Raw genomic sequence first — 72089 nt, forward strand, 5'->3', positions numbered from 1 at the left:
GGCGTCACAACAACTGATGTTGAGACAGCAACAAGACCAAACTAAAGCACTGACAAGTTTGTTGAACAAACTTGTGAACAAATAGCTACCTAATTCACTTAAAATTCACCAGTATTGCTGGTATAGCTGTCGCTTGATTTTGAAAACCAGTTTGTATATTGTATCAACTATTGTCTTTGTTTTGATAAGAGTCAGTACGATCGTTTCCTGTTAGCGATCAATGTTTGTATTTCAACAGTGGCACCGCATTTTTCTTGTGCTGAGGATCCCGCCTTTTGTTGTGTTCTATTATCGCAGTTATCTCATTGGATGGTGGCATATTAGAAAATATTTTTTGCCTAGAATAGTTGAATAATTTTTTTGAAAATTTGCATTCTGTTTCGTAAACTGCAATAAAATTCTGTATTTACAGTCTGCTATAAAAGAAGCTAGTGATACTTTATGGTTCGAAAACAGGTTTTAAAAAACTCCCTAAGATAAAAAGGGCTGAGGAATCTAGGGGAGGGAGTATATTGAGGCCAAATATTAAGCTCACATTTGTAATTTTAAAATCTCTCTTGTAGGGTTAACAGTACTGTTCACTAAAATCCACTAAAATCCACTAAAATCAGTTTAATGATTGAGACACAATCTAGTTGTATTGAAAAAATTGTGAGTTGTATTTCAGTCCCAAGGCTGTGGTCATTAATAACTAAAAAGCAGGATAAGGGGTAGGGGCGGGTGGTCAGTAGGTTGCAGGCATTACAATGTTATGTTATATATTGCATTAGACTCGATATATTTTTCTATGACTTTTCCTCCTTCCCCGTTGTGTTATAATGACCACAGTGCAAATCTATGGCTGTATAACCTTTTGAAAATGAGTAATGAGAAAGCCATTGGGGCATTTCATTATGTCTGGAATATCAAGAACTTCTCCTAGTAAATAAATATCGTTCTTGAAAAAAACAAAACTCAGCCTTACACTCATCATCTGTCATAGAATCAAGATCGAAGCGACCATACTTCCAATAAGGAAATTCGAGATTTTCAGAAGAATTTAAATCGTACAACAGGGCAAACTCTGTATCATCAATGCTTCCATCTTGATAGGCAAACAATAAAGCTTCCCTTGCCTCTCTGAATGTTGCCATTTATGATGTATAACACCAGCTCTAAAACGAAAATGTGTTTAGCGGAGTTTAAAGGATTTGCACAGCTCTGCCTCTGCCGTCGCGTTCGCATCCGTAACTTTGTTTTTCCCGCGCTCGTGACGGCGTTCTCGCCCCGGGCCTTTTTCGGTTTCTGTGTTTTCAAACTGCGTCGCGTTCTTGTTCGTAAAGTCCCTATTACCCAGGAAGGGAGAATTGTTCCATACTTAATACTAAGGGAAAAGAAAACCGTCCGATCACTGACCTCCATGAACATAACTATTGTTATATCCCTAGACTTTCACTCAGCAAAATGGGGACTGCCATTGGTTGATTCTTGGTCACGTGGCCTTGACTAAAATCAAATGTATCCCGATCGTGATACATTCGGCAATGTAGCCCGCTCGGGCTACATTACAGCACGTGATCAAAGCATGGTGGAAAGTGGCGTGACAGAAGGCGGGAAAAATACTGCCAGGTCCTGCCAGTTTTCTTTTTCGTGAATGAACACAACAACCCAAACACGAAGCCTCAAGCTAAAAAGCAACGATTTTTCCATTTATCCCAGAAGTTTCCAGAAGAAAACAGCAGCTAGTGGAGGAAAAAGATGCAGATAATATACGGAAAGTACTTTCAATATGAAATTTGTAAATCATTTATTCAGTGGTTAAGAGAATTAAATTTGTGTTGTTATAAGTACCGTGTCGACTGTTTTGGTTCGCTTCGGTTATTCCTTGGTTGCTCTTGAAGTGAAAATCTAGAAATATAACAAAACACCAAGAGCCATAATAGGACAGGTCCTATTATGGCTCTTGAAAACACTTAATGTCAGGTCCCTCGGGAAACCAGTTAGTTTTGTTTTCCCCTCGACTTCGTCTCGGGAAACATCAGGACTCTCGGGAAAACAAAACTAACTGTTCCCTCGGGATCTTACATTAAGTGTATAATTATACGCCGCATTGTTACTCAGACTGATAACTTTGCAACGCTTCTGTAGAATCAAGATGAAACTTATATTGCGAGCAACAAAAGCACTTTAATTTTTCTTTACACGGAAAGTGTTTCTTTGACTGGGACCTGGCAGTCTTTACTTTAAACATACAAGTAATAACATATACTCATGGTTATAAGGTTGAGATCAAGAAGGCTATTGATTTTAAGTTCATACTGCAAAACAGCCCGCATTTTTGCGTAGTACAAGAAAGCGCGAGCAGTCAAACGAAAAGTCTGGCCGAGCGATCGAGGGTGAAAAAAAAGAGTGAGCCGCAGAAGAGACGCGTTAAGCGTACGCGAGACTCTTATGCTTGCGCTTTACGCCCCCAGGAGCCCCCCCCAAAAAAACAATTTTATGAGAAGACAGACTGTTTTGCAGTCTACGGTGCACTACATTTCTTTCATATTCTTCAGTATATTGAGGATAACCCGGAAAAACTGTTTGGTGATTAGCTATACTGGTACTCCCCTGGCCGACTACGTGATACGAAATATATCGTAAAAAATGAAACCATTACTGCAATACAGAAAAATGGTTATGAGGTGCCTACAGCCATTGTGTCGCCTGTGTTACCTTACACAACAATATTCTTCTTCAAAAGTGATGTTACGTTACTTTATTTTTAAACTTAGGCCCCGTCCACACTGTACTAATGTGTTTTCGTTTGAAAAAGCATACCGTCCCGCACTAATACGCGTTTTGATCGAAAACGTATCGATTTGAAAATACTTTTGAAAGTGGATCAGTCTGGAAATCTGAGTATGTCAAAACTTGTGGCTGAAAAATACAGACTGGCTTCGTCAGATTTGTAAACTAATAGTATCTGATAAAAGGCAAATTCTTCTAATGTGTAGTCGACCTCGTTAATTCGGCCTGTTGTCTTAGTCGTAAGTCACGGTGTCGTTTAAAACTCAGTATGTGCCTCATCGCGATTTTCGTCAGCATCCCGGACCAAGTGGAGTAATCTGCGAGAAAAAAAACGCATTTTAATTTATCATTGGAAATCCTGACCGGGCTTATATCCGGAATATTTGTCAGTTGGACCTGTCATTTCGCATGCTACGAATGCATGTGTGCATAAAAAACGTGCAGTATCCTTCTGGGAAACAATTTTTTATTGTTATCTCATGTAAAGGTTTTGAACAAGTCGTTTAGTTTGTATCGGTGATAATGGCTTTTTAAAAAATTAAATTGCAGGCACTCATAACTCAATGCTTTATCGCGTACACTGTTGGAGATCTGAGAACGATATTACACAGTCACAATTCATTATTTTCACACAGACCATAATGCACCTTGTTTGCTCCTCAAACTTTTTTGTCTTTAATTTCTCTTGTGACGATTGTAATACTCAGGAAAAATTTAAAACAATGATTTTGCATTTTTTTTGGAAAGGGGGGTGGGTGGTGGTGGTGGTGGTGAGGGGGGGGGGGGGGGTAAACAAGGTACATTATGCGAAAATGGTGAATCGTTGTTAATCCACCTACATAAATTACTATAAGCTACTGATATAACGGCATAGAGATGCTACTTGTAAATTTGTATTTGTTGGTATCACTTGAAGATAGCCTGAGCTCTTCCATTTACTGCATTTGTAATTCATCCCTTTCCAAAGATTATCTGGAGCTTACTGCTTGCCTGATAGAAATGATGTTTGCTGCTCTTCCGACATTTTTTATCCCCTAAACACTTTCAATCCCAAAAGACAAATTTTGACAAAATTCCAATTTTCATTTTGTTAAATGCAGATAGCACCACGAGAAAGTAGTACTAAAGAGGTTTCATTTGAATGGTCAGATTATAGGATTTTGCTCATAGCTTAAACGTTATAATGCCGCCTCACACCTAGACTTCTTCACTTTCGTGGGACTGAGACTCTTAGATAGTAGGGACATTAATTGAGACTTTTCACGATCTTTGCACATTACTATCTTGGAGCCTGGAGAAGGTGGAAAACGTGGTGGCCCTTCATCTGACTTGTTTGACCGATTTGACTTTGTGATCCACCGAATAAGGATGAGCGTGCGGGCCGGCCGACTGAGGAAGACCTTAGATAACAGTGAACTCAACCAGGCTGGTGTCCAGCGGTTTTAGTGAAAACAGGAGCCGATTACAAATCGGCTCCTGGTGAAAACAATGGTTTGGGTGGGGTGCTTAAGTCTCGCGGGCTCATAAACCTGGTCTCGGTCATTGTTATTTAAGGATTTTTGCGGAATGAGGAGTTGAACTCTAGACTAACTGGAACAAATCCAGTTAGCAGTTAGTACAGGGATTGAAATCAGGGCCTGCGGATTTAATTCGCATTTTCGCATTCGGATTTAATTCGCTCTAAATCGTTCGGCCACGCTATACCTTCCACTTACTTCCGCTTTGGCTTTCCTCATATCCATTCCTTAAGGTTTACTGCTGGTAGGTCGTCACAAGGGACTTTTATCTTAGACTGGAGGAAGACTTTACTATTAATAGCGGTAATGCCGTCGGAATTGTCGCAAAATATCTTGGCAAAGGATGTTTACCTGAGTTCTCGTAGCTGAGAAGATGTGAATCCTGTATTGTCAGTGTTTAACCTAGCGTTTGGTGCGTTTTCATGCCAAAAGCGGTCTCCGATTTTAAGGCGTAAGAACTGCGAAGCTAAAATGCATTGGAATGTTGGACCAAGGATTCCACCCTGCGGATCTCTTGGTTCCAGCAATCCTGAGAAGAGAGAAGTAAATAAATAAAAAGAAAGCAAACAAACAAAACACAAAAAACAAGCAAACATAAAAAAAAAAAAAAATCGCAGGGAAGAATCTAAATGAATGGACGTTAAGAATATTAATTATTTAGATTAATTAATTTTATTTGTCTACTTTCAGGGTTCAATAAAGCATAAGATAGGCTTAACTGAATACTGGGAAGTTCCGGGTGAAACCCGCTGAATGACAATTGAGAGCATTTAAAGCAATTAATTAAAAGCTAAAACCGATTACGACATGTATTACTACAGCTGAGAATCGAAACTCACCTCCAACAAACAGGTCGATATCTCGAACATCTTCGTAAACTTCTTTCAATTTTTCCACGTCCGTTGGGTCAAAGGAAGCAACTGTTACCAAGTCTTCGAACGTTCTCACTTTTCGCAGTCGGCATATTCGAAGATTGCGAAAGCGGGTGTAGCCAGGCAATCCACGGTCATGTGCTCTTCTGATGTTGATAGCCACTAAGTCAGAAAGATCACCTTCACCTCGACTCAGGTTTTCTTGTACAGAACTTGAGAACTTCCTGAACGAAAGAAGAAAACAAAACAAAACAAAACGAACAAACAAACTAAAAAAGACTATCAATATATGAAGTTAGTTAAGGAAAAGATTATATCCACTAATTCTCGCACACATTGACCATCTTCACCGAAACCTTAGGGTACCTTGTTTACCTCCACCCCAGAAATTTTACATAACCATTGTCGTCAATTTCTCTTGAGTATTACAGTTGTGCCAAGAGAAATCCAAGACAACAAGGTGCATTATGATCTCGGTGACAATGGAGAATGTTAAAATAACCGCTTCACTTGATCGCACTTAAAAAAAAAAAATTTACCGAGGGAACTAGCTAGCTTTCCTACAGGAGACGTTTTATGAACTCATTTCTTAGAGACAAGCAAAATAATTCGACCCATACCTAGTCTTTGCTATTCTTATTTTTACTAACGACGGCCTTCATGCATTCATTACTTTAAGACAATCTTGCCCTAACATATTTCAGTCGTTTCTTCGGTAAATCTTCGCCACTTTTCAAATCTCATCATGTTACCGACACCACATCAAACTAAAAGAATTTCCTTTAACTTCTATTGTATATAAGCTTTAATTATCCTAATGTCTGTAATATTTATAGCGGAACCTCAATTGCTAAAAGAAATTGGGAGCCCATCGTCGGCAGAAAATTGGGTTATGACGTCACCTTGCGTACTTACGTACGTCCGTAAGTTCTATTGGGGTTGGTCCAAGTAGACACGAATTCCACCCCTCTTTCCTAGAGAATTTTATCCCCTATTGTTTCAGAAGACTTAAGAAATGATTAACCAATCAGAGTCAACGGTTTTCCTTACACTGAAGAAGGGTTATATATCCGAACGACTATGTTTTTTAAAAACATTGACACTTTCTGATTATTTTTTCAAGGAATAACACTTCATAAGCTCTCTCTCTAGTGAGCAGATGTTTGGTGGTGTTTAGGTGGTAGGGGAAGAAACGGATTTGACACCTTAGCGAAGTACATACATTTTCAACAAAATGGTTGGATGAGTTTACCTTAAGCTGATTAACTTACGGCTTTTTCAATAAATATTGAATATTTGTCTATTGTTCATTCATAACATTGGCTCAAAACACGATCTTGAGATGGCGGATCGTGAGATTTTTAGAAACAGTTGAGTCGGACTACTCGCCTTTCTTGAAAGAAACTGAAGTGCTTTTGTTCAGTACATGTTCCATTAAACTGTTATTCATTTTCTTCTTCATTACTTGCCATTTAAGAATTTTGCATTGCGCTACTATTTTCCCATAAATGAATACCGCTTGAATGAAGTTTGATGCCAGCTTTTGTTTACTCTTTTTATCCTCGCTGAAAAAGTGTCCAAAATATGAAACAGTTCTCCTTTCTTCTAACGACAGACTCGTCGGCTTTTCGAACCTGAGTTTGGCTTTTGAAAAACATTTTCAAATTGTTGTAACGTTTTTAATTTGTACTCTATTAAGTCTATCGCACGTTTCTCAGTGAATGGACTCCACAACAACTAAACACCCTATGGCGCAGTTTGTGCACTAGTTTAAAGAATTACTAGCGAAAAAGGCTTTTATTTGCTTTCCTATGTCTGCCCTCAAAGGAAATAAATACCTTACGGTAAAATTTTTTATCAGATAATGAGATATAAATGTAACGGCTCAAAAGACGTAACTGTTCGTCCGGGCCTGATAAGAAAACACATAAGCTCACCAGGGGCCCGTTACTCGAAAGTCCCGGTAACTTTTCGGGCCCGAAATCAAATATTCAAATCGAAATATAAAGAATAAGAGCACGGGTCCCAGCTAGCAGACTACTCCATTTTGTTTCACTAAGTGATGGTTTTATCATGCTAGATGCAAAACTATTGAAACCTCGATCTTTAATGCAAACGGCGACAGCTTACCGGGCCCGTTAATTATCGGGACTTTCGAGAAACGGGCCCCAGGACACAAAAGTCGTCCTGACCCCAGAAATCGTAACAAGTAAATTTCTGCTAAGTTAAGTAGGGATTTATTAGTGGCCTAGAGCTTGTTAGTTTAAATTTTATTGCTTTTACTATAAGTATATAAACGGAGGCTTCGCTTTCAGCCCTGGCCAAATCTATATATCACAATATACAGTAGCATGAGTTTTTATTGTTGTCATAAGATGATATGTAGGCCGATGTAGTGAATTTGTAATCTAATTTCTAATTAACCACTTGATTGTAATTCTTAGCCCAAAATTTTGACACCGATGAGTACTTGTTTTCTTTTACTATTTCTTCTGTAATATACATATATTTGGTGAAATTAATAAATAAAAAATACAACAAAATAAAAAGAATTGATGATATTTTTGCATACACCTGTAGCATTTTACATACCCGTCAGCTTTTCCTGCAGGATCTTTAACTAAGCCCCTTATAATGGCGTCTACACCTCCTTTACACGAATCGTACAAGTATTCTGGATTATTAAAATCCAATTCTGCGACAGGCAGGAACTCTGATTTGCCTTTGCCGTCACATTTGCTTCATTGGTGCTCAAAGAGATCTTGATCGAATCGATTAAACATTTCTTGAACCAAACTGTGACTAAATCGGTATCCAGCAACAGCGAAGGCCGTTGACACTTGAGCGCTAACACGTCTGTTGTAGCCAGTGAAAAACTTGCCTCCCTTAGGTAGCTGCAGGCGAAATCTCTTCATCTAGAAAAAAAAACCGCACTTTATGTGAGAGCAAAGTACTAAAATTGGACACTATTTTAATTATGTCTCCCACTGGAGACGGGACCGCCATACATTTTACCGTCGAGGTCATCCGAGCCACACGAAGACCTAGCCGTTTGCAGGGTAAATGCAGTACCTTCATTCCTCCAGTATTTTAAAACCCTGAGTTTTACGGGTCTGGCTTCAGGGATCGAACCCGTGACCTCACGTGCTGCAGTCAAGCGCTCTACCGACCGATCTAGTCCTGACGCGGATTAGTGAGTAAAACCAAGAGAGAATGCAGCTCGTTCTCTCTTGGCAAAACATAGCTAAAGGAGAATCAAATGCTGTCAGTGGCGCGTATTGTTTCGTGTTGACAAATCTTGATATTAAACTGTCTTTATTTCAAGTCACACCAACTGCAACGGTAAGCTACCGCCGGTTGCATCTAAGCGTGTACATGCACGTGAGGAAAAAACATGTTCTAATAGGGTGCAAACATACCGCCAAACATTCGAAGTTCGGAGGAGGCGGCTGTTGTCGACTTGATTTGTTTTCGTTTAACACAATATTCTTTGCAAGACTTTTTAGATGTTAAGAATAATTTCTGGAGGCAAGTGTGCTGTTTCTGAGCAAGGAATATGCCTGAAAGTTGAGAAAAAATGAAATCGCTGATCAAAAACTTACAAACAACTTACCTTTGCTTGGCGCGACAGTTTACTTTAACGGTTTTCAAACTTCAAATGTTTGGAGGCAAAACACGTCATGTCTGGCACCCTATTAGAACATGTTTTTTTTTTTGTCTCGTGTCCACGCTTAGATGCAACCGACGGTAGAATGTCTCTGTAAAGAGGCTACAAAGACCCACAAATCTCTGTGTGCGTGGTCATACCCAAAGTCCTATTTTCTTCAAGTTCTCTGCTTTCCGCTCTTCCACTTCTTTGACATAGATACAGTGAATTGGTTTTCTTCGAGAGAGCTGAGGGAGTGGGGGACGGGAAAAGGGAGGCTGGAGGAAGGCTTTATTCGAGCATTTAAATAACTTTAAAGACACCACATATATCATCAGTTGAATGCAATCGTTTTACTTAATGCCCACGCATCGTTTAGACAGTAAGTATAGTCCGTTTAAATGAAGATATGATCGTCTCGAAGCCAACCCACATGGCCTCTGTGTTAGCGCTACAGTGCTCTACCAACTGAGCTATGAAGACCCATACATTGGGAGCAGGCCAATTTGTTGAGTTCATCTTAACCCGTTAAAGGAATAAAAAGTAGAAGGAAGACGATGCAAATTTCGGATCAATTTGCAATTACCTAAATTGCAATTACCATTGCGACAATCATATCTTCATTCAAATTTGTATTTCCGCAGTTCATATCATCTTCGTTCTATAGCATAGTCCTTCTTGCTCTATACAGGGGTTTAGGGTGTCTGTGACGCAGGCTAACTGAACTGCAGCAGTCTATAAACAAGCTATAATTTATTGAGACCTTACCGTTTTTTCGCTCAAAATTAGTGGCAGGAACTCGCCGTATGTTATAATTTGCAGCTCTGCTCCAAGGATTCTTCTAGTTTCTTGGTAAATCCTTTCGGGGTCCCAGTTTGTGTTTTTAGAGAAGAATCTAGCGATGCGGTTGTGTTCGCGCACGAAGATAGTATGGACCGAGTTAAGACCTGTCGGTTAAGAAATTTAAACTAATTGAAATTTCTATGTTTGAAAAGGGCGCGCTCTATTATTTTCATTTTGTCAACATGTTTGATTTTGGTATCTGAATAATTGTCGTAATTTGTAATCTAGACTAGTTTAATATTTGGTTTGAAGTGGGCTCCGCATGCAGTTACACAAATTGACTGAAGTCAGAATCAAACGAAGCTTATTAAATGGCCCAAGGCTGAAGGTTTTGCGCAGAAGAAATGCAAAGTGTAAACCTTGAGATATCCTAAGATATCTCTTTTGATGAGGAATCTATAGAAATCCTAACCACAAGTCCAGCTTTATTCTTTAGGATGTGATTGTCGGGATGTTGCGCGAGAGTGCTTTGTTTCAATGAACAAAAGGAATGGATTTCGATTACGAGGGGTAATCAATCAAATGGGTGCAAATGGCCCTGTTACATTTTCTCAAAGATATTATGCCCCTGGTTTTCTTTGGTGTGATTGAGCCATAATTAAGATATAACTGAGTAGTCAATCGATAAAAATCGGTAGCAATCAAGTGTTTTTTTATCGACTGATAACGAAAATCGGTGAAAATAGATTAACTAAATTGCTGCATGAAATCAATGTCATCGATTTTTTTTTATGATTTTAACGATTTATAACGGAAGTCCGCCATTGTTTTGTTTTGGCATGTTAGAAAGTACAGCTGAGAAAACACATTGACGAGTAGCAATTGATGAAAAAAACATGAAAATGAGAAATGTGGAAACATCCCGGTTTATTTTGACATAACAACAAAGATGGTCCAGTTTAATTACATTCAGATCTCGTAAGCAATTATCACTACTTTAGAAAAAAGTTTTCCTGTTCTGAATTACAGACCCTAGAAGGGATGTCTGAAATTCAGGCTAAAAGATTTTCCTAGATAGCTTTTCACCGTTTTCTGTCATGAATTAATAAAAATCACTTGATTACTGACGATTTTTATCGATACTGATTTTCATCTATTGACGACTCCGGGATGTAACTACACCCGGAACTACACCGACTTTGATCTAAATCATGAAAACCTCGACGCCTACAAACCTGGCCAATATAAGTCGTCAGAAGATGATTTTAAAGAAAGGATAAGATTTTTTTAAAGATTTTTTACAAAGTGATGATTGCTGTTTTTTGATGAACAGATGAACAATGTATCTTCCGTTATAAATCGGTGAAATTGGTAAAAATTAAGATAAATCGAAGTGTGTCATTGATTTATACCGATCGATCGATGCAGTCGATATCAATCAAATCAAATTTTCCGTCTTTCATGGGTTTATAAATCGACACCGATTTTTCGCGATTGACTAGTATTTTACAAGTTTTAAAGAGTCGTCAAGGAATCCAGTCAGTAACTGCAATTTCAGTGTTTCACGTAATATATCAAGCATGAGACGCAGTGTTTCATCATCAGATGAGAAGAGAGTTGAATTAAAATGCGACACGTAGCGGAGTATTTTTGACGAACTTAGAGGTGTTTCATCTGGTGCTGAAACTTTGTGTCGAATGCTTTATATTAATTACTTTATATACTTTGTGTAGAATGCTTTATATTACTTCTCAAACAAAATGATTTTTGAAGGAGAAATTAAGAATGCAAAAATGAGCAGTTTTTCATCTGACTTCCAAACACTCATTAAACATTAATCAGGGGCACCCAACGAGAATATAGTTCAAAACCACTTAAACATAGCATTGTTAAACGTATTTTAGTATTTAAACGGTAGATATAGGCATATTTTTATGCCCTAAAAATTTTTCATCTGTTCGGATTTCCTAGCTGAAAGTCTCGAGATCCGAAAATCATAGGGATCAAAACTTACCTTTTCGAAAATTTTAGCCAGAAAAAAGGCTCACGAAAATTCTAGGTGAACTTTTTAGGGTAAAAATCCGTTAACAATGGGCAATTACACCAATTTTTAGATGTTCGAAAATCCTAGGAGAGGTAGGCAAGCAAGAAATATTACAAAAAATGTTCCGAAAATTCTAGATCTAAAATCGTCTTCCGAACGGATATTTTCCGAAAAATGACGTTGGGTGCCCCTGATTAATTTCCTTTGTATTTTCTTTATGAATTGTTAATGAGTTTGAGAAATATTTATTGGCCTTTCCTTACCCGGATTCTCATTGTTTCTAACGTCTCCGCTCAAAAAACATGGCTCAAATGGATCTTTGGATGGGCAGAAACCCTCGGTTAATGGAGGCAACAAATTTTTGAAGTGGCAGCCGTGTGGATGCTTCATGTCCAGCAATAGGCCGTCTGGATCACGAAGCGATGCAGCAACCTCTTCAGCTGATCCATACACGTTAGACGCGTCAATATAGGCTGTTATAGTATTGGAATGCCCTCGAACGACCAGCTTACAGAAAGACATTGGTTTAAAAGGGGCTTCTCTCTCTAATTCAATAAAATCAACGTCCCTGTCACGGAATATCGTATCGTTTTCGGGAATATGAATGTTGATGCACTCAGGGTTTTCCTTGGCCTTGTGTGGTTCGCAGTTAAGGCCTTGTCCTTCAGCTAACGTAATCTCGTGGTCCATGAACTGTCCAAAGTTCATTAGGGCCATTTATAGGAGGAAAAATAAGACGCGTCTTACATAAGACGTGAACTATACCATTTATACGAGCATGTCCTATCTTATAAGACGCGTCTTAGCTAAGCCGCGTCTTATTTTAGACGAAATGTGCCGTTTATACAGAAAGTTCGCGTCTTATTTAAGACGCGTCTTATTTTTCCTCGTATAAATGGCCCTAGTATTCTGGAATTAGGATTTGAGCGGTCTACGTTGCTGCCGTGAACAACAAGACTTACTTTTCGCGTGCTCGGAAGTTCATTGCCACTTCGTGATTTTAGAAGTGTTGAGATGCCATCTCCATAATTAGCCTGGGTCATTCGTAAAAATCGCCCACCAGCCGCTCCAAATGTCGGCCTTCTTAGGTTGTTACATGTTCCATCGATTGTGCGAAATTTGGCGTTTGGGTCACACGTTATGTTAACAGATTTTCGTGGTTTTAAAAGCTCTAGACGGATAAGGATCCCTTTGCAGAGTCTTTCTTTTATCCTCCTAGGGAAGAAAGGAAGGAAGGAATCAGAAAAATGTTTACTCTCTAATTGAGTGAATTGATCCCGGGGAATGAATTAACAATTAACATGTCATGTCTACTTTCTTGCTTCATGCAGCCTACTAATCAGGGACATAGAGGATATTACATGGCCGCACGGAGATACGAAATTTCTCTTGGAGTATTGAAAAATATTTCACGAGTGAGCGCAGCGAACGAATGAAATATTTTCAACACTCCAAGAGAAATTTCGTATCTCTAAGCGGCTATGTAATGTTCTATTTATAATCAGACTTATAATATAAACACCAATGAAATACCAAACCATTTCACTGAAACAGTTTTCACAGGGTAAAATAAGGTGTTTCCGCAATTCGAAAATGTTGCGGAAACCTGATTTTTCAAAATTCCGTTACGTTTCCGCAGGACGGTTACGACGGGAAACGTGTAAGATGAAAATGGAGGCATTGTTTCGTGTTTCCGCAGCGCTTCCGTTGACTTAAACGTGTCAGCTCGTTTCCATTGCGTTTCCGCAAGCGGTTTTGTACTGAAATTCGCTGGTTTTCATGATCAATTCCTGGTTTCTCATATAATAAAATTTGTTTTAACTGTACTGATTACGCTTCAGGCAAGATGAGGAATCATTACATTGACCTAAAATGTCCGAAAGAACAGAGATAATCGCCTGCCCTAAACTACACGTCGTAAATACTGGAAAAGTGATAGATGATTTCCTCTGTCTTTCTTTTCTAAGAGATTCAAAGATGTGTTATTAAAATTTTTAACGCTCCAAACATTGAAGCGTAATTTGAAACAATTTAGAAACAGCAAAATAAATTATAAATGATTTTTTAACACGCTTGCACGCATTTAGCCTCGCTCTGGAGGCGTGAGTCTTATGAGCATGCTTGCCTCGCTTTCACGTTGAATTTTGAATCGCGCGCCCTGTTGAACATTCTTCGCTGTCGGTTCGCCTTCCATTTTCGGTCATGTTGAAACGCAGACTGCAGACTGCAGACTGCAGATTGCAGACTGTGCAGACCGTGCAGACTGTGCAGACTGAGTGTTATTTTTTTACTTGTACATTAATTTTCTAGTAAAATTTTTACTATAGTTTCCTGCTTCCTCTCATTATGTGCACTGTGCATCACCACCATATGTGCACTGATGTGTACCTGCAGGGGTCATCAGTAGGAAATGAGAACATCACGGGCTCATATTTACCGGCAGATGTAAAAGCACGATGAAAACCCACCCAGAAGGACACTCGACTCTTGAGAATCGAATAAAAAAAATACATAAACAAAAGTCTTACCCCAATCTTCCGAGCTAACAACGATGACATCGGTATCTGTAAGATTTGAGGAAATGACGGCAAGTAACCGGTTTGAATTACAGAGTGAAACCAAAGACGATCATCAACAATCAAGGAAATTGAGGAAATGTCTCTCTCGTAGCCGTTGTAGGAAGCCGAAAAGGGTTTTATTTCAAGTCACTTAACCTGAAAAAGCTTCTTCTACTAAAAAATAAATAATCATGGCAATATAATACAGTTACAGAAAGAAACAGCTTACCTTCCCCATCGTGCTCGCTCCTGTGGTATAGTAAAAGTTTTCGCTGTGGCTATATGGCCCGGCAGTCCCATATTCTCAGTAAATTTCACAATTCGAAAAAATTCAGCCGTTCTGAACTATCATAAATCGTGATCCTGATCAAACCAGCCGGTTTTGTGGGATTTCTATATTATTTTTTTGTTGGTCTCGAGTCTTTGGATGTTCGTTACTATTTTCTATCCAAAGCATGGCGTGACATGCGACGTTTGACGCCATAACATCTTGACCTTTCATGCGGCCTCCGTGGAAAACCGGTGGGAAAAGTCTCTACGCGTTAGTTCCCTTCTGGAGCTAAAGTACACTTCAACATTATCTTGTCGACGTTATGATGAAACAAAAAAGCTTTTTTTGTACAAGGTAATCTTAACTTTGCGTTGATGTATAGAAATAATATCGAGTTTTCAGTATTTGTTCTTTGCCATTAAGTGGACTGCGAAATTTACTGAGAATATCCCGGGAATATAGGACTGCTAGCCATTTAGTGTTTTGAAAACCTTGACCGGTTACCGGCCATATAGCCACAGCGAAAAATTTTACTAGAAAATTAAGGTACAAGTAAAAAAATAACACTCAGTCTGCACAGTCTGCGCGGTCTGCACAGTCCGCAGTCTGCATGGTCTGCGTTTCAACATGACCGTCCATCTTGGTGGTTTGTACATGCAGGGCCGTTTTTTGTGAAGGTGAGCGAGGAGAGTGTGATAGATTGCGGAGATAGACTGCAGGAAGGAATAATAGTTCGAAAAACTATTTAAATGCAACATCAAATCCCATGGAACAGGGGCACCCAACGACAATTTTCGGAAAATATCTGTTCGGAAGACGATTTGAGATCTAGAATTTTGGGGACCTTTGTTGTAAAATTTCTTGCTTGCCTGCTTCTTCTAGGATTTTCGAACATCTAAAAAATGGTATAATTGCCCATTTTTAACGGATTTTTACCCCTAAAAGGTCACCTAGAATTTTCGAGAGCCTTTTTTCTGGCTGGAATTTTCGAAAAGGTAAGTTTTGATCCCTATAATTTTCGGATCACTCGACTTCAGCTAGGAAATCTGAACAGATGAAAAATTTTTAGGGAATAGAAATATGCCTATATCTACCGTTTAAATACTAAAATACGTTTAACAATGCTATGTTTAAGTGGTTTTGAACCACATTCTCGTTGGGTGCCCCTGATGGAAGCGGTGACGAAGGAGTTCAGTGTTCACTCTTGGCGACTCAAATGCACACTGAGTGTTTCAACAACCATTGAGAAGAAAGAACGCCTATTTTAAACCGTGGATCATTGTTGTTTCGTAAGTACATTCTGAATCTTGTTTAAATATATAGAAGCATATTTAAGTCTATGTAATAGCTTTGGGTGTCGATCATAAAAATCGTTTCGCATGTGATCTTACATAAGCTTACATTGTTTCATGCGACAGCGAGTTGCTCCCTACACATCTGACCTTTGTATGTTGCCTGTAGTTTCTTTGATAACATCTACCTGTAAAGCCTGATTTCTTTTGCAATAAAGACATAGTTGCTGCTTCACCGAAAAAGAATTTTTCTGTATACTTTGCACATTTTAATGGCGAAGATGGCAGCCGTAAAATACTGAATCTCGAATGAGGAAACGGAATCCCGGAACGGAGTACGGAATCAAATATCAATGACACAAAAATATTTTATAAAAATTCCTTGACACTGAAATGTACAAAACATTTCCACTCCAATTTCTGAGACTGCAGATGTTTATCACAAGGATAATCCTGTACGAAAATTATATTTAATGTTCATATTAATTTTTTGCATACAATGTGCATTTCCTTACTAGATTCAAAACGACATATACAATTTGCAGGGACCAATGGGAATTGTTCAAAATTGAAATAAATGTAGTATTTGTTACGAGACTTGTAGGGTTAAAAGGAACCTTTTCTCTTTGTGTATGTGCGCAATGACAAGTTTAATATGATGGTGCAGAAAGGTTCTAAAAGTCACAAGATTATAAAGGGATATCATTTCCTTACACTCCAATTTGTCATTAACCTTTGAACACAAGAATAACAGCTTTATTCGATGACAATGCAACCTTCATTGATTCAAGTAAGACGCCCATCTTTGAGTGGGAAGTCGCAATTCTATTTATCCATCTCTGAGGGGACAAAGTATTGCATGTGTCAATGATATTTCAAATGTTGCAACAGTCACCAGGTATTACTTGAGTTCTATTGAACCCTATGACTTGCAGCGTGGTAGCTGATCTCACACGAGACATGGAAACGTAAACTAGACCGGGACAAATTCTTTCGAGCAATGCACTACTACGGCCGGGAGTTCTAGCCCTTACGATTTGTGGCATGTAACCGCGTATCCTGGTGTAAGTGGAAACTGATGAACAGCGCCAATGGTTTCTCCCTGTTGGTTCCTTTGAAACCACGTTACACGTTCAATAGAAACAATGCCAACTTTCTCAAAATAAACCAGCAACTTGTTGCCCTCTGCCATTTTCTTAAAAGTTCCCATTCTCCCATTTTTGAGGTCTTCTGACTTGTTCCAAAGTAGCATCACTTTACATTCTTTTGTCGAAAAAAGTGCTCTCTCGCCTGGCCAGTTCACCTTCTCACCGTCCCCTTCGTATGTTGCGTCGAAACGCATTAAATCTCCCTCAAGTTCGTTCATTTTCATCCGATTGAACAACATTACCGCATTCTTTTTAAAAAAGATATGCGTGGCGGCGATTTTCAGTTGCGGACTCAATTCCCTCGATAACTTTTCAAGAAACGCAGCCGTTTCGTTCGAGCATACGCCGAGTCGGACATCAGATAAAGCGTCCAAGAACAACTTCAAAGGGTAACTCATAATTTTTTTGGTCGGCTAAATTGTGATGCAAAGCGTTAACAAGTTCAAGCATCCTTGAACTGGACATGCTCGCCTCGTCCCAAATTACAACGTCCACATCATGTACTCTCTCGCACATCCTGCTGTAGAAGGCCTAAATGTAATAAACGGTCCTAAATGTAATAAAGTCCTAAATGTAATAACATTTTGTCCTAAATGTAATAAACTCTTAAGCTGCCAATTACAGTAATTACTCGAATAAGGCCCGCCCTCAAATAAGCGCCGCATTTGGGGGCGTGGGGGAGTTAATTAGCGCCGCGGCGCTTATTCGCGTAAACACGGTACTAAGCGGTATTGCTATGGTATTAAGCGCCGCATAATAAGCGCCGCATTTTTGGAGAAAAACTTAATAAGCGCCGCGGCGCTAATTCGCGTAAATTCGGTACATTTCCTTATGCCCAAATGTAATAACATTTTGCCCTAAATGTAGTAAGTATACTCAAGAGACTATAAGGGGACAGAGAGGGCATCCCTCATATACACCCTATTCCATAGGTAATTCGTCTCGAGTTATTTTTAGAATCGGGATAAAGTTACCTCGCGCGAGGCGTGGATGTTTCGTGGAGGTTTCGCATGACCAAACGCCGTGCAAAACATGTCGGGCGAGAGGCAATGAAAGCGTAAAAAGATCGAGAGCATTCCTGAATATTGAAGCGAAATGAGTCGGCGGTCACCTGGGAAAAAGGAATCGCTGGACTCTTTGACAACCCGTGAAATCAGTTTAACTCGAAGTTGTCGTAACCTCAGTGCTTTAATAAAATGAGAAATTTTGCCGGTCTATTGAAACCGGTCGTTTGTACAATTTAGCGAGTTTAAGATCCAACGACGCGGACGACAACTAGAACGTCCAAAAAACAATAGGTTTAATTAGCAAAACAACAACTTCGCACGTGCAACACACTTTTTTTGTTCATTTCTTTCCCGTTTTTGCACGACTACGACGTGAAAATGCCTAATTTCGCGTTTTATGGAGGACGTAAATAAGCAACGACGAAATTTTATTTCTCTTTCTGAGCTTGAATATGGTCCCTTGAAATTCAGCTTTAGGAGGGTTCGCCCAAAATTGACAAAGTAAGTGGGTAGGAATAATCGCTATAAAGACTGAAAAAAATAAACATCAAACCAGAAATTGCTCTCTTCAAACTGTAAATTATAAATGATCCAGAGAGAATATTCAGTGTATCAAGGATTTCCCTGCTCTACTGCTCTAGGGCGATTCTTTTTTTAATTTCGGTTTCGCTGACACAGCTTTCGCAGAAATCTCGCTGTAGTCGTTTTCGTCGACAAAAGGAATAGCAAAATCGCTCTCCGCGTCTTCCCCCATTTTGTTCTGCGTCATTTCGTGAAGGACGTGTGGCTCTCAGCGTGGGTCATCCACGCGGAACACATTCGCGTTATGTGATTGGCTGTTGTCTAATCCCCCTTGAGATCTGTGGTGTTAAAAATAACTCGAGACGAATTACCTATGGAATAGGGTGTATATGGGGGATGCCCTCTCTGTCCCCTTTATAGTCTCTTGGTATACTTAATAGACAAGAAACTGTTGTGTCGCTTTGAAGAAATTTATTCATAAACGTGAATATATCAGTACTGTTTTCCTCGAATAAGGGCCGCGGCGCTCATTTACTTTTTTCTTCCAATGGTGGCGCTTATTTGAAGGCGGCCCTTATGCGTGTAAATATGGTAATTGGTAATGTACCGTCTTTACGCGCGCGAATCAGCGCAGCGGCGCTTATTAACTTTTTATCCCAATTGCTGCGCTTGTTTTAGAGAGGTGCTTATTCGCATAAATACGCTAATTGGTATCTTAAGAGTTTATTACATTTAGGGCAAAATGTTATTACATTTAGGACTTTATTCCACATTCGATCTTGACGGTTATGCAAACCTGAGACGACGTTGAGGATCTGCATAACTGTCTCGAATTCTCCCAACCCCTCTAGTGTTTATATCAGGCTATTCAAACACAGGAAAAAAGTTTTCTATTGCTTAAATATTGCTTTTTTTACAAAAATACTGTTACTTTGCCATTTACAAGCAATTTATTTTTAAACATTAAGTTTCACAGTGCATAAGAAAATGTACCGAATTTACGCGAATTAGCGCCGCGGCGCTTCTTAATTTTTTTCTCCAAAAATGCGGTGCTTATTTGAGAGCGGAGTATAATACCATAGCAATACCGCTTAGTACCGTATTTACGCGAATAAGCGCCGCGGCGCTAATTAACTCCCCCGCGCCCCAAATGCGGCGCTTATTTGAGGGCGGGCCTTATTCGAGTAATTACTGTAATTGGCAGCTTAAGAGTTTAATACATTTAGGGCAAATTCTTATTACATTTAGGATTTTATTACATTTAGGACAAAATGTTATTACATTTAGGACTTTATTACATTTAGGACCGTTTATTACATTTAGGCCTTCTACAGCTACACCTGCCATCACTTGATGCGCGAGTAATTAGTAGCTCGGCCGGCAGATCTGCAGCACCAAGACCGTAAAAAGAATGGACTGTCGAAGCGACGCCTGGATCACACACTTGACAAGCAATTCCACGCGAACAAATCACGGATACTCGCAGACCACGCTGTTGACAATCATCTCGAATTGCGTCACAGTTAACCACTCTTGATTTTCCTGTTGCAGCTTGAGCGGTGACGAGGAGGTTGTGCCCACTCTTGGCAAACTGAAAAACTTCAGTTTGCTCAAGAGTAAGATTTTCGCTCATTTGGTTAAAAACGTGAGAACCACGAAGTTTCTGGACTTTTCACGTAGTCATGCAAAACAACGGCAAGGAAATGTACGAAAGAGCGTGCTGCAATTAGACCCATTGTTGTATTTCAGAGTTCTCGTTGCCTTCGCCGCTTAACGTTAGACGATTTTATATTTAGTATGAACAAACTATAAATATGATCTATGTATTACCGCCACTTAGAATGCATTTTTAGAGATCTTAATTACCCTGGACAGCGTTAAAAGTGTTTTAAATGCATTTAGGAGGAAATCGTCGTTGGAGGCCCCTGAGTTTTGAAAATAATAATAATCATAACCAATAAAAAAAAGATATCGCGCACATAACTTTTTTCCTTACCACAACTTCCATTCAGCTGCATAGTCGAGGCTATATTTTGCCTTTTTCCTAGGCGGCAAATTGTCGTCCCCCCTCGTCACTTTAGTTAACATATTGTCGGTGCTCTGGAAATAACTGTTTATTTCATTACTTTAAGGAAATAGGTCCAGTAGAGACAGAACCTATGCAAGCGGCTGGAGAAACAAACGTTAGAAGAATTCGAAAACCAGTGCCGCCCTGTTGAAAACTTACGGACGTTCGCGCGATCGCCTTTTGTTTTCTGGTCAAAACTAACGCAGCGGACCCTCGCTCAGTGTTGATTGACCTAGAAGCAATAGTACCATCCCTCCCATTGCAAGTGTTGCATTGTCGCGCGGACGCGGTCGCTAAGCTTGAATATTCACGTCGCGTATTAAACCTGGTAGTTTGCGGTCATATCGAAGCGTAAAGGTCAACAGTATTTGTTGATGAGTGAGCGATTATTGTGCAGTTGCGATCGGTTTTGTGGAGCAAACGAGCAAGGAACCGGAGCACACGTTACCTGCAGACTAGCCGATGGAAATTTGGAGCGGATTCGTCGATTATTCTCGAATTTATAGCGCTTCGCGTGAAGGCGCGTGGAGATGGTTCGTTTGTTTTGTAGCCAGCCTTTAATCAGTTTAATTCTTCTTTAGTGGATAGTACCTACAATTGCAAAACTCAACAAAATGCCACTTTAACCGGCCAGGAAAGACAAGCATACGTTCAGTTAAAGGTATCTTAGCTCTATTTGTTATATTTTGACTTTTGGACTATTTTAGTTCATTGGAGTTTCGACGACTCATCGCGTTAATTTGTCCAGGTGAATATTAATATATTCATTCAGTGACACATACTACGTCTGGGTCGCCTGTGGTATAATGTCCGCTGTCTTGTTTTGTCTCTTTGGTAGTACCCAGACCCTTGCATCACAGCTAGATCGCTCGACCCCGCTCGTTTCAACACCCTGGTTCTATATTCTCAGTAAATTTCACAAATCGAAAAAATCTAGCTAAACCAAGCTATCCCGCAGGGAGGAAGGGGAGGTTTCCTTCTTGGGCAGGGGCTGAAAAAAAAATACAGCTGATTCGAGTTTCGAAAAAAAAGGTAATTTTGTATCCATTGAAACAACGAACAAATACCAAAACACAGTGGAATACATCAGAGGCAGGTCTTTTTTTTCGTTCCTTGAGCAAAAGTGTAGATTTAACGTTTTTATAGCATTCGCAGAACTCAGTATTGTATTGTCTTAATAAAACTATTATTTTAAAGGGTTGCCTGTAACACGACACCGACGTGTTTTCCAATGAGGCCACTAGTCATATGGTATGTACATTTTCACGAGGAAAGGGTAATTAAGATTACGCGATCTCAGTGTCAATTCCAAGCGTGCCCATATCCCCCGGGCATTTGTAGTACATTTTTTAGCCTGCGAAAACATCCGTTTGTAATGTATTATTTAGTAATATTGTAATGTATTAGGTTAGGCGCGCTTAATAGAACTGGGTCGCTCATAAGAATGGAGGCGCTTATTGGAATGGGGGCGCCTAATCATTACGGCAATGATGACACTATTTCTTAAAGGCCAGGTCTGAAAACGGGTGTGAATAACGACATTTTTTGGTCTGAAATAGGGTCAGAATTTGGAGATCCGGGCGGCACACCCCCATCATGAATTCCCCAGAATACCGCACAGGGCTTTTTCTCCATATAAAAAACAACAACAACAACAAATCTAATCTAATTCGTATACATGACATACGGTCGTTACGCAATCTTCATGCCGTATGTTGGTGTAGAGGCGAAGCTCTGAAGGTCAGAAAACGTACTTTACGACTGAGTGCAAGAGTTGTGTGTTGCGCGCCGCCAATTTTTAAACTAAGTTTAGGAAGGAGGGAGAAATTGGCTCAAAGAGTGAGGAGGAGGGAGATTTACTCTCCTGTACCTCCCCCCTCCCTAGGCCTAACTCTACTCTATAAGTAACCAAGGTGAAGGAACTCACTGTAAACAAGATTATTTTTTGCTAGCTGTTTAATTTTAATCTATAGCCTGAGTATGTGATAGTCCATTTTACAGTTTTTAGTCACTCACATAATAAAAATAAAACGTTACAAAAGGTCAGTGTTAATTAGAATATAAGTTGATGTGACAAGCTATAGGAAGGCATCAGCCTAAAGAAGCTGTGAGTTCTGTGCTTTATAATACTGAAAAAGCTGGTAATTGTTTCTGTTGTAACATGTTAGTCTCAAAAAAAGTGAATTCAAATAAGTCAGAATGAAAAAATCTCAACAAATTCAGAAGGCTTGAAATTTGCGATCAAAAGAAAAAACTAAATAATCTTGGTAAAGGGGCATATTAAATGATCGATGGAGGGTTGAAAGGTTGGCAACAGCCCGGCCCGTAGCCAGCTATTTTTTTTTAGGGAGGCTTCTGTCAAGGTGGCTGTCAACTTGTTGCACAAACACAGGGCTCGTGTATTTAAGAATTTCTTAGCTTTTTGAGGTGAGACTTTACTTTTCCAGTAGAAAGGAACATTAAATTACCAATCAGTGCGACAGACTAACATTTTTTAGCAGCCCGGTTTTCAAAAAAAAAAAAAAACCAGATATATTTCTACAAATAGAAATAATAATAATAATAATGATAATAATAATGATAAAAACTCAGAACCCTGATGTGAACCGTAAATGAACTGCCACAAAAAGTTGGAAACTTTCGCTCTATACTTTTAACTAAGATTAAATCCAAGTAATCAGGAAAACGTTTCAAGCACTAGTGAACGCACCATCCTCTTCTCCTCCAGCATTCGACTCCTCCTTAGGTTCTACAAGATACAAGAGGACAGCAATAATAATAATAATAATAATAATAATAATAATAATAATAATAATAATAATAATAAAAATAATAATAATAATAATTACAATAATAATAATAATTGCTATTAGTTTATTTACAATTATAAAGAAGTCACGTTACCCATCTCCTAAAGGTGTTAGAGTAATACAATAATAATACAATTAATTCGCTTGAAAAAAAAGAAAAAACTATTCATTCAAAACACTATTTACAATTCCTGTCGATTTAAAAAGCACTTAATTTAGCTTAGAAAGAGTTAATTTAACTAAGAAAAGTTATTCGAATTAAAAACATTTCATTTCAGTTAAAAAAATTGTCAGCCTCTAAAATTCAAAAGTTTCTTTCAAAAGTTAAAAAAAATAAAAAATAATAATAACGATAATGATAATAGTAGTAAGTTAAAAATTAATGAATGAGGTTGAGTATCTTATGAAAAATTATCATCTCCACAATTCTTCATATGATACGAAAGCCGAATTCAATAATTGTTTTATTATTCATTCAAAATAATTCCTAGTTTAAAAACAAACCTAAAACATTCTTACCTCCATCGATCCATCGACGTTAAGTTCATCTTCGATAGTGCACGTTTAGGGCTGTTCAAATCCGCAAATATTCTCCAAATACCAGATGTCGCCCTTCGAGTTGTCTTCTGGCTGTTCTTGCATGTTTTTAGCTATTATTTCGCCTAGTCCTTACTCTTGAAACGAGTGAAATGTCCGCCATTTTTGTTTCCACAACCAAAACAATTCAACCTCGTCCCCAGTTCTTGCCGGTTAACGGTGCATTAACCTGCAAGAACGCTGCACTTTTGACGTCATCGGTTCATAAAACGCAAAATTCTTCCAAATTTGGTCATCAGTAGCTGATTAATGTGAATTATGCGTCATCGCGCAGAATGAGTGGACATCATTAGCTATTCATGACCGCCGAAGCGGCCAATTCGAACACACGAGCGCTTTCAATAAGTTCTGAATAAGAGAAGAAAGGGCCTCTTTTAGCCCGCCAACGTTGATAAAACTCATTCGCGCGACTTCGTTAGCTCCAAAATGCCAAATCCACTGACGGAATATTGAAAATGAATGATATATCTACGATTTATGCACAAAAGATAAGCATTTTTCGTAGCAGAAGGACTATCCCTCTGCACTTGAAAATTGCTAAAAAGAGGCCATTTTTTGTATGTAAGCTGACTTTGAGCGTGATTTTCTGGAAACCTGTAACAAAATCGTCAAATCCACCGATAGAATAAGTTAGATTGCTCTTTCCTTAAACAGAATATTTTTTAACTTTTAAAATTTATGGACAAGAACCACTATCCCTGCGGGTTTGAAAAAGTCTGGTAGAAACGCAGCGTACCTAAGGCCAGCGAGCTATTGTTTTAAGCATAGGTATAAATAACAATGGCTGTCAAATATAACAATACGCCATTGAAAACTCCTCACTTGTGAAGTACGTCATTAGTTGGTTCCGCGAACTTTAAACTTAATATTAAAGAATCACTAGAGTTTATTAACACAATATGCCACGCGTATACGCTTGATCAGTACAATGAATAGAACGAGGAAAAGTGGATGTGATGGCCAGCATGTACTTCATTACTATTGTAAAATGGTCCAGAGAAGCCGCGAACTTTTAAACTGATCGCGTTGCGTCAGCTGGTTCATTGCACCTGCCGACCAAATCTTGCAATGAACATGGTAAAAACAATGTCACGGATCGGGAGCCGGGAACCCGCTGTTTTCATGGAGCGAGCTTAAGTATTTAAGATCTATTGCAAAAACTGAACTTACTTACCCGCCATTTTGGTTAAATTACTTTTGGGGGTCAATATAAGAGGTAACATCTTTCGAATGGAGAAGCAAAACATTACAATCAGCGACGAGTGCTGGCTTCCGCGCTCAATTTTACTCACCTCACAGCGAGTTTATTTACGACATAATCGAGATCTCGCACGCACTAAAATAAATGGAAAATTTCACCTTTCTTTCTTTGGTTTAACTTTTGAACAAAATTCCCGCAAAATTAAGCAAAGTGTAGGTATTCTCATGATTTGAACGTTCACCGTGAAATATGCGCATATTCGCGATTTTGCGAAACAAAAGAGCTTAAAGGAGAAAACAATAGCGTGCTGCGTTCATTGTTTAGTTTGTTACCTACAACATATTGATGAGGTTCCTCGTGCATTCTTGGCAACCAATGGCTGAAGCGCTTTCATAGAGTCTCTATATGATTGCGCGTAATATGACAGATCTACGAACTTTTTTTAACTGGAAGTAAATGTCCCGAGAACAATAGGCATTCTGCGCGATGTGTGCTTTTAGTCAATCAGAATCGGGGAAATATTTTGAATGAATAATAATAGTAGTAATAATAAATAGTAAATAGGGTTAATATCTACTACCTAACAAGTGATATTTAATAGATGCACTGAAAGCTAGCTCGTGTACCCTCTCTCTCTCTCTTTCGCTTCATACAAAAGCCGTTTTCTCTTTCAATTCTTATATTTATTTGTTTATTTGCTCGTTTAATTTGACGTAATCCTTCCAATTTGCGTCAAAAATAGAAATCATTGGCCATTACAGATTTAGCAATTTCACATCCACAGATTTTGTGGTATTGTTGAATCCTCTTAAACACCGTCTGAACGGCTTAACTCTTCCGACCCAAAGTAATGGCTGTAAAGGACAGAAATAGTAAACAATAAAATGTTAGTAGTACTCACCTTCTTTAAAGACAGTCAAGTCCATAAACGGCAGATCATCGCAGTCGACTACAGGATTGTTGGCGCCGGGTGCGTTTCTATGTACAAAAACCTTCGCATAAATGCGACGCACATCATCGGTATTATCACAGATAACTTTGGCAAGACTCGAGTGTCGTATTTGGTCAAGTTGTTCGAGGGTAAAACCGGTCTTGTGATCATCTCTCTCATACCAAAAGCGATCGCCATGACGGAAATCTTTGAATTGCCGACCTACAAGGCATGTAAAGGTGAAACCAAGCGCACTTCCTGGTTGGGCTTTCTCGCTCATGCCGCCAGCAAAAAGATCAATGTCTTGCACCTTTTTGTAAATGCCAGCAGATTTAAGCCTGTTTACTTGAGTCCTAGGGATAGTATCACAGATATCATCAAACCGAACGGCTGGATTTCCCCCGCAAGCTTCTCGGAACTTGACGTAGCCTGGTAAGCCATGATCTCTTCCGCGTATCATGTTGATTGCGGTTAGATCGCCAACAATACCATTAGGAGGTTCTCCTTCAATTATCAGGCGTTCTCTTACTGCGCGAACGAAACGTCTAAAAGGAGAAGAAATAAACAAAAAAATAAAATAAAATGAATCATGAAACGCGATACGTCTTTATTAAGACCCACAAAAATGGATAAACACACGATTTTTTTTAAATGTATGTATGCCCATTTTCAAAAAGGTTTTCATATTGGCCACTTTGAGGTTGCGCTGGAGACTGAGTCGAGATGGTTTCAAAGTGCATTGTGGGACTGCTTTGGGGGACGCATTTTCAACATGGTGGCAAATTCGTCCCCCAAAGCAGTCCCACAATGCACTTTGACAATCATCTCGACCCGGTCTCCCAGCCAACCTCAAAGTGGCAAATAGAGATATATATAGAAAAAAGAAAAAAGAAACTAGAAAAAAGAAACTATATTAGGTACTGGATTTCTAACATATAATCCAACATTGGCGAATTGCATATTTTGGGAAATCATAGTATAGTTAATTGTCGGCCAGAAGAAAAAATATGTCATACAGGGCTAGTGATAGCCTCGATTACAAGGCATTTCGTGCCCCTGGTAGAGAAATTTCAAATTTCATAATTAATGGTGTCTTGTGTTTACTTCATCGTTTAATACTTACAAACACTTAAATACTTAAAAACGCAGATAAATTCCGCTGTGGCGAACATGCGGACGCACCCAACAATCCCTGATCAGTGCTAGTTTATTTTCATAAATTATTACGATTAATTGCCTTCAGCTTACCGATCAACATTTTGAGCAAAAAATCTTATTAGCCCCAGCAAAATTCCGCCATATGCGTTGTCTCCCGCCTGGTAAAATCGATCTGGGTTAAAGAAGTCTCTGGTTTCCAATCTATTAGGTTTATCAAATCCTGCACTGCCAAAGTTGGTGTCCAAAAGAACGAAAGTATCGCGGATCAAAGAATGGCCCATTCTAAGAGCAGCTGTGGAGAAGGCGTTGGTACACTGTGCATCAACTGACACATTGTATCCTTTGAAGAATTTCCCTTTAGGCTCCAATAAAAGCCCTAGTTTCTCTCTCTGAAAAAGAATTATGGACAGGAATTATGTGGAAGGTCAGTTTCGGTTGTTTTTCATTAACGGCTACAAGTAAGTTTAAAGCAGGACGGATAAAGGTTGGGCGGTGAAACGAGCGCTCCGCTCTTCATTTAATGTGTGATGCGGAGTAGGACTGGCACGAGCGCTCTTTACGCGCTTCCGGTGCGCTTCAAGGGCCGGCGAAATTTTCCTCTTTGCAAACCAGAAATCCCATTTTCTTTCTGTAATTTCAGGCTACAATGTTAAATAGATAAATTCGTTTCATAACAATATCAATAAACAGTTTCATATGTTTGTGTCTGTTCGTCTATAAGTCAAACTTGTTGGTCGTATAATGCCAAAATTTGAGTTTAATTTGAAAGTGTTGAATACCTCCTCCTTCCACTAAATAACACCTAATCGTCTTTCGCCGCTTCGTTTGCAAAAGCTTAACACTTCTTAACCTCAATTTTTACATATGTTAAAGGGGGATAAATTTTATATAACATAACAAAAAATTAGATTGATATATACTGATATAGTGGCGTTGTACTTCTTCAAACTTTGCTTCTCGGGTGCAACGCTCCATGGCGATTCGCGCAATGCGTTGCAAATCCGGCAACCGCATGTAAACAAAATTTATTGAGGTTAGTTTTAAGGTTTTTTCTCCGTTTTTCCCTCTAAAACAAAACAAGGTAAACAATAAAAACTGAGGGGAAACTAATTTTGAAGTTTCGAAGAAACAGAAAGACGTATGAGATGTTTTTTTCAAAATTAAAAAGAAGGATGATGGAGATTGAAATTAGCATAATTTCACCTTGCACGAGCTGCACGCATTTATAAAATACACGTCATCTAGTCAGTGAAACACGATCTGCTGTCTTTTAGTTTTGCCATGGATGAGATTTTCCTTCGTGTTTTAGACAGTACTTAGTTGTTTTTGTTTTGGAATAACATCGACATTGGCGAGTAGCAGAACGAAAATATAATTCAGTGGTAGAGTCATGGAAGTAATAAAAAAAACCATTTCAAAGAGATGTTTGTCTACTCCAACTAAACTTCCCGCAAAAAATAGCAACATTTGCCTCTCGGAGACAGCGTACCAGCACAAAGGAACGAGGAAGAAGTGCAAGAAAACAAATCAATCCGCCATTATTCAATGACATCGGCAGTGTGTAATGTACAAACCACATCGCAAGCCCTGACCGAAGTCGAAAACAGGCGACATTTCTAAGCAGAGCACCCGTCCACTGCATCACACCTTTTTGCTCGGACGCGCTCGTTTCACCGCCCAACCTTTATCCGCCCTGGTTTAAAGGGACACAGGTAGCTGATGCACATGCGCATTTCAAAACATTTCTTAGCTGATCTGCATATCACAAGACAGAAACAGAAAGTGAGAAGCGCATCCAGAATACACTACACAAAACTTGTAGCGTTGAACTTGTTAAAAACCCAAATCGTAATTATAGACCCTATGCCATATCAGAGCACTCATTTATATATATATTATTGGGAATTTACCGATGGATTTGTCCAGGGAAAGCCAAACTTGGACGAATACTTCTGAATTCGATCATCAGTAGAGGTGAGAAATGACACGGGGCACTGACGGAGTCTGCATGGATTATTGTCGAAGGTTCAAGGTCGAGAAAGCTTGATTTTCCTAACACCTGTAACCTTTTCCATCGATTTTCCAAATATATATAACTGTTATTTGCTCGCCAGTGTTATTGATTCATTTCTTTAGTTATTTTGGTAAACGAAAGCGATTTCTCCCACCCGGCGCCTACGCGTTTCCCACCTCTTCTGTTCATGTTCCTTTCGATTCTGTTTTTAACCAAATATGATAAAATAATGTCATAGGATGAGTAAAAGTTTGCTCAAAACGAGGTTTTTTGTAAAAGATCGAGGATCGAATAAAACTCTAAGCAAGATTGAAGCGGATTTTTAGATGTATCCGACGGGTACATTCGATTTCGGGTTAAGGTAAACGCTTTTCAAACTGGCAAAAGTAGTGTCAAGGTCAGCGCGGTCCCATTGCTGACTGTGTCTCTTTAAGAGCAGAAAAGGTTTACTCCACCAGAGTCATGTCTAACTGAGAATACTTGACTATGCCCCTCTTTAATCTCAATAAGCTTAAAACATTCAAGAAAGACGGTTAAACTTTATAATTAATTGGATAACATAACCTCCTTATTACTTGAACACTGACTTGAAGTGAGTGTGCACGTGAATTAAGCTGGCGATGATTGGAGGTGCAGCCCGGGAATAGCGCAATAATTCTCTGTTACCTCCAACCAAAGTGGCCTGGGTTCGAGTTCCATTTAAGTCGCCAGCATGGTCAAAAAAACTTGAAATCTGGCGAAGTCTCCTAAGTGAACTAAAAGAGCATACGAGACTAAATCCTAAAACCCACCACTAGAAATCGGCCGTGCTTCGGCTCGGTCACTGGGCAGCGGAAAGGTATGTTCAACGATATGTTCAAGATACTACGTTCAACTCAATTTGCCTAGGGTCTGTTCAGCCGATGGGATCCTGTGAGACGGCTTGATTGTATGAGGTGGGAAAGAGCAAGGAGGAATGCGTTTGAGGATGTCACGTGTCGAGACTTGCGAATGATATAATTATGCTGAATATCATGATATAACTATGCAGCTCAACTGACTAAAAAGCACGGGCAACTTTTCTTAAACAAACACAGATTTTCCAGAAAACTTTCGGAAATTAACTTGAATAAACTTGACTTTCAGAATTGTTGTCTTGCACAAATTTTCCTACCTTAAAAGGTCATTATGTATATTTACCTCAATCGGATTTTGACACCGAACGATACGATATCTGGCAAATCGTTTCTGCTCACATTTGGAAATAAAGTGCTTTTTTGTCAGATTTTTTTTCTGTTTGAATTTTTTATGCAGTTCCAAACAAGAGGCAAGAAAGGGATTTGTAGTAAGAAGGGATTCGTGCATGAAACTAATTAAAACTGAACGACGAACAATAATAAAAAAAGCAAACTAAAAAAAAGTGTAAGTCAGTTATTGTAAAATGTTTGTTTGAGTCTTGTGAGGGCCGAGACAATATTGGAATATGGATTTTAAGTACTGGATTTCAGTCTTGTTGTATTCCGGCTTCTACATGTATAAGCAAAAATCTCTGTCAAAAATGCTTGTCTTCGTTTCTTCCGACAAAGTCGTCTCCTTAGTGACTTGCGAGAATAAGCTACCGTTGTTGGACCAATTTAGATTATGTTTTTGCTTATTTATTTTAGTATTTACTGTTTTATTTATTTCTTTACCCCCTCCCTTCCCTAAAATGTAAGCTATCGCGAATAAATGCTTTCATAAATTAGCAATTATCTCTTACGCATCCAAGTTCTTACCAGGTCTTCACTTGGGAAAATAACTGCAAGCCACTCATTATAGGTGATGTGTTGAATCTCAGCTCCAACAATCTTACGCGCCTCTTGATATAGCCTTTCGTCACCCCAATGAGGATTTAACAAGTGCAGAAAATTCGCTATACGATTGTGCTCACGTACCCAAATTGTATGCATCGCCATCAAAGCTGTGAAAAAGGAAAAAAAAGTGGAACATTTTCTTTTATGCAATATATTAAGTTATTGGATAAAAATGAGTTTGAGACACGACTTCTTTGAGTTCTAAACTCAAAGTAATTACTCCGGAAGATAATTATCCCATAGGTACAATACTACATACTGTAGTCAAAAAAATTGCAGCTGATAGCTTTAAAAAATGGCGTTTGCCATAAAACTTTGTCTTAATTGCTCAAATTTGCTTTTAAAACAAAGATCTTTTGATTAATTTTGAATATCCGTGGATCCAAAAGGAACATCACTTTTTACAAAATTATTCTTGTTGAATTTAATATGGGAATGAATCGTGTCTTGAATTACGGATAAACACATAAAAGTGAACAAATCCCGCGAATTTCGTGTTACACGAAATTACTGATACAGTAGTTGTGAAAGGCTTTTCCAAGTGATTTGGTATCCGTTCGCGAAAAAATTGTCATCCGTTCGAATGGCTCTAGCTATCCGTTTGAAAAAGAAATGTCATTCCTTCAACTACTCAGGCTGTCCGTTCGCACAAAATTGTTATCCGTTCGAAAGGCTCGCAGACAGAATATCCGTTCGAAGAAAATTGTCATCTATTCGAACCGCTCGAGCTATCCCTTCAAAACTATTGTCAGGCGCGCTAGTGTTCCAAAACACTTTCACCCGAGCCGTTTGCGTCGGACCTGTCAAAAAATAAGTAAATCTTGTAAGCGTTGTTTACCATCACCTCATGAATTTTCACGTTACATTTTCTGCTTAACAGCCCTCTATACTTTCATAACATTCGATTTATATCGTTACAAGTTTTATCCACGACTAAGGCATATTCAACAAATTTCCCGAACAAGACTCGAACAAGTTATTATGTTGTGAACTTTCAAACGCTTTTGGTAGCCGTGCACTGGAATACGATCAATAAACTTTGCCTGTTTAAAATACCAATTAAAAGCTATTGCCAATGGCAGAGATGTGAAAAATAAAAACAGTTCCTTGCATCTTCACAACGGCTGACAATCATAAACTTGAATGGACGTGTATATTTTGTCACTTTCCCTCGGCATCTAATGGAGCCGTACGCGTTTCTTTTAGGTAAACTTGAGAAATATCAATGGACTCATTCACGTCCATGAGAAATCATTTACTGACTTGCAGGCGAACTGTGTAACCATTTGGCAGATGAGGAAACACACAACGCCAGCTGACTAGCTCTGACTATTTTGTGTTTTCAGCTGCGAGAAAGCCTACCAAAGAGTTGACCAATCAGAGCGCACCATTTATAAAGGTGCGATTTTAAAACAAAAACTAACGATCGCGTTGCATTAACTTTGGCAATGGGCCTTTAACTGGTTTAACACTGAAAACAGTGGAAATAAATTAAATGGAAACTTATTGATTATAACCTATTTAACAAGAAAACATTTAAAAACTAGTAATAACCAACACGGCGTGACTAACATCCCTATGACAGCACCTTTTTACTCTAGGTCTTCAAAAGCGCAAGTAAGTCTTGGCTCATTTTCTCCCTAAATACGATCGATTAGTCCTATATCAGTTGTAAGATATATTTTCTTTGTTCCTATCCTGACTAACTTCAAGGTTTAAGCCTTATGTTTGTTTTTATGTATTTTTGTTGTTATTAATAAGTTGTTGGTCGGCTCGAATGTTCTCTTCGTTTGAACTTGAATAATTAAATATAAATAAAAACTAGATAAATAAATAAACCAATCAATTACCGTGATTTTCGTTCACTCGAATATCGCCAGCAAGAAAGCAAGGACTTGCTTCAGTATCTGTTGATCTGCAGAAAGCTTCCTCATTAGCTTCCGGAAGAATCGGTTCGCCATCGGAGTTTATGTAAGGTCTCACATCCAACAATCCCAGCTTTGTTTCTTTATCTCGAAGCCTCTGTGCCAAAGCATCATCTGAGCCGTACACTTGTGAAGCATCAATGTAGGCTGTTATCTCGTTTATCTAACACAAAGGATAGTGTCAAGGACTTATAAAATGGAAGCATCTAATAGCATTCTCTAAGGATCAGTATCCCGGCTGATTACAAAAGACCAGGCCCCAGTTGTTCAATAGGTGGATAACGCTATCCACGGGATTCCCTATTTGTCAGGAACCTCTTCCACTCCTCCCCCCTCCCTCACTGATTGGGTTAATTTCACCCTAAGACCACACCAATTTCCTACCGGCCCCTCCCTTCCCCTGAAGGACTGAATTTTGCCCTATAACCACACCAAGAGCCATTATGGCTCTTGACCACACCCAAACTGGCCAGTGATGTCTGGACATACGTCTGCTGGGAAACTTTCTAGTAAGTCAGGTGGGAACTCATCCATCATTCTTGCTGGGAGTGAAGAACAGATAAATGTTTCCCAGCAATCTCCCAAAATGCTTAAAATGGCTTCAGAAGGCTCAGTTTCATCCTTTGTTGTTGTTTTTACGTCTTTTTCTCAAAATTTACCGTTGGGTGCCCCTGCCTTTCCGTTAGATAGTGATTTATCTGGTGGATAGCTCTATCTAACGTTTGAGCAACCAAGGCCAGGATTGTTCATTGTTTGAAGCAACGACAATAACACGACCTACTGTGACAGACCGGTTAATCACAGGTGATTATGTTTAAGTTGAAATCTCAAATTTTCAAAGAGCTACTACTCCTCCACAAGAGAGAATGAGAGAAGGGAGTGAATCCCTTTGCCTCATGATAATCATATGAAATCTGTTTTTAGCTCACGCCTTAGCTGACGCGAAGGTAATTGTTTGTCTGTTGTTCCCATGACCGCACGGTTTACTTCTACGTGGATCATCAAGGTATATTTACTTGGACGACGTCGTCGTTTTAAACACCTTGCTTATCAACCGATGTAGACTAAGAGCACATGCCAAGAACTTCGATTCGCCATTTTTTGAAAAGGAGTAGCCCGCTGTGCCCGGCTATTGATCAGTAAAGATGAGCAAAAAAGCGGGCAAGCGGTGAAAAAGCGAGAGAGCAAAAACAGTAAGAAGAGAGAACGGGGTGAGCCTGTGAGCATCTCTCTAAATTCCTTAATTAACCCACCTCCCCGTCCACTTCTGAAAACCGTTTCCCGTGTCAAAACGTCAAATGTCAAAATTAGTAGTGTAGGAGGGTTCCGCTCGCCATGTTTGTTTCACTCTGCACCCACGCGCAGCCAGGTGATTGACGTAATTGTTGTGTCTCCAACCCCTAACACGTTAACGTTGTCACGTCGAAATTTAACATTATGCTAATCTGTTCGGTGTGGTTTCGGCAGCAACACCTAGGGCAAAAGCCTATTATTTTGAAGAATTTGATCCGGTACAATAGACCACTTCTTGATACGCAATGCTAAAATAGATGATGCCAGGAGCCATTCGGCGATGACGTCTTAGGGCCTGTTTACATGGAGGTGGGGCTTCCCAGAAAGGTGAGATTAACATGTGGCGGGTCACCCCACCTAACATGTAAACGTGATCAACTTCAAATGAGAGATTACATGGACAGGCGGGTAACCCACCTAAACGGGTAACCTCACCTACCTGGGGCCGCCCACCTCCATGTAAACAGGCCCGTATTTCAGCAGAGAGGAAGGAGCATCAAACTGAAGGTGATTATTTCTTTCGCACCCTCGTCGTATAAAAAAACACCTCTTTTGACCTGGCAAACGGAAAGAATTCTTCACGGTTTTCACATGATGTCGCCAAAATTCAAACTAAAAAAATATCGATTATTCTGAGCGTTTACTTCCATGTGGTATTACAGAAGCTACTGATACTTTTATTTATACAGATGATAGGTTCGAAAGGCTTATTCGCTGTGCGTTTAGAGGACGTTTGAATTTCAAAGCTTTTGAAGCGGCATTTAAATGGCGGCCGGAACAGCTCTCATGTAGGTTGAAAATGTTACCGGTTTTTTTTCCCCAGATTTTGCTATTCAGACTTCCTTTAAACTTCCTTTGCTATTTAGTTGCACTTCCTTGTTTCATTTCAGAATCCTCAATCGGTGAATTCACGCTTTTGTAGCAAAACTCAAGACAGATGTTTCTGTTGGTTTTCGGCCACCACATCTGTGTCCTTCAAAGAGACACCAGCATGGCGTCTCCAAGAGTTTGGGTAAAACATTTTTCCGAATATCTCGCACATGAAATATCGCACAGCCCTGACTTTCTTAGCGAGGCTTTTTGCATATTGATCTTCTTCTATTTCCTTATAGATTCTGGACTTTCTGTATTGAATGGTTTCGATTTTCATTTTTGATGGCGTGACAGTGAAAACAGAGAATACTCAGTCCGCACTGAGGTCGAATATTTGCCTGATCAAAAGTGCACTTTTTTTTCAAGGTTTCAGCGTCCAGATTACTTATACATTGTACTCACTCTCTGTTTTCTTATTGGCTAGGAGCCTACAGGTAATTTTGGAAATCTGTGCAACTTACAGATTAGTTAGTCATCTGCTAGCAGATTGGTGACTAATCTGTAGGTTGCGCGCAATGCATGATTTCCAAGAGCAATGTCAAACTGTGTTTCGCGCGGTGGTGTGTTTGTCTTCATTTTTACTGGGCTGCCTGTGGCAAGCCTAGTTATAAAATGGGATTGGTTTTTCCTTCTGGCACAAATCGCACTCTGGCGTGTTCAGCGCTTGCGCAAGATATAAGTGTATGCGTAGAATGCGTAGAATAGATCAGCGGACTTCAGCAGAGTACATTCCGAGGAGCTCGAAGCGACTCAAAGCTATTAGCAATCTATCTTCGGTGGAAGCATACAAATGCAAACATACGAATGAACAAACTGTTGATGGTTAGCCCACAGTAAAAGATGGCAAGAGAACATTTTCGAAGTGGTATAGTTCATGAACTATACTATGCGAGAGACCCATTTACAAGCGAACTCTTCCGAGTGACTCTCTATCAGGAAACCTTGTACAACAAGTGAGCTACCTACTTAGTTAGAAGCGCTAAAAGAATCATCCGAATTAACTGTTAACTTAACCTGTCTGGTACGTAAACATTACGAGCAAATGGTTCAGTGAAATTCAACAGTGTTTTTGATCAACACAACAGCCTTATGGAAGAATTCAGTACTTCAAAAGCCAGCTCTTAGGTAACAATATTCCCAGTGCTTTTACATTTAATTTTTGATTTCATTGATTTTATCTTTCTTTGTTTTTATCATCATTTATGCAATTATTGTAATCGCGTATTTAGTGATCAATCTTCTAATACCGCATGTAGATGTTTATACAGAGGCTGTTGTTATTTCAATATGTATAAAACAAATCAATTGACCGGAAATGTTTACAACGATTCCGAGGTAACAGTAAAGGTGAACGAAGATATATGCTATGCAAAGTATGATAAACAACAACAACGTGGTCGTGATCCTAGTCCTTTTGGGCCTTTTAACTGACCGAAAAGACGCATTTTCCTACCCTTTCATATGCTTCAGCTAGTGAAATCTCTACTCTTTTGTATACCTGAAGCCTAAAAAGGTACCCCTTTCGCGTGGAGCCTCCCCATATAGGTCATTATGTGGAGTACCCCCCAGGATAAAAAGCGCCACCAGGAGCCCATTCCTGGCGCTATATATGACCTCCGGAATGAACACTCTTATCTTATGCACACGCTAGCCTGTGTACAGATGTCCCTTCTATGATAGTTCAAAAAGTTGAATGAGTTCATTTTCATCTGGTCGGTTGGCAGTGTATAAAAATACTACTGATAACAAACTGAGAAAAAAAGGTTTTCTTCGCTTAAAAACTCTATTCATGTCGAACCAGTTTGGTTTAGTTTAGACAATTTAACTCAGGGCGCCGCTCTAACTACAGCTCAATGGTATTGCACGCGATTAAAGAAAATTTCAGATGCGCTGAAGCTTTTTTCCTACGAACGGGACGATTTTTTTTATTGTTTTCCTCAGATATAGAGACAAGCTGTCAACAAAACGAAAAAAGTTCAGATAAACTAGAGATACCGTGTGGCACGAAATTTTTGCGGGTTCTAATTTTCACGATTTTTGCGACTTTTCCAGCGATCACCCCCTCCCCCCCCCAAAACAAAACAAAAAAAAACGAAAACATTTTCCCGCAAAAATTTACTCCAGCGTATTAAATATACTCGCCTCTTCAATTCAGAAACAAAACGGTACACAATGAATTGGTTTTACATAACGTACGCATACTCTAGTACTGTTTGAAAATCTGTATACCTATTACACCCTGATTGCACGTACTTAAGGAGCTGTGTCACGAAACTCAGCCAAATGAGGTCATTACAAAATTCCTGTTAAATTAAGAGAAACAAAAAAATAACCAATTAAAATATTGAAGGAAGATTAAAATAACACAACAGATACAACAGATGCCAGGGATGGGCAAACCTGAAGAAGATTGAAACGGATTGAAATTAGGGTTTTTGAAAACTGTTCAGCCTAACAGTTTTTCAAAGTGTATCTCTGCTGTATACAACCTCAAAAATAATGCTCAGGAGACATATTTGTTTGTCTTGAATCTCTGATTTTTACATGTAATTTCTTTGCTTACCTAAGTTCCATAGCAATTGAGGGCGAGTAATTGGCAAAATTAAACCGGCAAAATGAACTGGACTGTCGTGACACAGCCCCTTTAACAAGAACGAAAATATTATCAATGCTGGGTAGTGGGTACTTTTTGAAAACTAATTCTCAGCAAGAAAAACCAGTGTGTCCTAGTGTCGTGAATGCCGTACGGCCGTTCTTCACGATATCACAGTTTTAAGCAAAAACAGGGTTTATTTCACAGCTTCAGTCCTCACGTTACAGTGGCTCGCTCACACACTACACGAAATCGTGACTTTCTTGAATCTATAAGCTTTAGGTTTTAATCCGATCTGTCAGCAAGTTCTCTTTCGCTCAGTTATGTTGTTAATTTAAAAAGAACAAAGTTTAAAAGGAGTAAAATCACGCCATCTCACAAACACCCTACACTCTTGCTTCGTAACACCTAGTCGCAAAAATTACTTTCCGCGAAACAGAAAAAATGCCCAATCCGCAAAAATAAACAACCGCAAAAATTTCGTGCCACACGGTACACCCACCTTAAGCTTGCTTTGTATAGACCATCAATTATCATTTTCATTTATTTATAGTTTCAGTCAAACAGTTTAATGAGACCCGTGGGTTGGGGTGGTGTCCGGCATGGGAATGGGTTTAGCAGAGTCACTTCTTCCTTTCATACGCTGTCAGCTGTCTGTTGTGGTAAACTTGTCGTTTTCGTACAATACATAATTTCTGTCTAGTCTAGGTTTTATGGCAGCCCAGTATACACCTTCTGGTGTCTAGTCTTCAAAATGATATATAATAATGCAATTATTGGGTTGGGTTTTAGTGATATCTGGAATATACGAGGACTCGGTAAGTGTTATCAGCCTCGGCAGATAACACTTATCACGCCCTCGATTATTCCGAATATCACAAAAATCTCATCCAATAATTGTTGCCCCCGCAGGGATTTCGCCCAGAGGCGAAATCCCGAGGAGGCACCCTAGTAACTCGCGCGTATATTAAGGACAGTACTTACAGTTCAAATATACAGTCAGTATACTAGAAAAAATCTCGATTTGCTCGAACTGGGGCCGCGAGGAATCGGTAGGTAATGATGACGTTTCTATTGTTTGCGCCCGCAAGTACGAAATGGTTAGGATGACGTAAAGACAGAAAATCCCGAAGGGACCGCTCAGGTAGATTTTGTGACATTTATCGTGCAGTCATACTTCGATACTCTTTTGCGTTACGCAGTGACATTCTATGGAGCAGTTGTTTTGAAAATTATGGACCAAAAGACACTCGTTAAGCGCAGGAGAGGTTATAAGGTGGCTGCGTTTAACTGTGTATATATAAACACTTGGAGAGAGTTTGCCAGACACGAGTTCACAAATCTTTGATTTATATTGGAAACCTTGCCAGACACTCTTTCTCTCTCTTTGATCGGAATAAGACTCAGCCCCAAACAAGCAAGATGAGTGAACAACGGCTAGCTTATCACTAGCAGATTGACGGACATTTACAGAAATTCGCCGACAATCAAATTCTGTGCTGACTTATTCCCTGCTCACAGATGTCCTTCCGTTATAAAAAAGTTTCAAATAAGACTAGAATGCGTGAGCGTGAATCGATCAAACGTCCTTTTAATTTCTAAGACTTACTTTCCGGCAAATAAAATGAACTGAATGTAAAAAGGGAAGGAGAAATAGCGAAAAATTCAACTTCTAATTAAATCTTTTCCTATGGTTTAGAATAAACTATGCTCGAAACTGAGAATGTTTTGATCAAAGCTGTGTAAATCGAACTGAAACTGAGCATGGAACCTTGCGTTTCCTGTATTTATCTCACCTATTGTATGGAATATGTGTGAAAATCTTCACTATGAATCGGTATATTTTAAAGAGCTACACAACCAGCAAGAATACTATTGACCGACAATATACAGAACGGGGGCAGCTGTAGTGTCAACTATTACTAGTTTATAATAAGTTTATTTACTCATTGTAGCAACGTACGCACAGTGGTACATGTACCAGCATCTCAGGCATCACATGATCAACCCAATAGATTCGGCAAGCAGAATTGTCAACGTTTACGCAGTTTCAACGCGATAATTTCAAGTAAAATCGTGTTTCAAAGACCACATTTTAATCATGGAGACTGACGAAATCGTTTGTACAGTAACAGTGGCAGTAACACATAACTAAATCTTTATCTAGTCAGTTTGCTTTTGTGCTGTTTACTCCAATCTGATAAACAGAATAATGATTGTATTTGAGGCAGCTGTGTCCTGAAAGACGCAGATCTCTGTTCATGCACTCTCTTTTACGATTTTATGATTCAAAACCAACACCAATACTTAAATTAAGTCATCATCAGCTACTAGCCACGTATATTGTTTTCACTGACAGCTCCCTTATAGCCTACCTGTTCACCGTTTTTTCTGAAGGACCTTCTGAGAGGAATACAATTTGCGCTGCGGTTGAACTCTAATCTCTCTTTATAATTCAGATCATCCAGTGAGATTACAATGCATCCGTTCTCAGTGTTACTGCACGGTGCTGTATTATTTCCGCACTCTATATTTGGTGTCAGCTCTGTCAGAGTGACGTCATGATCTATGAATTGACCCCAGGTCATTGTCACGTGAGTAAAAATTGGTCGGTTGCCAAATTCATCACCATTTAAGCCTTGAAATATCCTCCTGCTTACTCGCCTTGTATTTGGAAGGGGATGGCCTGTTACTGATTCGTTGCGAGGTTGCTCTTCAGCAGCGTACTCACTTGGAAGAACACGCCGCAGCGGAGTGAAAGCAGCTCCTTGGTTTATGCGACACAGATTGTTGCATGTTCCATCAATTGTGCGATATTTATGCTGGAAACATCGCAGCCGGTCCTTGAGGGCGTCGCAGCCATCTGTTAGCTTAAATGCGTCCAACGTTTGTTTAGCGGACATAGCAGAGGACGCTGCTTGGCGCAATTCAAAAGTGGCAATAATCAGGATAATACCCAAAAGAAATCTGAAAACGAAAGAAGGTAGGTTCAGATTTACTTTTTTTTTTTTTTTGCAGTAGAGGCCTTCTGGTCGTTGTGTCCGTTTAGCTTTTTTCAATTCATTGAATACAGTACTACTTATAGGTGTTTACAAGAACGAATCCAGGCTCTAGTGGTATAAAGATGGTCCAAACTTTTTTAGGACACAGTGCGAGCCATGTCAGGAATGGGAAAAAATTACGAAAAAAATCAAAATACAGTAATACAGAAACGCTGTGGCTATGTGGCCAGTAACCGGTCAAGGTTTTCAAAACACTAAATGACCGGCAGTCCGATATTCTCAGTAAATTTCACAAACCGAAAAAATCCAGCTAAACCAGACTATCATATGTCGATTAAAAGTCAAGTGATCCTGAAATGCTTTATAGATCTCTGAGCAAAAATAGCGTTTGGTTTACGTTGGGCTCAGAAAGCGAAACCATGTTTTGTGACACAATTTTTTTCAGCTTGACTGCCAGTCAAGGTGTTGAAAACACTAAATGACCGGCAGTCCTAGCCTGCGTCGCAGACGCTCTAAACCTTAATATAGAGCTATACAAATGGTTTAGACAAGTGCGTCGGCCGGCTGCAACGTGGGCTACGGCAGTCCCTATATTCTCTCTTTCGTCTTCTGAGCCCATCGTAAAACCAAACGCTATTCTTGAGATCTATCAAGCATTTCAGGATCCGTTGACTTTTCTTAATCGACATATAATAGTTTAGGTTAGCTGGAATTTTTCGATTTTGTGAAATTTACCGAGAATATAAGACTGACAGTCATTTAGTCATTTGTTTAGTGTTTTCAACGCCTTGACCGGTTAGCGGCCATATAGCCACAGAATGCTAATCGTTACGAATAAGTGTTTAGCCCTAGTCAGCACTTAACCTTTAAAGCGGTATTAACCCTATTAACTGAAATTTGACAAAGACTGCTTAATTCTACAAATATTTTAGCTGCAGCAACCAACTTACATCAGTACCCATAGGAAACTAAGCAGGAAACATTTTTCATTTATGAAGACTTCATTCTTCCCATGGCTCGCACGAGTCGCATGGCTCGCGGAAGCATGGCTCGCTGTCGCGTGGCTCGCTGGCACGCAGATTTTCCAGACCCATAAAATCAGCGAACACTTATAAAACTGTTCAACAGTGATACCCCTCAGTCCGCTTTGAGGGAGTTACACATTACATTATACTGAAAACAGTGTACTGTGGGCCACAGTAATTTACCACCAGGCGAGTGTCCAGTTCCCCGCAAGGGACGGCTAGCTGGACGAGCAAAGTTGCTGCGCTACTGTAAGGACAGAGCCACTTTCTTTATCTAACGGGACCGAAGTATCAGTGCCGTGTCTTCAATGCTTTTGCAGCTGTTTTAAAAGATATAACCCGAGTGAAATAAAAGGACATTCTTAGTATTGTACAAAATATTTATAAAAATTTTTAATTCCCCTTACGAAGTGCAGCATATAAGCAATTAACACTTTGATGCGGTCACTTGCCTTGTTCCTCACGAATTTAAAACATCGCAATTGCTTCTTTTTCACGTTGCAAACCTGTTTCTTGCTGAATTTGGCAAATTTGATTGTTTTACGTGGATAAAGGCCAATTTGAAACAAATTGGTAACTTTCTTTAACCCTTTTATGACTGCCGGCGAGTAGCAAAAAAAACCCCGCATTTTTCATCAGTTCGTCTTCTTTTGACTGGTTTTCGGCTAGTCAGCATAAGAATGGCTAAAAATGAGTTTTGCAAGAAAAAAGGCATATCTTCCGACTAATCTGACTTAATAAACACTGTTTTTGTTATTCACGCACGCGCAAAGGCCAAGATTTGAATGTTTTTTTTGTTTGTTTTGTTTTACGAATCTATTTCGATCTTTCTCTTTCGCTCTCTTTTTTTCCTTTGCCTTTTTTTCTTTATTTGCAGTTTGGTTGCCCACTTTATCGTCTTTCGTTTGCATGGAATTGTGGCTGGCTAACGTTTTAGGAAAGGGACAAATTTAATTTTCAAAGAGTAGTATGTAGATATTTAAACAGCGAAATTGACAGTGGATTTTTCCCCAAAATGTTACCTTTTTTGTGAGCGTAACTCGTCAGGATTGGTCAGAATATCCAAAACGAGGGATCGCTGGAAAGATCTATCTTTGGTGACGTTTTTGCTTACCAATTTATTTACTAAAACTGAAAGCTAAAAGGGTCCAGAGAGGAATGTATACATCGTTCCATATGGGGATGAAAACGACCCTAGCCGTGCGAAAAGAGTTAAATTCCATTTGTTACCGGCACCGGCCTATTTAGATGCCTCGGCTTCGGTAAACTTTTCATTCTTTTCCACAGTCAAGTATTTTACCACATGGAGGAAGAGTTATTAATATGTTACAATTTATATTTTTCAATACGTTCAAATTCTTCAAGTAGGCGGTTTAAGAAGTCATCATACATGTTTCGAGGAGACTCAAAGAAGCATTCTTTGAAGAAAACATCAACACGTCTACTACAGTCTCATTGCCGACATATATTTTGTTAAACTTAATCATGCAAAATTGCGCTGGAAATTCATGCTATTTATTCTTGCTATCACGACCCTTAAAAAAACAAACAAACAAACAAAACAAAAACAAAAACAAAAACGGAAAGAAAATGACCTCTTGCAGTGTTTTGATAAAACTGAAAAATTACGTATTACTAAATGTAGTTACCTCGAGAAACACATCCTATTTTCCACGTTCTGCAGCATCGACCTCTATATCCGCCTTCACAAAAACTGAAAAAAAGAATGGTGCTTTGATTACTACTCACTCCTTTGATCTTAGAAAAATATAAATTTATAAAAAAGTGAACTCACGAATTGCTTTTATTTTAAAAGTGATTAATATAAATTGCTGTTAATATTAGTATTATTATTATTAATCATGGAATTGAAAAAAAAAAAAGAATTGTCACATTTTTCTCATTAAGTAAACCTCAAAGCGGTCCCTGCATACGCGAGAGGCAATATCCTAGTCCAATATTTAGTTAGGTTGTTTAGCTACAAACGTGATAATACCGACGACGGGTGTTTAAAGCGGGGTTGAAGAAAATAAAAATATAACCGACAGCAGATATAGCAGATGACTGAAATCTTTTATGCGGAAAGGGTAATGAAATGCGTTGTGTCATCTTGTCTGATCGACAATCCAGATTGTAGCAAGTACTTGTACTGAATGGTCCCCTTTTCATACCGGAGGTTTATCTTTTCAAGTTTAAGTTTACCTTGCTAGATGATCTAAATTTTGGCATAAAGTTTGTTTGTTTGTTCTGTTTTCTTTGATATTTCCGTTTCCTTTTTTAGACTTTTTCCCTTTCTTTTATAAACCACGGATACAGATGATCGCCGTTCACGATACATTTCAGTAAATAAATGACAATATCTACAAGGCGATATGGAAAGCTCATTTAATACTGAAAAAAGTGGTTACCAAGGTAAAGAAATCTAACTATAATTGCTACTTTTCTCCCAGATAGTTAATGACCTAAAAAATCGTCTGACATAGCCCAGTTTCACAGAAAACCACCGGACGGATAAACGAACCGTATCATCTGCCGCGATGCCGATTCGAGAAAGGGCTAATATCTGGTTTCAAATCCCATTGATTAAGTTTGTTTGTTAGGTCTGCTTTATTTCCATAATCACCAATGACGTTATTACAACAATTTAATATATGGGCTTACTGCATTTTTTTCCCGTTACCATCTCGCATCTCGCTGCCGAAAAATCTTAATTCACCAGGTCTCTTTTTGGACGTGCTGTATACCAGGGTAAAAAGTCTTAGCTAATCAAATGATGTTTGTAACTTGTCTCGTAATTAGAAGTATAATTGTTATCAGAGTTAGGAATGCATGTCGGTTGTCGGTAAATGTCGGTTACTTTTTATCAAAACAAGTTAATTATTCATAATCATTATTAATTCACACAGTTTAAACTCTATACAAGTATAAATTCTGTCTTAAGCCACTAACGGTCTGTTTGGAGACCAACACTCGACGTGCTGGTGAGGATCCTGAACTGTAAACTTACCTTACAGCCCTAAGTTTACAGAATTTTTGAAGATTTTAGAAATGGGTTTTAGGCTAAACAGTTTTTTGTATAGAGGGATCCTAACTAACAAATTTTAGCCTAACAGGTTCTTAAAACATAGGTTTTTACTTGCAGGTTTTTTCTCTTCTTAGCTTTAGAGTGAACTAAGTAAAATTCTAAGCAATTGCGTAGAAGCACAGTGAAGCGGCTGGTAACAGGTGTTCTATATCGGCATGAAAATATCAACGCCAGTGGACTTTGCAAAATACTGTGAAACTTAGAAGGCCTGACAACGACACAGTTTTGCCTTGGCTATTAATAAGTTACGTACTTGGCTTCGTCAGTGTACCGTAACTTAAATTTGTCCCATTCTTCGAAAAGGACCGCGTCTTACTATTAGACTAGCTAAATTTAACGAAATCTTTGGTTAAAGGCAACATTTATAAACCTCCTGCGACTTCGTTTGCCCTCTGTTTGGAGACCAACACTCGACGTGCTGTTCACAGCGAGATCAGGCTATCTCAGTTTATGTTATTTTTGAGAACTATATGCTTAGTTTTTTGTATTGTTTTATTTCAATAACTGTTCAATTTTTATTGTTTAGGATGACGCTTGGATACATACGGCGAATAAGACATTCTCAGATTCTGAATTCTTTCCACTGACTATTTGTGCATGTAGCGGAGGAACTTGGTGGCAGGAAGAAGCGTCTCGCAGTTTTTATTTGTGCGCGTGTTCGTGTCTATGAGCGCTGTCTGGACAGGTGCCCCTTTAAAGGGAAGGCATATCAAACTTTGCCAATTATTATGGTTGCATTTTTGGAAGGTAAAAGAAAAAATATTTACCTGATTAAGTCTTACCGGTAAACTCCCTCTGAAAAGACTACGGCACAATCGTTCACTCCTCTCCGTGGATTTGGCGTAGATGAATTTACTGAGCCCAACTAGACTAAAGTTAACAAATTTATACCCGCAACCCGGAAAATTTGTATGATCTATTATCGTCACATTGTATTTTGCCGTTAGGCTTTTGTTCTTTTATAATAAAACGAAACTAAATGAGACAATAAAGTGCGGGAAGAACAAAGAGCAACTGTTAAAAGAATGCGGTTGTCTATCTATTTATACAACAGGCAGCTTTATGTCTTTTGTGCCTTTTGAATGAGGAAAGTGGCTCAAATAACCGATTTCAACAATTACATTTCCACTAGTTTGTTTTCGATTTAACCACTGTCTCCTTGCAATTGGAAGGATTATATTCTACTGGAAATATTTATTATAGCTATAATGGCTTGGAAGACTAAGAGGTTGTTATGATTTTGTTGTTTTTAAATAAGGCTGTTCCAGTCGGGTAGTTTTTCCTTGGTGCGAGTGCTGTGTTGTCGTACAAGGTCTGACAAGGTCGGCTCGTGGCTCATTGTCAGAAATTGCTAGAATTAATATTACAAAGCGTTAAACATTTTGTGCTGAGTATGTTTCGTTAACCGGGAAAAGGAGTTCAGATATTCGAACATAATACTGATTTCCTTGATATTTCTTTCCTTTTCAAATGTCCTCTTGGAAGGAGAGTGTCATTCTATTGAAACCATTGTGACTCTTGTTTTTTGTTCGGAATCTGTCGAGGTTGCTTATTTTCCTTATTAATTTTTGTGGTTTTTAAAAAAAGCTGTTATAGTTGGATAGTTTTTCCGGGATGAGAGTGGAGCAATTATTGTCGCCTAGGGCTGGCTTGTGTCTTTAATGGGATTGTAAGACTATTTTGATTCTTTGATTCTCAGGCTTTCAGTAATATTGTTATCCGGCACAAGTGTAAAACTTGAAAAAGGTAGATTGAGAATTGATTGACTCTTAGCGGTTTAAGGTTACATTAGCTGTTTAATCAGCCTTGTACCTAGAATGCGACAAAGCATAAGTTAGTTTAAGTAGTGTCGCTAAAAAGTGGTACTTGGGTGAAAAATAGATAGTATACAGTTGAGAATTACAACTTCTTTCTAGTCTTACTCTATACTCGTAGTAACTTTGTAAACTTAAGTTAAACATCAAAACCCGAGAATGCAGTCGTATCGCACATAAAACGGATCGAAATCCATCAATCACAAATCACAAACCATGACCTTTTGAACCCGTTGAAGTAAACTTCTGTTTCCTGAGAGGTCCACTAGATAGTGCCGAGCCTTCAGAGTTTGAGTGATGTCGCAGCAAGATCCAAAATCCTAAGACGTCAGGCAGGTCGCGTTATCCGAAACAGCTGTAATACCACTTTTTGTACACGTGAACAGGTACAATAATTATAAATTGCTCTGAGAGAATTTTCTTGGCTTTTTATGTTTGGCATATCTATTGAAATGTTCGTCTAATCAGGTCAAGGGGGAGGGCGATGGGTTACTCCCGAGAATAAGTTCCTATACAGATAGGTTCCCGCCCGAGAGGAATATCTTTTTCACGGGAGCCATTTAGGTATTTAAAGTGGCCTTAAATTTAATATATTTCAATCAGACCGCCTTTTTTGAGCTGTTTTTAAAATTCGTTTCGATGTTATCAGTTTCCTTCCAAAGGGAATCAGTTTCCTTATGTAGGTATTTGAAAGGGGTACCGTGGAATATAAAAGGGATTGGATATCGGTGTGGAGCCTCCTCGTGTCAAACTTTGTTGAGTAGTCCTCCCCCGGGTCTTGAGTTTTTGCCATCCTTCCCCTCTCTTGGTGAAACATCGGTGATCCGTGTAAAGAAAATTTGGCAAAATCTTCATGAACAGTATTACATGCCAACATAGCTGGGAAAAGGGAAAATTTCTTTTCAAACCCATCAAAGAAAAAAAATGTTAACTACTTATAGTTTTATCTCTCAGAAATGTGGCTACGTTGTACCAAAACCTTGCCTTGTAAACTCACAATTGTAGAGGTGAACAATACAGCAAAAAAATACATTATTTTCCAGTTAAAATAAAATGAGCAATATTTCTTTGTTTAGAGACTGTTCTGAAATTGTTTGGTGGAAGAGTCTGGAATTATGCAAATGTTACCTGAAATACACTGGAATTCGAGAACTGGATGTAATTATGATTCTTTAGGCCTCTTTGCACGGTTCTTTCAGGATGGGAACGGTCTACCGGAGCATTGAATTGAAATACATTCATGCATTGAAATACTAACCCTCTCGTTGAAGCCGAAAAAAAAAAAAACATTAATAAAGTGAAAAGTCTGAAACATACCACTGTTTTGAGCTCAGATGTTTTGTACTAAACTTCAAGTTCCTTTCAAAATGAGAACGCCATGCGGCTTATTTTGTTTCTTGTTTTTCCGCTTTCGTTCAAATTTTGCCAAAGGGTATATTAATCAATACGTTTGTAGCTTGGGAATTAATCAACGTCAACTGGGTGATGAAAGCGCTGGCTTTTATCACGTATCAAGGAGGAAATATCAAAAAAGGCCTGTTTCGCCCCTCACTCAGGTCAGGGCCACCCAACGACTGTTTTCTGTGAAATATCTGTTCGGAGAAGCAGATGATGCCTAATTAAAAACTTTCTTCTGCTTTTAAGGACGGCTAAAGATTTTTAAATGACTGTTCTATTCCTGTACAATTAATTTTAATTTAGAAGCTTAATATATAACTTCGCTACGATTTTATAAGTTTAATTTTTCACATTTCACTACCCAGGTTAGGCTATTTTTCGTAAAAAGAAGGAAACCTATTAACTTTTCGGATTCAAAAATGGGATGGACAGAGGAATCAGTAAAATTCTCACTTTCGTGATACTTTACATTGGATCTAATTTTTGGGAAAATAATACTGAAGCCCTTGTAATTTTGAAAGACTCAAGTTCCCCTAGGATGACCGAACCGATCTAAATTTTATAGCGCCGCTTAGAATGCATTTCTAGAGATCTAAAAGTACTCTGGATAACCTAAAAAGTGTGTTTAATGGATTAGGAGGAAACGGTCGTTGGGTGCCCCAGACTGCAAAAGAGCGAGAAAAAAAATATAAATGGGTTTTCCTAGCTCATTAGCACTAATTTCGACACCTGTGAAACGTCCCAACACGTGCAAAATTAAGCCAAATGTCCCTTGTGCCTTTAATTCTGCCGTTTATCTAACACTGATTAGGACGCTACAGCCACTGTTCCTTTCATTAAAAGATTGCAATCGTAAGGCAAGCATAAACAGGCTCTCTAACTAGTGAGAGATATGACGAAAACGCAAGAAAGCACAAAGATATAAGGGAATTCAGACGGGGAAGAAATGGGAAGAAAAAGGAACAGGAGGGGAGTCGAAAGAAAATGCCAGTGGAAGACTGTCTTAATAATCTGCTTGCTCAGTTCGACAAGCCGTGCCCTCTTGAACCTCTGAAAAATTCGACTTCTGAAAACCAAATGAAAAGAAACGACAAATCCGAGACTCCGAGACCCCTCGGTAAAAAAATTCAAGACTCCAAGACACAAAAATCACCCGAAAATGAGATTTCGAGACACATCAAAACGCTTACGAGATTTCGAGATCGGGCCAAAATTTTTCGATACCCACGTTTTTCGAAGTACCATTCGAAACCACTAATTATAGAACCTGCATTTTCCCATGTAGCCTAAACAGGCTCTTACATAATGGTAATTAGCACAAATTTAGGCTATTTAGGTTCTTAAATAGGTTTTTATTTTCAATTGAAAAAATACATTGTTTCTTAGAGTTGTATTTACTGGTATTCAGCTTATTCGTTATAATTATAAAATCGGCAAACCATGCCACTTTGCAGATTGAGTGATAAGGAAGCTATAGGTCTCCAAAGAGGATCCTGAACTAATCTTATCTTATCTTACTCGCCCAAGTTTACAGCATTTTTGTTGATTTTAGAAATGGATCATTTAGGCTAAAGAGTTCCTTGTATAGAGGGATCCTAACTAACAAATTTTAGCCTAACAGGTTCTTAAAACATAGGTTTTTAATAACAGGTTTTTTCTCTTCTTAGTTTTCGAGTGAACTATGTAAAATTCCAAGCAATTGCGTAGAAACACAGCGAAACGGCTGGTAACAGAAGTTCTATATCGGCATAAAAATGTCAACGCCAAGTAAAAAGGAAACTATTTCTTGTTCAATTCAGTTTGAGTGGACTTTGCAAAATACTGTGAAACACAGAAGGCCTGACAACGACACAGTTTTGCCTTGGCTGTTAATAAATTACGTTCTCTTGGCTTCGTCAGTGTACCGTAATTGGTTAAAGGCAACATTTATAAACCTCCTGCGACTTCGTTTGCCCTCTGTTTGGAGACCAACACTCGACATGCTGTTCACAGCGAGATCAGGCTATCTCAGTTTATGTTATTTTTGAGAACTATATGCTTAGTTTTTTGTATTGTTTTATTTCAATAACTGTTCAATTTTTATTGTTCAGGATGACGCTTAAACAACATACGGCAAATAAGACGTTCTCAGATTCTGAATTCTTTCCACTGACTATTTGTGCATGTAGCGGAGGAACTTGGTGGCAGGAAGAAGCGTCTCGCAGTTTTTATTTGTGCGCTTGTTCGTGTCTATGAGTGCTGTCTGGACAGGTGCCCCTTTAAAACGAAGGCATATCAAACTTTGCCAATTTTTATGGTTGCAGTTTTGGAAGATAAAAGGAAAAAATATTACTCACCTGATTAAATCTTACCGGTAAACTCCCTCTGAAAAGACTACGGCACAATCGTTCACTCGTCTCCGTGGATTTGGCGTAGATGAATTTACTGAGCCCAACTAGTAAGACTAAAGTTAACAAATTTATACCCGCAACCCGGAAAATTTGTATGATCTAAATTTATCGTCACATTGTATTTTGCCGTTAGGCTTTTGTTCTTTTATAATAAAACGAAACTAAATGAGACAATAAAGTGTGGGAAGAACAAAGAGCAACTGTTAAAAGAATGCGGTTGTCTATCTATTTATACAACAGGCAGCTTTATGTCTTTTGTGCCTTTTGAATGAGAAAAGTGGTTCAAATAACCGATCTCAACAATTACACTTCAACTCGTTTATTTTCGATATAACCACTGTCTCCTTGCAATTGGAAGGATTACACTCTACTGGAAATATTTGTTATAGCTATTGGCTTGGAAGACTAAGAGGTTGTTATGATTTTGTTGTTTTTAAATAAGGCTGTTCCAGTCGGGCAGTTTTTTCCTTGATGCGTGTGCCGTGTTGTCGTACAAGGTCTGACAAGGTCGGCTCGTGGCTCATTGTCAGAAATTGCTAGAATATTACAATGCGTTAAACATTTTGTGCCGAGCATGTTTCGTTAACCGGGAAAAGGAGTTCAGATATTCGAACATAATACTGATTTCCTTGATGTTTCTTTCCTTTTCAAATGTCCTCTTGGAAGGAGAGTGTCATTCTATTGAAACCATTGTGACTCTTGTTTTTTGTTTGGAATCTGTTGAGGTTGCTTATTTTCCTTATTAATTTTTGTGGTTTTTAAAAAAAGCTGTTATAGTTGGATAGTTTTTCCGGGATGATAGTGGAGCAATTGTCGCATAGGGCTGGCTTGTGTCTTTAATGGGATTGTAAGACTATTTTGATTCTTTGATTCTCAGGCTTTCGGGTAGAATTGTTATCCGGCACAAGACTGTTAACTTGAAAAAGATAGATTGGAAAATGATTTACTCTTAGCGAATTAAGGTTACATTAGCTGTTTAATCAGCCTTGTACCTAGAATGCGACGAAGCATAATTTAGTTTAAGTAGTGTCGCTAAAAAGTGGTACTTGGGTGAAAAAAACCTCTTTCTAATCTTACTCTATACTTGTAGTGACTTTGTAAACTTAAGTTAAACATAAAAACCCTAGATCAAATCACAAACCATGACCTTTAGAACCCGTTGAAGTAAACTTCTGTTTCCTGAGAGGTCCGCTAGAAAGCGCCGAGCCTTCAGAGTTTGAGCGACGTCGCAGCAAGACCCAAAATCCTAAGACGTTTTTGACATGGCAGGTCGCGTTATCCGAAACAGCTGTAATACCACCTTTTGTACCCGTGAACATGCAGGAACAATAAATACCTCTGAGAGAATTTCCTTGGCTTTTTTATGTTTGGCTTATCTATTGAAATGTCCGTCTAATCAGGTCGGGGGGAAGAAAGAGGGGGGGGGGGGGGGGGTGGGGGGCGATGGGTTACTCCCGAGAATTCGTTCCTATACAGGGAGGCTGACTGTCCCGCCCGAGAGGAATACCTTTTTCACTGGCTTCAGGAGTCATTTAGGTATTTAAAGGGGCCTTAAATTTAATATATTTCAATCAGACCGCCTTTTTTGAGCTGTTTTTTAAATTTGTTTTGGTGCTATCAATTTCCTTCCAAAGGGAAGCAGTTTTCTTAAGTAGGTATTTGAAAGGGGTACCGTGGAATAAAAAAGGGATTGGATATCAGTGCGGAGCGTCCTCGTGTTATAAACTTTGTTGAGTAGTCCTCCCCCGGGTCTTAAGTTTTTGCCATCCTTCCCCTCTCTTGGTGAAAGATCGGTGATCCGTGCAAAGAAAATTTGGCAAAGTCTTCATGAACAGTATTACATGCCAACATAGCTGGGAAAAGGGAAAATTTCTTTTCAAACCAATCAAAGAAAAAAAAATTATCTACATATATTTTTATCTCTCAGAAATGTGGCTACGTTGTACCAAAACATCGCCGCTGGTGCTTCTCTTTTTTCCTGTTTTGATCTGCACTTTTTGAATATTTTAGTCGGCGTGCATGCAAAGAAATGACATTCTTCAAGCGGACCTTTCTGTTCAAAAATGTCGAGAAGATTTAAAGATTACGAATAATTCAGAGAATGGAATATGTTGAGCAGATAGACATGCTCATTGGTCGATTTTAGGGTGACATTACGTCGCGAGAACGGAGCGATTATAGTCACTATAGGCGCGAGTCAATTTTTAAACGAGTGCGCGGCCTTTGTGCAAAATAAAAAGGGACAAGAATACAGCTGCAGGAGAGCATACATATGGCGCCGGACATTGATTTCAGTTTGTCTTTTTACTCAGCTGTTTTAGCAACCTACAGCAAGTCTATTCTTTTGCACAGTTTGTGTTCCTTCAAGTTGTTTGTTTATTTCTTCCTTAATTCCTTAGGGAACATAACCTAGTAAGTAAACTCAGAATTGTAGAGGTGAGCAATATAGCAAAAAAGTACATTATATGCCAGTTAAAATGGATGAGCAATATTTCTTTGTTTAGAGACTGTTCTCAAATTGTTTGGTGGAAGAGTCTGGAATTATGCAAATGTTACCTGAAATACACCGGAATTCGAGAACTGGATGTAATTATGATTCTTTAGGCCTCTTTGCACGGTTCTTTTAGGATGGGAACAGTCTGCTGGAGCACTGAAATACTAACCCTCTCGTTGAAGCCGAAAAAAAAAAAACATTAATAAAGTGAAAAGTCTGAAACATACCACTGTTTTGAGCTCAGATGTTTTGTACTAAAATTCAAGTTCCTTTCAGAATGAGAACGCCATGCGGCTTATTTTGTTTCTCGTTTTTCCGCTTTCGTTCAAATTTTGCCAAAGGGTATATTAATCAATACGTTTGTAGCTTGGGAATTAATCAACGTCAACTGGGTGATGAAAGCGCTGGCTTTTATCACGTATCAAGGAGGAAATATCAAAAAAGGCCTGTTTCGCCCCTCACTCAGGTCAGGGCCACCCAACGACTGTTTTCTGTGAAATATCTGTTCGGAGAAGCAGATGATGCCTAATTAAAAACTTTCTTCTGCTTTTAAGGACGGCTAAAGATTTTTAAATGACTGTTCCATTCCTGTACAATTAATTTTAATTTAGAAGCTTAATATATAATAACTTCGCTACGATTTTATAAGTTTAATTTTTCACATTTCACTACCCAGGTTAGGCTATTTGTCGTAAAAAGAAGGAAACCTATTAACTTTTCGGATTCAAAAATGGGATGGACAGAGGAATCAGTAAAAATCTTACTTTCGTGCAGTGTAATTTCGAAAGACTCAAGTTCCCCTAGGATGACCGAACCGATCTAAATTTTATAGCGCCGCTTAGAATGCATTTCTAAAGATCTAAAAGTACTCTGGATGGCCTAAAAAGTGTTTTTAATGGATTAGGAGGAAACCGTCGTTGGGTGTCCCTGACTGCAAAAGAGCGAGAACAAATATAAATGGGTTTTATGAAATTAGTGCTCATTAGCACTAATTTCGACACCTGTGAAAAATTAAGCCAAATTAAGCAAAATTAAGCCAAATGTTCCTTGTGCCTTTAATTCGGCCGTTTATCTAACACTGATTAGGACGCTACAGCCACTGTTCCTTTCATTAAAAGACTGCAATCGTATTAAGGCAAGCATAAACAGGCTCTCTTACTAGTGAGAGATATGACGAAAACGCAAGAAAGCACAAAGATAAGGGAATACAGACGGAGAAGAAATGGGAAGAAAAAGGAACAGGAGAGGAGTCGCACCCTACCCCCAACCCTTTTCTCTCTCCCTAACTCCCAGGACACTGTTCACAGACAAGAGTCGGCGGTGTTGGTGTTTTTTCACCAAGGTATTGGTGAACTCATCATCAGAAGTAGCCCTAGCCTGTTACAGGCTCCAAGATAGTGGTGAAGAGTCGTTCAATAAAAAGGACGGTGTAAAACGAAATGCGAAAAACGCGCGGGGGCTAACCCTAACCCTAACCCTAGCCTCTCTCCCAGTTTTCCGCCGCCACCGCCCCATTTCCCAAGTCGCGCGCGTCCTATTTTCGCTCTGCTCGTTTTAATACGTCCCCACTAAGATTTAAGACAAATTTAGGTATTCTGTACCGATCAGGAGCTTTCGGGACAGCCCATAACAACCATAAAGCAACAGTGATAATTTATCATTTCAGCACCATTTTTTATTTATGCATTTTGAGAAGAATATGGGTGCATCGTTAACTTGTGTCATATGGAGTGAGCCCCCGCGAAGTGGATACAATACGCTGTTTGACAAAAACCTACTTTGTTATGAAGAAGGCATCCTTGATTATTACAGATCTGCTACTGAAACTATTACACAAACGGACTGGCTGTGTCACGAAATTTATTCAGAACAAACGATGGGAGCAACTTTCAATTTACCACTCAAAACGTTAAAAGAAGGTATAAATAACAAAGCATTTACAAATGGAAGCCAGATGGTCAAATTTGAGGGAGGATTGCAATTGTAGGTTTTGAAAACTTGTTTCCCAATAGTTTTTCAAAGTTCATTTTTGTTGTTTGTTACGTTTCGGCTTGGGAGACACACATTCGTTCGACACGAAGCTTTCGGTGTTTGTGTAATTTACAAGCAAAATTTCCAAGATCTATGGCGAAAACAATATGAACTAGACAGCCGTGACGTCACAGCCCCTTTCAGTGTAAAAATCAAACGTCACATCTCACCGATCAAAAGAAAAGAAAAACTCGAAAATATAATTACAATTCGCTCACGAAGGGTGTCATGACTTTCTGTGCAGAATAATGGTATACATGTATGTTTCTTCTAACCTAAATGCAGTCTAATTGAAAGCCATATGATAAGCGAGTGATTATGCGTTCTTCATTTAAAACTCATCATGCGTGTCTTCAGGTTCGTCGCTGTATACAGAGTCACTGTGCAGGAAAAAAAAAACACGGATACATCAACGGTTACAAAAACGCTTTTGAGAGAGTATCCTATTTTAAAATTTAAATTGCCTGCCCTCGTGAAATTATAACTTAAAAATTAGGAAAATGACTCTTCCCTCCCACCTCCCTCTCCCCTTACTGCGGCGTTGGATCGCGAGAGGTCCGTTGCTTGAGTATCATTGAACAGATGCAAACAAACATTGATTATCGTATTTGCTCGATTAAATGCCGCGCCTAATGAGAAGAACGGGGCGTTTATTCGAAGATAATGAGAAAAGAAACTCATTTTAATAAAGATATGATCGTCGCAGTGGTAATTGTAATTAACCAATTGCAAATTAACCCCCCCCCCCCCCAAAAAAAAAAAAAAAAATTCGGAACTTCAGCGGGATTCGAAACCATGACCTCTGCGTTAGCTCTGCAGTGCTTTACCAACTGAGCTATGAAGACCAATACATTGGGAGCGGGCCAATTTGTTGAGTTTATCTTAACCCGTGAAAAAAATGAAACAACTTGCAGCTCGGTAATAAACACCCTTCCGGACAGTTACGATTTTATCTCGGCAGGCAAGCGAGACTTTGAACGCCTTTCTGTTTTACGTAATATTTATGAATGATATATCGTAACTGCTCGATCAGTGATATAAGAACTGAGATTTTGAAATTATAAAGTAATAAACATCGCGGCGTTTAATCGAGTTAATACGGTATAGGGAAGTGGTGAAGGTCACGACTTCTCTGGTTGTCTTAGCTTGCCTACCTGGCGGAATTGTTTTTGCGCGTGGCCGCCATTAGAGAGTGTTAGATCCTTGTTTACGGCGAACCTCTAACCGCGGTTTGCAGTTCGACGTTCAAACATAATTCGATTTAGATTGGTGGTGGATTAAAGAAGTGAATTCTGGTTTATTTTTCCATTTAGAAATAGCAGAAATATCAATCAGTGAAAATAAAAGAAATTTACGGAAACACTGGGTTATCTAGCAGCAAAGAGCTGTAAATTCTTACATTAGTTCTCGCAAATTTACGGCCGCCATTTTGAATCAGCAGCCATGAATGGCACTTGTTTTCAAGATCCAATAGGATTTATCAAATTTAGCATTTCGCCCGAATCTGTGCCTCTGTTAATGGATAAAGACTTGCTCCACATGATTTTTGTATCATTACGTGAGATAAGACAAGAATTATACGCTAAAAGCTTTCAGGTAAATGACCTACGTGAAAACCTACCTCCCCACGTTGAAAACGCACGTCGTAAACCTCAAACGTGACGCGAAAGACTTGTCACGTGACCTCCAGCAGTTAGAGGTTCGAGGTAAACTCGGATCTAAGACTCGCTATTCTCGCCGCATGCGATTAAAAGAAATGAACAGCTGTCCTTTCTCTTACCTCGATGGACAATCTGTAGTCCATGCTTTAAGGTTTATCTTTGGCAATTCGTCGCAACTGCACCTTACCGAAGACTGCATCAAAGCGTCTTTTTGAATTGAGGTAATGTCATCACTGTTATCGCATATTATCCTGGAAAAGCGTGTTTTCCTGATTTCTTTTAGCTGACAACGGTTGAGTGCTGTCTTGTCGGTGTTTAAGGTTGCGTTAGGTGCGTTTTCATGCCAAAAGCGATCTCCGATTTTGGTGCGTTTGAACTGATTTGCTAAAATGCACTGAAATGTTGCACTGAGTTCACCTCCTTTAGGATCACTTGGTTCAAGCATTCCTGAGAAGAGATCGAAGTAGCAAATGAAGTTTACTTTTTAATAAAAAATTAGGTGAGTCTAATTCAATAGAAATTGTTGTAAGTTTTTCTTTCTTTGTGCTGCATTTCAGCCCCAAATCTGACCAGGAAAAAAAAAAGCCAAAAACAAACAACAACAACAACAACAACTGTAAACTGCAGGCCTGTTCACACTCAGGCATAATGTATGCGCTTTCCCATCAAAATATGGAAAAAATATTCCAATCGTGGATGCCTACGAAGATTTTTGCTATATTTGGGACTGAGTGGAGTTAGTTTAAACACGAGTATATATGATTACAAACCGAACAGGACGACACGAAGTTCTGTTACCAATTAATCTTAACTATACAAATTTGTGATGTTTTAAGTCTTTTTTAGAGAGAGTTTTTGCTACCAGTGAAAAAAACAACTAGACGGCGAACAGTCTCTTATTTTTCTTTGCAAAGTTACTGCACGGGAAACCCAAGCCACGATAAACCAGGGCGTAAGCCACAGAGGAAAAAATAAGAGACTGCTGACTCTTTTTATTCTGTCTGGGTACAACGAAGCGGTCAAGGTAATTTAATTAACCAATCTGAACCCGAGTAACTTTAAACGATTTATAAATAGTACATAAACAACTGAACAATTTTACTCTTTTTTATAATCCGGTAAGATTACCTTGAATTCCTTTCCCTTGAGGAAATTCACAGCAGTTTCCTTCCGTAAGATATCGTTAAACGGCTTACAAGCGATTACCGCCAGGTTCGTAATTGTTCGTGGTTAGTTGTAACGCGTGACTATTTTTATCACTTGCGTCTGCACCACAGACCAGTCAATGATCTGCCAAAAGCTGTAAAATTGACCAATCGGTTACTTCGTTTCGTTTGTTTACTACAAAAGAGTTCGCAGTCCATCTTTTCTCGTCTGGTTCCAATCCCTTATTGTAACATAACGTCGTGGTTTGCAATCGCGCTAGCTGAGATAAGAACTAGACGGATTTTAGAGAAAAGGGGGACCGCAAACAGTCTGAAAACAACAAAACATTCAAATGCGCTCGCGATTACGCGCACTGTCCAATTTCACTGTTCTGTTAGAGCTGAAATCAGAACGGTTGATAGCCAATTAGATTTCTTCGCAGATGTAATTTAACTATAGTTTCGTTTCGTCTGTAGTGCAGGCTAATAGCCAAGCAGATTTGAGAATTTTGTTATAGTTATGACTATGGGAGGAATGTGATTGTTACTCCAGACTTACCTCCGGTGAACAAGTCTACATCCTGAACTCTCTTGTAAACTTTTTCCAATATGGCAACGACCTTTTTGTCCAAACCGGCAACCGTTACCAAGTCAGAGAAATTGCTAACGAGGGGAAGGCCACAAACGCGGCGAAACCTGGTGTAGCTAGGCAGTCCACGATCATGCCCTCTTCTAATGTTAACAGCGATTAAGTCAGACGTATCACCTTCACCGCGACTTAGGTTTTCTTGGACTGAAGTTGAAAAACGCCTGTACGACAAAACAAGCAAACAAAATTAATCAGTAAGTAAAATAGAAGGAGGGCGCATAAATATAGTACATTGCGCGCGCAACCTACAGTTTAGTCAACCTCGTCTACAGGACTAACCTATCTGTAGGTTGCAGTGAATTCGGTGATTTCCTAACTATAAACTCGTACCCAAAGCGAAGAAAGATAGTGAGTACAGTGTATAATAAAGGCGCCGATTGCATCTATTCATCGCCTATGCAGAGTATGTTGTAACCACTTGATTACCATAATCAAAGTGAAAGCTTTTCAAGGGTCTTCAAGGTACAGAAAGAACGCAGTACAATTCCTTGAATTTGGCTATAATAAAACCTCCTCTAACCCGCCAAGCGTGAGCTCGGATCCTTCGAACTGACTCTAAATTATCTCTTGCAAAGTTTTGTGAATCCGCGCGAATCGGTGTTAAACCTATCAGGCTCACAACTATGCATACCCTAAAAGTAACACTGAACTTTTCTCCTTAACAAGCAAATTAAACAAATCAAAAGGACTGCGTGTACGTGCATGCGATAACTTCACTTACCCGTCAGCTTTCGCTGCAGGATCTTTAAGTAAGCCCCTCAAAATGGCGTCGACGCCTCCTTTAAATACAGAGTACAAGGGTGCTGGGTTGTTAAAGTCCAGTACTGGGATTGGCTGGAATTGTAATTTGTCTTTGCTACATTTGCTGCATTTGTGTTCAAAGCCATCTTGAGAGAATCGATTGAAAAGCTCTTGAACCAAACTGTGGCCAAATCGATATCCAGCTACGGCAAAGGCTGTTAATATTTGCGCATTGACCTCTTTGTCATAGCCTGTGAAATACTCCTCTCCCTCAAGAAGCACAAGACCAAATTCTTTTCTCTAAATAGTGGTGAAAGTAAACAAACATAGAATAAACCTTTTTTGTTATGTAAACGGATGCAATATAACATTGTTTGCGTTTTATGCATAATCACTCGTAGAGCTAAATACAAATGTAAAGAAGGAGAGTATTCTGTTGGAAGTTAAATGTAAATGGTCGAAAAAGGCGTCTTTATTTTAGGTTTAGTAGCTCGAAATAATCATCATCTGGCTTACAATCCTGAGTCCTGCGGTGCACTTATTTACCTTATTTACCTTTCTCTCTCCGCCATTGCTTCATCATGATAATGCCAATTACTCGTCTTTGTTCGTTACTCGAACTTAAAAAAATTACTTGTGAATGACAAAATCTGGGCTTCGAGTCAAACAATTAAATATGTCTTTTAAGCATTAAATCAAACTATATCAAACGTTATAAACAACTAAAAGTGAACTTGAATGTATTGAATAACATGAAAAACTGTTAAGCTAACAAGTTTTAAAAACCACAATTGTCATCCGGCGTTTCAATCTTCCTCAAGTGTATTGACTATGTTTATGCTTTCTTTTAATATTTTGATTGGTTATTTTAATTTTTAACTCAATTTGGTGGCACTTCCCCCCCGTTTTAATTGTAATAAATTTCGTGACAAAGCTCTCACGAAGCCACACGGAAAGAGAAAGAGGTCTAAACGAAGAATTGAGCTCAGCCCTGGGAATTTAAGTCGGGACCTCTGCCACAGAAGACCGCGCCCCCAACCCGGCAAGGAGCCTCTTAAAGAGCTGTGGGTAAATTTTTTAAGTTTTAAATACCAAATTTCTAATCGAGTATAGTATGGTTAGAGCTCCCCTTCTTTTGAGTAGTTACGTGGCGAATTCACTGTTTTTATAGCGGCTTTTTAGAGTAACGAGTTCGGATCTCTTGTTTACAAGAGAAATAGTTTAAGAGCACTGGGCTTGATTGGAATTTGCTTGTCTCCGTTTATTTCCTCTCCTCAACGAAAAATTTTCGTTTCTCCCACATGTCAACTCTCTACTTGAGGCCACTCTGGTAAGCAACCGCTCCGCTGACCACTTTTGTTAATGACCGACTGGATATCAGTTTCTTCTCACCCGATTCACGCAACCCCTATGGGTGATACCCGCTGAAAATGCACCAAATTACGCGGGCATCACCCGCTGAATTACGTACTATAGTACGGGCAATATGGCGGTCCATAGGCTACACAACCATCTGTGCAAGTAACCGTGATATTTTAGATAAAATAAAAATAATTCCGCCTCTTTGATACAGTGGAAAATGGAAAGACTAAAATATTAACGTCTATTTGATATATAAACCGCAAATTTTCAAACAATTCCAGCTAATTCCGCATAACCTGAAGACGAGTAACAAATTAAGGGCGAAGTTAAGTTGCTCAAAGTGAAGTTTTACTTCATTGTGTTAGGTTAAAATCCATCCGTGATTTGAGATAAAACGTCTTTAGTAAACAATTGTAGTTCTCAACGCGGAAAATAAAATATTCTGGGTTTCGGGAGTGCGGTCTGGCTCACGTCTAATAGGATGCTGATACGACGGGCGTTTTTGAGACGGGCAAATTCGAGAAAGACATTTTATTACAGTTCCCCCAAATGAAGTGTATTTCTATGATATTCACAATTCAAACTGTTCCGAATCGTGTAATAGACACGTTTTAAGCAAAAATCTGGTCTTCCAAAAGCCCAAAGTAAAGAATTTTGGAATGGCGAGTGCAGAGTGTGTGACATCCTATAGGATGCCGATTCACGGGCATTTTTAAGGAGGGCAAATTCGAGAAAGACATTTTATTACAGTTCCCCCAAATTAAGTGTATTTCTATGATGTTTACATCAAACTGTTCCGGATCGTGTAATAGAAACTTTTAAAGCAAAAATCTGGTCTTCCAAAAAAGCAATATATAAAAGGGCCCAAAGTAAAGAATTTCTGAATGGCAAGTGTAGCGTGTGTGACATCCTATAGGATGCCGATTCACGGGCGTTTTTAAGGCAAGCAAATTCGAGAAAGAAATTTTATTACAGTTCCCCCCAAATATAGTGTATTTCGATGATTTTAACATCAAACTGTTCCGAATCGTGTAATAGAAACGTTTTAAGCAAAAATCTGGTCATCCGAAGGCGCAAAGTAAAGAATTTTGAATAGCGAGTGCAGCGCGTGTGACATCCTATAGGATGCGGATTCACGGGCGTTTTTAAGGCTGGCAAATTCGAGAAAGAAATTTTATTACAGTTCCCCCAAAATGAAGTGTATTTCTATGATATTCGCATCAAACTGTTCCAAATCGTGTAATAGAAGCGTTTTAAGCAAAAATCTGGTCTTCCGAAGGTGCAAAGTAAAGAATTTTGGAATAGCGAGTGTAGCGCGTGTGACATCCTATAGGATGCCGATTCACGGGCGTTTTTAAGGCGGGCAAATTCGAGAAAGAAATTTTATTACAGTTCCCCCCAAATGAACTGTATTTCTATGATATTCACATCAAACTGTTCCAAATCGTGTAATAGAAGCGTTTTAAGCAAAAATCTGGTCTTTCGAAGGTGCAAAGTAAAGAATTTTGGAATAGCGAGTGCAGCGCGTGTGACATCCTATAGGATGCCGATTCACGGGCGTTTTTAAGGCGGGCAAATTCGAGAAAAGAAATTTTATTACAGTTCCCCCCAAATGAGGTGTATTTCGATGATATTCACGTCAAACTGTCCCGAATCGTGTAATAGAAGCGTTTTAAGCAAAAATCTGGTCATCCGAAGGCGCAAAGTAAAGAATTTTGGAATAGCGAGTAGAGCGCGTGTGACAATATCCTATAGGATGCGGATTCACGGGCGTTTTTAAGGCGGGCAAATTCGAGAAAGACATTTTATTACAGTTCCCCCAAAATGAAGTGTATTCCGATGATATTCACGTCAAACTGTTCCGAATCGTGTAATAGAAGCGTTTTAAGCAAAAATCTGGTCTTTCGAAGGTGCAAAGTAAAGAATTTTGGAATAGCGAGTGCAGCGCGTGTGACATCCTATAGGATGCCGATTCACGGGCGTTTTTAAGGCGGGCAAATTCGAGAAAGAAATTTTATTACAGTTCCCCCAAATTAAGTGTATTTCTATGATGTTTACATCAAACTGTTCCGGATCGTGTAATAGAAACTTTTAAAGCAAAAATCTGGTCTTCCAAAAAAGCAAGGGCCCAAAGTAAAGAATTTCTGAATGGCAAGTGTAGCGTGTGTGACATCCTATAGGATGCCGATTCACGGGCGTTTTAAAGGCGGGCAAATTCGAGAAAGAAATTTTATTACAGTTCCCCCCAAATGAAGTGTATTTCTATGATATTAATATGAAACTGTTGGGAATCGTATAATAGGAGCGTTTAAACAGAAAAACTGATCTTATGAAGGCGCAAAGTAAAGAATTCTTGAATGCGCCATTTTCTCAATAGACCTTAATGCGACTTGTTTACCCCTTAAAAATGTTGCCTAACCATTGTCTTAAATTTATCTTGGGACGACTGTAATACCCAGGAGAGATTGGAAACAATGGTTGTGCAAAATTTTGGGCCTTAAACAAGGTTTATTACGGTTTATGAGAAAATGGCGAATTCAAGAATTCATCCAGGGTCACATCATTTTTAGGGCGGGGAAATTCGAGAAATAACGAAAGGATCTTTATTTCAATATTAATAAGACCAAAAAAATCGGAATCGTATGATAGAAACGTTTAAAATGAAAATCTGGTCTTAATTCTAAATGCGCAATCATCCGAAATCATCTGGGCCAATGACATACATGATGGGATGGACTGGTAATTTTAAGGGTGGGCAAATTCAAGAGAGAGACTTGATTACTGTTTGCCTAAAATGAAGTATATTTCAGGATGTTAAGATCAATGTGATTTGAATCGTAAAATAAAAATATTTTTAGCAAAATATGTTTTTCTGAAGGCGCAGTAGCCGCAGTTAAGAGTTGATCCCTTAGTTAAGCTGCACCGTCGGCCCCCCCGCTTTATTTTATTGTCGCAAATGCAGGGAGCGTATTAATTAACTGCAGAGATGAGTTAACTGACCTTGAGTACTGAGCATTAAACTTTCACACAAGTGAAAAAATCAAAACTTCTGACATCCCCTTCAGCTTGTTATCCCTGCTCCTAGAGAAATATGGAATACTTCACATAACGTGCACGAAACACCACTATTTGACAGCTGTACTTGATGGCAGTTGGTGAAAATACACTGATTTCACTGAGCGTATCGAGATGCCGGACTATTCCTCGTAGTAAACGGGTCTAAAGGCCAGCAATGCGTAGTTGCCCCAATATTCCATGACAAATACAATAAAACCCACAAGTAAGATCCTGCAGTTTCTCACTGAGTTAGCTTTAACAGATTCTTCATTTGAAATTTGCTTACCAGATTAGCATTTTTCTTTATATTTTAGTGGGGATAACTCCGTAATCTTTTAATTTTTACCTTTTATAAACTTTAGATTTTAGCGAATTATAAATTCACCTTATGATACCAAGTATAAACTCTTTTTATAATTTTTTTTCCTATTTTTTCAGTGTCCCCAATTAGCTTTTATAAGCTAAAGACATCGACACTTAAATAAAGTTGTAATGTTATGTTGTTATGTTATAGTAAAAAGAAGAACTGAATTGCTGACCTGTCTAATTACACTCAGTTCTAACAATTTTACACTCTTGGCACCTAAGTCTCCCCAACATTTCTTCACTTATCTTCAGTATTTGCCCAAGAGCAAATAGATTTTAGAGAATTAATAAGAACTTCTTTCAAATTTTAGCCTAACAGGTTCTTAAAACTCAGGTTCTTTATAGTCGCGCTGGTTTTAGTTGAAAACACACACTGATTTATACATTAACTCATCGAAGTGCCCACTGAACATTTCCAAATTATTAGAAAGTGGGATCCAAGCAGGGAACAAAACTGCCTTTTTGAAACACAATGCTTTCACGGCAGTTCGTCGCATTCGTTAAAGAGATGGGATCTAGGAGTCAAAAATGTCTATTTGGCCCATATTTCATGCAAACTGGTGGAAATACACTTATTTCACAGCAACTCACACAGTAAATTTTAGGTAATTGCCTAAAAAAGATTTCCGGTTTTAACTCCCAGTCTGGAGTTAAAATAACTCCGAAAATGGGGTTATTTTACTCCTTACATGAGTTGTTTTTACTCTTATTGGAGCTTCTTTACTCTCAGCTCTGTTCAAGTGGAGTAACAATTTTAGGTACAGGATAACTCCTTTTTGGGGGTTATTCCAACTCGTCAATATCTGGGTGATTTTTACTCCTGAAAAAGAGTTCTTTAAACTCCTTTTTGGAGTAAAAAAAACTCCCCCCCACCGCCCCCCCCCCCCTCAAAAAAAAAAACCTCCACTGTAAGGAGTTAAATTAACCCCACTAGACTAGAGGAGTTTTAATATTATGGAACTGCCGGACAATATCGCTTTTTTAAAAAAAAACTGGAAGATCTCAGCCATTCTCAGGGCCAGAATTCGAAATGCGTATTGGCCATAATATTCCAAAAATTCTAGGGGAAACATCTGATTTCACAGCAGCTCATCAAAGTACCAAACTATTTCGCGATTATTAGAAGATGGGATCCAAGGACCGAAAAATGCAAATTTAGCCCTATATTTCATGGAAACTAGAGGAAAGGCCCTGATTTCACCTCACTTCATCGAAGTAACGGAATATGTTTCACTCATATAAAATACAATAATTTCACAGCAACAAACACTGGCGAAAACAATTCATTCAAGTGCTGGAATATATTTCGCATTTATTGAATACTAAAAAATTAGGATGAAAAAAGCGTTTTTGGCACCATATTTTCTGCAAACTATATTGATCAGAGTGAAATACATTACTTATTTCGAAGCAATTTATTCAAGTCCTGGGGTGCTTACCATTTGACAGAAAAATCCGGTTGGGGTGTCGAAAGCATAATGGTAAGCGATTTACCAGTTTACCGTAGAAATGCCACATCCGTCAGGGTTTGAATTCAAAAAAAGGGCAAATTTGTGTAGCGTGAGTCTGGAACCGAGAAGGAACAAGAAATTGGTTAATGGTAAGCAAAATTCCGTTTGGTTCGTACCAACCGGAATGAAGGGACTACCTCAAAACGTACTCCTTAATTTTCGGTTGGAATTTCCGAAAAGTGACCTTACCATTTACCTTCCATCCGGAATTTCCGACATTTTCTGTCAAATGGTAAGCACCCCAGGACTATAAAACTCCGTAGTGGCCCACACTCCAAATTGAAGGCCGACGAAAATTCCGCATATTTACCCGGATATTCAATGAAAAATAGTAGGAAACACTCATTTCACCGCAACCCGTTCAAGAGCAGGGGCGTTTCCCCATGCATCACAAAATGGGATCTGCAGGCCAGAAATGCGTAATTTCCATATAATGTTTCTTTCATGTTTTTAGAAAAACGCTGATTTCACAGCAATTCATTTGAGTGATGGACTATTTCCCAGTCCGACGAAAATGGGATCTAAGAACAAGAGTGCGTCGTGGCCCAATATTTCATGATAGAATAGTGTCAATAGTGAAAACACAGTAATTTCACTGCAACCCCAAAACTCCGCATATTAAACCGGATCCGTTCCAGGAAAAGTAGTGGAACACCACACATTTTCAATGGGATCTAAGAACCGCGTATTTGGCAAAATATTCCATGTACGTCTCCATTCATGTCCAGAAATGGATACAATGGCGAAAATGGCAAAAATGGCGAAAAATCGCTAGCCTCTGACGGTTTGAGTTGGATGCCAAAAGTGGCCCCTTGGAGACTGGCGATTTTGGCGAAATTGGCGATTTCGACGAAAATCGCTAGAGGGCTTGTGATATCCAGAATTTGGCAAATATTCAAATTGGTTGCAAAAAGTGGCCCCTTCAAATTATATAACTAAAGACGTCCCTTAGGGTGCAAAGAAAGTCAGTTTTACAGCCTGCCATTCATGCAGGCAAGCTGTAGCTAGCAATTAAGTACTAGCCCACAAGTCATTTCAACTAGCCCCCAAACCCCTTTTTGAATTAGGAGCCGATTACAAACCCTTTTTTGCTTACGGTTTGGCGATTTTGGCGATTAATCGCCATTTCTGCCATTTTCGCCAATGCGTGCATTTCTGGTCATATCTCATGTAAAAATTGTGAGGGTAGGTGTTAAATGGGAAAGGGGAAATTCGGGCGCGGGAGCGCGAGGGGCGCACGAGGAGGGGGAAAATCCATGGGAATTAGTGAAAATACTTATTTCACAGCAGTTCATTCCAGCGCAGCGGACTATTTTTTTCGTATAAAATGGGATGCATTATATGCATTATCATAAAGTATTTTTTGCAAACTAGAGGAAACATAGCGATTTCACGGCAGCTCATCATCGAAGTCCCAAACTATTTCGCAAGAAATGCGTAGTGGCCCATATTTCATGAAAAGTAGGGGAAACATACTAATTTCACGTCAACCCAAAAATTCTACATCTTTACCCGGGGCACTAGCTGACGGCAGCTTGCGTATTGAATGGCTGGACCTTCCCCCCACCATTTGGAGATCAGATATCCAGAAACGTACGCAACAACGACATCTCTTTTGAGTCAAGTTTGAATTTTCGCCAACCCTTAGTTGATTTGTCGTCACCTTTGCCATTTTTGAATCGTTGTATGCAAGTTCGCCATTTTCGTCGAATCCCCACTTTTCAAGAGAGCCCTGTCAACATCTCAATAGAAATTTTGCCAACCATATCGCCATTTTTGTCAAAATCGCCACTTTTCAAGGGGCCCCTTTAAACCGCCATCTCTTTAGAATTTTCACTAATTAAACCTTTGGCATTCGCCATTTTTGAATTATTCGTCATTTTCTTCAAGTTACCCTCTTACCCTCTGGCGAATTTTTCCAGATTTTCTATTGACGCCGTTGCTGGTTCCTTTATACACATAAGCGTGCATTAGGACATGGGATCTAAGGACAAGAAATAACATCCCGAATACCTGAACAATGCACTGTCAATATGGTCAAAATCACATTTTGTTTCTCTATCCACTGCATCATCCTCAGTTTCCGGGAGTAGCAGTCAGACATTTCCTTAGCCTCGCCCTTATCGTCTTTGAACGGAATACTCATTGATTAAAAAATAAAGTTTGGGAGGGAGATGTCTTCAATGTGACATTGCAAAAATGTTTGACCTTTAGAAGTTGCCCCTCAAAAGGAAACAGTTTCATTTTCCGAAATATATTTTACTTTCTCCTCTAAGGGCAAACTGAACGAGATACCGTGGCATCTATGAAAGGCTGGTTTTCACTAGCGACGGAGTCTAAGTCGGAGACGTAATCAGAAGCGTAGAGCTTATGATCTAGTGAAAGCAGCGTTCCGATTCCGCTTACGTCTCCGTCGCTTACGTTCCGCTTATGACCTAGTGAAAACCAGATTGTCGGAGTCGCAAGCAGAAGCAGAAGAACAAAACCAATCTCAAAGCGTGGGACCGTGCATTGTGATTGGCTTATCCTTCCGCTTCTGCTTCCGACAATCTGGTTTTCACTAGATCATAAGCGGAACGTAAGCGACTGAGTCGTAAGCGGAGTCGGAAGAAATGGAAACGTTCTCATTCTTCTGAACCCGATTCCGTTGCGCTTTTGACTCCGCTTACGACTCCCACTTTTTGATTTTCACTGGTCATAAGCGCTCTTACGATTCCGACTCTGTCGCTAGTGAAAACCAGCCTTAACGAAGCGGAAAACGTCGCGTGTTGCCCGTTTAAGTGTTCAATAAAGGCTGGATTTCACTAGCGACGAAGTTCGGAGTCAGAGTCGGAGTTGTAAGAGCGCTTGTGACCTGGTGAAAATCAAAAACAGAATCGTACGCGCAGTCACAAGCGCGATGAAATCCGCAGTTTCCCTTTTTCTTCCGAGCCCGCTAACGACTCCCGTCGCCTACATTCCGCTCATGTTTTAGTGAAAACCAGATTGTCGGAGTCGGAAGCAGAAGCGGAAGGCTAAAACAATCACAATGCACGTTCCCACGCTTTGTGATTGGTTTAGTTTATCCGCTTCTGCTTCCGACTCTGACAATCTGTTTTTTACTGGATCATAAGCGGATTGTAAGCGGCGGAGTCGTAAGCGGAATCAGAACGATGTTTTCATTACATCATAAGCTCTACGCTTGTGATTACAACTCCGACTCCGTCGTCGCTAGTGAAAACCAGCCTTTACGTTCCTCGTATTTTCTGAAGCAAGGTTACGTTTTTTTTTTAGCTCGATGCAGTAGATGCAAAGCTCTACGTCAGGGGCGGATCCAGAATTTTTTTTAATTAGGGGGTCCAATCTTTGATTCCTCCCAAAATTACATATTTTTCAAATATGCCTGAAATTTAATCGTGCCAAAAGGTACCGCGCGTTTCAATGAAAAATCAACCAGCTGAATCGTGATATGCGATCCTATAGATACAAAACTTTCAGGGTCAAACAAGCAATAAAAAACAACCGCAGGCCTGATAGGGGCGGGTCCGGACCCCGCCCCGACCCTCTCACTGCATCTGCCACTGTACGTCTTACGGTTATGGGGACTGGCAAGTTACAACCCACAAACTCTTTTTGCAGCCAAAGGTCTGCTTTCGGGTAATTCACTTGACCCCAAAGGAACGTGGGAATGGCCATACCACACTCAAAATGTAAGATTAAATACAAAAGTGTGCCGCCTTTGCCAGTTTCGGCAGCCTTTTTATGTAGTGTAATTTTACAAAATGTAAAAAAAACACATTAATGGAATATAATTTGTCTTCAAGTTAAGTGTATGCATTTGCCTTTCATAACAATATTTGGTTTAAAATTACACCCACAACTCAACAACATTTTCTACAATTTGGAATACGGCATCAATCTAACAGTTTGTGTATAAAACGGTGAATCACACAGGGCCGAGTTGTTCAAAGCTGGGTTAAGATAACTCAGGGTTAGTGCGAGATTTGAATTCAGATTTGAAAGCTTAAAAAGCACTTCAGTTTTAATTCTTTTTGTCTACAAGTTGATGATTGGAAGCTCTAAAAATAACAGAGAAAATTACCCCAGAAAATGCTTTTGAACGCCAGAATAAGAAACCCGGGTTAAATTTAACCCCGGGTTAAGCGTTAATCGGCCTTCCAACAACTGGGCCCAGAACTACAAAATATAGAAAATAACCTTTTTTACTCACTATAATTAACTTGTCCTCTACCAATAACTTGAACCAAAGTTGATGGTTAACATCTGAAACTTGCATTCAATGCAGTTCATCAAAGGATGGGCACAGAAAAAAATGGGCCTTAAAAAGTCTGCATCCCTTGTTTGTTTTGCTTTGCTTTTCAATCTTATGAAACACTTCTTACAAAATTTGTATCCCTAATCCTCAAAAGAAAGAAGACATGCTTCTAGAAGCAAGGAACACAATTTTGATTGAAAACTCATTTACTCATCTTTCTGCCATATAATGCAATGTAATATTATTCTTTTGACAATATATAAGACTCGGGCACTAGTTTTATGAACTTTGAGTGCCTTTGATAAGGGTGACACAAATGCAGCTTCTTTGCATATTTATTTCAATCACATAAACAGTGACTGTAGCAGACATATAAATTACATGAAAGTATTAAAGCCAGCCCACAGATAGCTAGCCTCCCATGCAGACATTCCTAGGCCATGTTCTTTGAGGAGGATTGTGTGATGAGCCAAAAGAAAGACAGCGTCAGTGGAAGGCTAACTGATAGCAAAACTTGGGTTTAGTAAAAGGCCACTAAGGATTTAAGCTGTGAGCTGGCTTCCAGAGAGTAACATCTCTCCTTCTCTTTCAATGGTTTCTTCTCTGTGACAGTGCATTCTTTCACTTCCTCTAATCCCTTGTCCTTTGTAGCAGACACCTGCATGTAAAATGAAATTGGGAAAAGAGATTTATTTGATCATTGCTTTTAGAGAATATTACTTGCACATTTGTCTGTGTTACACAAGTAGTACTATTGTTAACAGCTTTGTTTTCACACCATCACGTATTATGTTTTTGCTTCCCCAAAGTTTCACTTTGCAATTCAGGAACTTAAATTCATCCTGTAAATTGTGAGCATTTCTCTCCTCTAAATACCTGCTTTGTTGGGATCTTCATATAACACAGGTTGGAAATGCTAAGGATATTATTTTGAATTTTAAAACATATCACCACTCCCTGTGTGTATGGATTAATAATTTTATAGTGAATGTTTCTGACTTCTTAACATAAGTCAGGCTGATATCTCCCAATAACACTGCCTGGTCGGTGGACAAGGGCCATGGTGGAAACAATAAACACAGCTAAAAGATTTTAGAACTTGGTATCAAAAATTAAAAGCTATAGATATTCAAATGCAAAATAACTCAAAACATTTGAATGCCAACTCTGGCATGGTTGGTCTGGAACCCCTAAGATTAAGCTTGGTAAATTCAAAAAACTTGGCGGGTTCACAGCTGCAAACATGTTCATTAACAACCACTTGAAATACTAAAGAACTGAAAAAGGCAAAAGAGTAATATTTAAGTTATGTGTTGTAAGAGTACAAAAATATATAAAACACAGTAATCAATGCACATTAAGCAGATGTGTAAATCAACTACATTGAACTTAAAGAAATCATTGACGAGTGGCTTTATAGCACCACATTTTAAATCATAGGAATAACAATAAATACAAAAGAGGCGAGGGAGAGCAGGATGTTAAATGAGCACTGATGTCTGTCAAGCACTTTGCAGGGTTCTTGGTAAGATGAAAGAGTAATACAGTTGAAACCCTCTACAGAGGCCACGTTGGGTACAGAAGAAAGTGGCCATTGTAGAGAGGTTGAAACAAGAGTGAATGTATGGACTGTCCGCCAAAAAATGGCCGTTATAGAGACGTGACCATTGTGGAGTGATTCGTGGAGGTTAACTGAATATATAATTCTCCTCCTCGTAAACAAAAATTATGGAATGCCATACTCAGGAGGAAGTGACTGGCTGAGTAAGGAACCACATCAGACAAGTTGCAATCTTGCAGTCCTTGGTTCGAGTCCTGCTGTGGTCACTTGCCTGATTTGTTCTTAGTCGCAGCCTTGATTGTTAATAGTTTTAATGGTTGCCTCCAGTGCCAGTTGGGGTTTTGAATCCTGTTACATTCTAATTGTTGAATTATTTGTTTCCATAATGATTTGCGTGGAGTGCCTGTAGAAATAGCTGGAATGCATACTAAGTGCAGTTTTCACAATAACAAATCTGGCACATAAAGCATGAAACAAGGATCAAAGATGCATTTTTAGCCCTATATTTCATGCAAACTAGTTTGAATAAACTTGTTTTTCAACCATTTCGAAAGGAAATCTACTGAAAATGACAAACCAACAATGGGGGCAGCTTCAAATGCATACATTGGTTTCAAATGGGATCTGTAAAACCACAGAATAACGGGAAGTAAGGAAAATCTTTGTGATGGTGGTGCACACAAGCTAATACAGAAACCAAGGCTTGTTTAGAGGCAGCTGGGGATGCACGAGATACTAAGGCAGGTATATATTTATAAAATCATGTTAGACCGTCTGCTGCAACTTCTATATATAAAATTTAATAAGATAATAAT

The 72089-nt window shown here is 39.1% G+C and overlaps 2 protein-coding genes, 1 long non-coding RNA gene and 2 pseudogenes across 5 annotated transcripts in view; all 5 read right to left on the reverse strand.

Moving 5' to 3' along the window:
* Positions 1-2858: 2858 nt before the first annotated feature.
* On the reverse strand, positions 2859-14430 carry LOC140952310 (myeloperoxidase-like; annotated as a pseudogene).
* Positions 14431-16785: 2355 nt separating this feature from the next.
* LOC140953334 (ATP-dependent DNA helicase pif1-like) lies at positions 16786-20065 on the reverse strand (annotated as a pseudogene).
* A 2373-nt stretch (positions 20066-22438) lies between these two features.
* LOC140951592 (peroxidasin homolog) lies at positions 22439-45920 on the reverse strand. Of its 2 annotated transcripts, none has more exons than XM_073400880.1 (8): positions 45622-45920; positions 43404-43468; positions 40103-40694; positions 32894-33131; positions 30966-31150; positions 27288-27586; positions 26010-26584; positions 22439-23249 (listed from the first exon to the last, which is right to left on the reverse strand). In XM_073400880.1, the coding sequence occupies exons 2-8, from the start codon at positions 43439-43441 to the stop codon at positions 23191-23193; spliced, it is 1986 nt and encodes a 661-aa protein (XP_073256981.1). In that variant the 5' UTR covers positions 43442-43468; positions 45622-45920; the 3' UTR covers positions 22439-23190. The 2 variants fall into 2 exon arrangements, with proteins under 2 accessions (XP_073256981.1, XP_073256980.1); XM_073400879.1 differs by having other exon boundaries at positions 45607-45918.
* Positions 45921-54612: 8692 nt separating this feature from the next.
* LOC140951591 (salivary peroxidase/catechol oxidase-like) overlaps positions 54613-72089 on the reverse strand; it is a 25350-nt gene continuing 7873 nt past the window's right edge. The window contains exons 4-7 of the mRNA XM_073400878.1: positions 59143-59462; positions 58332-58582; positions 56747-57074; positions 54613-55346 (exon numbers count right to left, since the gene is read on the reverse strand). Of these exons, the coding sequence (XP_073256979.1) occupies positions 55298-55346; positions 56747-57074; positions 58332-58582; positions 59143-59462 (948 nt within the window). The 3' untranslated portion in view covers positions 54613-55297. The remainder of the gene's footprint in view (positions 55347-56746; positions 57075-58331; positions 58583-59142; positions 59463-72089) is intronic.
* The window catches only part of LOC140951593 (uncharacterized), a 3145-nt gene continuing 1130 nt past the window's right edge, over positions 70075-72089 (reverse strand). For both annotated transcript variants that reach the window (XR_012167304.1, XR_012167305.1), the window contains exon 3: positions 70075-70371. This is a non-coding gene — a long non-coding RNA (uncharacterized lncRNA). The remainder of the gene's footprint in view (positions 70372-72089) is intronic.

Source organism: Porites lutea, chromosome 11 (assembly GCF_958299795.1).
Source record: "Porites lutea chromosome 11, jaPorLute2.1, whole genome shotgun sequence".
NCBI classification, from domain to species: domain Eukaryota; kingdom Metazoa; phylum Cnidaria; class Anthozoa; order Scleractinia; family Poritidae; genus Porites; species Porites lutea.

Excerpts from the sequence above, each read along its gene's own strand:
- LOC140951592 (XM_073400880.1), bottom strand. The coding sequence starts at position 43,441 with ATGCTGCAGAACGTGGAAAATAGGATGTGTTTCTCGAG. Across the intron at positions 26,585-27,287 it reads TTTGCTCAAAATGTTGATCG|ACGTTTCGTTCGCGCAGTAA; the intron begins GTAAGCTGAAGG and ends TTCTCCTTTTAG. Across the intron at positions 23,250-26,009 it reads CTTGACTGTCTTTAAAGAAG|AACCTAAGGAGGAGTCGAAT; the intron begins GTGAGTACTACT and ends TGTATCTTGTAG.